The sequence below is a fragment of the Gorilla gorilla genome, chromosome 14 (assembly GCF_029281585.2).
Source record: "Gorilla gorilla gorilla isolate KB3781 chromosome 14, NHGRI_mGorGor1-v2.1_pri, whole genome shotgun sequence".
NCBI lineage: Eukaryota > Metazoa > Chordata > Mammalia > Primates > Hominidae > Gorilla > Gorilla gorilla.
Genome location: NC_073238.2, coordinates 32,172,204 through 32,244,292, shown reverse-complemented (window position 1 = coordinate 32,244,292; position 72,089 = coordinate 32,172,204). Strand labels below are relative to the sequence as shown.

At 43.3% G+C, this 72,089-nt stretch overlaps 1 protein-coding gene and 1 pseudogene across 1 annotated transcript; both read right to left on the bottom strand.

The window, feature by feature from the left end:
• Positions 1–26,491: 26,491 nt before the first annotated feature.
• On the bottom strand, positions 26,492–27,263 carry LOC134756395 (lysine-specific demethylase PHF2-like). Its single transcript, XM_063697141.1, has one exon. The coding sequence runs from the start codon at positions 27,261–27,263 to the stop codon at positions 26,997–26,999; it is 267 nt and encodes an 88-aa protein (XP_063553211.1). The 3' UTR covers positions 26,492–26,996.
• On the bottom strand, positions 26,492–69,614 carry LOC109023105 (lysine-specific demethylase PHF2-like; annotated as a pseudogene).
• Between the last annotated feature and the right edge of the window lie 2,475 nt (positions 69,615–72,089).

Below are 72,089 nucleotides of genomic sequence, written 5' to 3'. Positions count from 1 at the left end.
AAATTGCTGGGATCATAGGCATGAGCCTCCATGCCTGGCCTTTACTATTAATTCACAGCAATATCAGTCTGTTCCATCTAGGATACTTTTTGAAACCTAATAATTTCTTTCTAAAGTTTATATGGAAGACTAGATGGGTGGAAGTGGGAATTACAAAGAAACATTTAAAAACAGTAAAATGTCTTACCAATTTAAGGATCCCTGCCTATACTTATAAAAATATGATATTTATGTAAACATGATAATCATGTTAATTCAAACCAGACAATAAAGATGGAATAGCAAAATTAAATAATGAAAGAAGAAGACTAAATATATGTACTATAGTTCAGATTTTGTTAAATTTGGTTTTTTTTTTTTTTTTTTTGAGATGGAGTCTCGCTCTGTCACCCAGGCTAGGGTGCAGTGGCGCGATCTCGGCTTACTGCAAGCTCCACCCCCCGGGTTCACGCCATTCTCCTCCCTCACCCTCCCGAGCAGCTGGGACTACAGGTGCCTGCCACATGCCTGGCTAATTTTTTGTATTTTTAGTAGAGATGGGGTTTCATGGTGTTAGCCAGGATGGTCTCGAACTCCTGACCTCGTGATCCACCCGTCTCGGCCTCCCAAAGTGCTGGGGATCATCAGGCGTGAGCCACTGTGCCCGGCCAAATTTGGTCTTTCAAATCAATGATATTATTCAATATTATTTATACCACACAGATGTAAATGCTGTATTATGCTGAAATATTTAAGCATTTGTTTTTGTGCCCCCAGTCAAATGATCACAGATCACATACATCTATGATATGTATATAATAGTGAAAATCCTACATCCCTGAGATAATTACTTGTTGATTTAATTTCTGCTATTTTCTGTTACTAGATATAGTGCATTTATGTTTTTAAATAGAATTCACCTTGTGTGTGTAGTGCATACACATGTGAGGTGTGCACACACACATGCACACATATGCCCTCATATGTGTGCATAAGCATACTCAGGTACACTTATTTTTGAGTTTATGCTAGCTTTGTATGAGTAATTTCTAGGTTTTTCCTGTTTTGGTTTTGAATCAATTTATATATTAAGGAAATTATGCATTCTTTCTTTTCCTTTCTGAGCTATGAATTCTGGGCCCAGGGACTTTATTAGAGGAATTCTTTGATGAAGTTCTTTGATAACCTTCTCATTAATTATTTGTATGACAAATATTTTAGTATTGATTTCTTCTAGAGTCAGTTTTGATTATTTCAGACCACACATTTTAAAAAATGATTTGAGATTGGCACTTCATTTTTGGTTTATGTTATGTCATTATTATAATTCCTGTTTTTTCTCCTGATTTTCCATATTCTGCTTATATCATTGTACTTTTTGAGTAGCCAAATATATTTTAAAAAATATTCTCATGCCATGGAAGAAAGAACCTAAACACCTTTTGTGTGATCCATATCACTAGTTAGAATAAAGATCCAATAGACAATTTTAAATGCTATTAAGTTTTGATCAAATATTATTTCTCCACACCAAAATACCAAGTGAATGATGTGAAGTGTAAACCAACCATCTGCTATGTTTCATGTTACTGTCATACACTTGTTTCCTTCAGCATAATGTTAGCAAAAATTGTGTGTGCAGTCATCAGATAAATGTTCTGGGCATGATTTCCTTCCAGATGTAATTTTATGATCGTCCATTTTCCAATTTCCTATGAAATTCACTCATTTAGTAAGAATTTAGTGAATATCTTCTGTGCACACTGCTTTGTACTGAAATTGGTGATTTAAAAAGAAGTTAAAATGTGTTCTCTATTAATACTTTCTGGGAACATTCACTGTACATGTGCATCAAAGACATGCACATAGGAAGAATCTGCAACAATTCAGTTTATATACAATATGAACTATAAAAATGTGTGATACAGAAACTGTGTCTAAAATAACAAACTAGCCCTACAGGAAATAAATTAGAAAGACAATGAGAATCTGAACTTGAACTGGACATTGAATAATAAATAAATTTTAAGAGCCAACAGGAATAGAAAGACAATTGGAAAACTAGGTATATGAAAACAATATTTTTTGAAAACCTCTTTTCTGTTTTTATTCCATTAAAATTTTAGTATGTTGGCGCAAGATAAGTCTAAGAGATTACCATAGAATAGTAAATATGTGCTATAGACCTTAATGGTTTATCTAAATGCAGAAGTTTATTATATGGTTTAAGTCTCTATTGATTCAGAAAAAAATGCATTATTTTTATATTTACTTTCCCTGCTGAGTCCTTTGGCCTGCTTTTTAGAAATGTATATGGGTTATTCACATTATATCAACCACATGTATAGACAATTGAAGAAAGCTGTAAACAAAAAAAAATTGCTCTGATCCTCACGTAATTTATATTCTAGAAACAAAAGATACAATTTAATAAACAAGTCAGATAATATGCACTTTATGATAGGAGACATCATCCATGTCAAAGGTTCATAAACAATCCCCTGGATATGACCACGGCATGCCAATATATGTATTGTGGAAATATCATAATGTTGTAACTGAGCGAGTTGTAGAGAAACCCCACACTGTGAGACGAATTCAGGAGTCCTTTATTAGCCGGCAACCGAGAGACCGCTAGTGCTCAAAATTCTCTCGGCCCCGCAGAAGGGGCTAGATTTTCTTTTATACTTTGGTTTAGAAAGGGGAGGGGGAGCTTAGCTGAAGCAATCTTACAGAAGCAAAACAGGCAAAAAAGTTAAAAGGACAAATGGTTACAGGAAAACAAACAGTTCCAGGTGCAGGGGCTTTAAATCTATCATGAGGTGATAGACGTGGGGCCTTTGGGTGCTATCAACCGGACACAAATGCGGGGGCTTTGGGTCCTATCAACTGGGCGAATTCCTGGGAACTGTGGATATAGCTTGCCACAGTATCTTATCAGTTAATTGTGTTCTTTGATGTGCTAGGAGTCAGCCTGCACAAGTTAAGTCCTTGAGGAAGGGGGGTGGGTAAGAAGCTGCAAGGGGCTGCAAGTGAAGGAGCCAAACTGGAGTTTGTGTGGCTCTCTCAGCTAAGGGAGAGTCAATTCAGGTTAAAACAAGGTAGGATATCACAATAAGACCTTCCATGTGAAAAAGATTTGAAAGGAATCCTAGACTCAAATGAATATGTAAAAAGTTTTTATAGAATGTTAAGCAGGAAATGATTGTGATTTGAAATAACACAGGTGGGAATGGAAAGAGTAAATAGACCAAGGAAACATTTGAGAGAAACATACTTCCTGATGTTGTATTTATGCTGCAAGGGAACAGAGAAAAGGTATACATGAATATTTTTCAAATTTTTGGCTTAAAAATTTGTTAATCCAGTGCCTGATAACAGGGGGTATTAGTTAACACTAACTGCTTTGGTTGCCAGGTAAAGAAACTCTACTTTGTCAGGAAAAGGCAGGAGTCAATGAGCTATGATCCACGGCCAAATTGGTCTTGCCATCTGTTTTTGTAAATCAAGTTTAATTGCAACACAGCCATATCCGACACTGGAGCACCCAAACCTTATGTTCCATAAAACCTAAAATATTTGCAATCTAGCCCTATACAGAAGATGCTTACTGACCTTGGGCTAAAACGGAACAGTAAAATTCATCAGTGTTCAGTGTGTTTTCAGGTGTTCAGACAGTGTTATCCGGACTCTGCCTCTGCATCTTTCAGTTCTGCCTCAACATCAGCTCCTGCTTCAGTAGGCTCAGAAGGTGCTTCATGAGACAGCAACATTACCCTATCCATTTAGAATCCAGAGGGAGTAAACTTTGTCCAAAAATTTTAGCTAAGTTCATGGAAGTCACCGTCCGTACTGAGGTCTGGATTTCATGGCTTCTATGGAGTTATAACTGGAATAAAGTCATTTGGACTGAGGATTTGGAGTCTCCAAAGGAAAATCATGGTACTATTATTACCCACACCTGATGTCCAGCATATTGGGAACATAGGAGAAGCATAAGGTCTTGAAAGAGAAAAAAATATTTAATTTTAGTCATAATGAGTTAAAAAGATACAGTAATTAAATAAATGAATACTCATGCAGAACATATGAGTTAGATAAAGTGTTGATCTTTGGAGAATTTTATCTATATTGAGTCTATTGTCTCTCACAATGCTGCTGTGAAATACATGTCTCTATGTTTCAGATGAGAAAATTGAGGGAAACTGAAGATATTCAGAAATAATAGCAACCAACTAATGCTATTTATTTACTATTTGCTGAATAATTTCCTAAATAAATTTTTAAAGTAATTATCTTTCCTGGCAATGCATAATTATTGAGAAGTCACTGTTATAAGCATCAAATGCCTAGCTATGTACAAAAAGACAAAGTTTCTGCCGTCTGGGAAATCATGCTACTATGACATAATAGTAAGCAGGTAGAAAAAGTTGGCTTTCAGTACTTAAGTGCCATCAGCAAAGTATGACGGGAGGCCTTCATTTTAAATGAATGCTGTATGTTTAGCCCAACTCCCTCTAAACATAACTGATATATGAATTGATATTGTACTAGATATTTCTGTTTTTGAGTCTCAGCATAATTTTGAGTGGAGAAAAAATATACATATATCTTTATCTGCGGTGAGATGCTCCTTCTATGTAAAGAAAATTGAAATAGAATTGTGTTTTTTCAGAAAAGCAAGATTAAATTTCTTTTGTTTAATACATGTAAATTATTTACTTATTGAAAGTAGGTAAGGGGAAGATCATGATCACAGTTAATGATTATTGAGTCCTTGAAAAATACCAAATAGTCTTCACTTAAATCATCTTTAGATTAACTGGAATTATTATAAACCTATTTTACCAGCATAGAAATTCTTGTGGTCAGCTGGTTGTTAATGCACCATATGCCGTATAGTCAGGATTTGAAGCCAGTGAGATACAGCTAGAGCAGCGTGCTTCTACTCACTACACCATGATGCCTCGATAGAACCCCATGGTTTTCATTGGTGCTGCTTGTTCTCTTGACTTTGCAGTTGACTCAGAGAAGTAGAAAGGAAATTGCAGCCCCTTTCCTGATAATATCAGGGATAGGAAAGTGACTGCAAACATTGAACACAATTTTAAGAGTAAGAAATGCTTGGACTCACTGTTTCCTGAATCGCATAGTGCAGAATATGAATTCAGGCAGTGGCTGACTTTGTCCTCCAACTGTATAAACAAGGCAGTAGACTCCAGGAGGGAATCTGAGATAAGTTTTTTAATTTGTTTTAGTTATTAGTTTTGTAACCTGTGACACCTGGAGGTGCAATTTCTGTGGTCCTCTTTAACTCTAAACGGATTATGGAGCAAGTTGATAAATAGTCCATCACCTAGAAAACAGTTATGAAGAACAGGCCTCAAAAAACAACTTCATTGATGTCTATGTTTTTGGAAAGGAAATTCTCCCTTATGCTTTTCACAGTTATAGAAATCTCAGGCACAAAAAAGCCTTTTCATAAGTATTAGCACATACATTTTTTTTAAAATAATGAGAATGTTTTAAATGTCACAGAGAAAATATAAGGAGACATAATAGTTACATTTCAATAATACACTTAGGTACAAAGTAGTAAAAATTGTATGTTGTAATAGATGGGAATCGTATGTTGTAATGGATGGGAAATAGTAATTTGGTTCACAGTATTTGGAGCATGTTCATTAATCTAGATTAATACATTGTCTATTTAATTTAGGTAGAAATAACATTTTTATTTTATAATTATATAAGAACATAGCTATTTTTCAAATTTATACATTATTTCCTTAGAATCTGAAACTAAAATTTGGTTTTAACTGTACTGTCACCTTAGTTTTTCTTTTCGGAGATATGTAGTTGAGGTCAGCTTAGTAATATCCAGAATTTACACGTGTAAAATTTAGCAGGATTTTAAGATATACCGATATTGTCAAGAAAGTATTAAATAAATCATAAATTAATGACAATGATAAAATAATACTAACAATAATCATGGAAAACATTGATCTTATTATCCTTGAAATACCAAAGAATTGGCACAACGATGGGATTTTTTCAGATTAAATGATCTAAATAATTGCTTCAGTCTTCTATTATACTTTCCCAAACTAGATTCTTAGGACTTTATGATATGTGGTAGTTAAGAGTATACAGAATGGAAGAAATAACATCCAGTAAGTTGTTTGCTTAACGTACTTATCACAGTTCTCACTTATAAGCTAATTTAAGCAATCTTTTTTAGGTATGCTTGTTCTAAGCTAAACCTAACATGGTTTTATTTTCTGATCTCAAAGAAGATAAATCTTAATTCTACTGAAGATATTGTTATCAATATCACTGTCTCATAAGCTTGCTAATATTTAGATATTGTGATACATACATACATACATACTTGATAAAATATAGGAGTAGACATACCTAGAAATAGATCTACCTTTTTTAATGGGGCTTTAGCTCATGGCAACTTGTGCACAAAGAAAGCATGACTGTAGTATCCATAGTAATAATATACAGGAGTAATCCTACTTCATTGAAGTACATTTATGAAAGGATAGCATTGTACCACAATAAAGGTCATAAATTATAATGATACTGGTGAATGGATTTGTTAGAGAAAATAAGTAAAATGGTATTCAATATGTGAGAATCATTTAACACTCATAATTTTATTTTTTTCATAACTTCTATGAAACTATTTTTTTTTTTTCTGGGATTTGACTTCTCCATTTGGCGAGCTGTCATTTTGACAGGGGCTAACACCAAAGATCATCTTTCTGGAGGGCCATTTTACTAGAAAGCTTGAAGACAGCTGTGGTTGGATTTGGTTTATATTAAACCCAGTTTAGAGGAGAATGCAAAGTCCCAGGTATACTGTTAAAGCAGGGCATTTCAAAGTAACATCTTACTTGGTTGCCACTGTGAACTGCTATCCTCCACTTCAATCCTGCCTGCAATCCTCCACTTCAAGGTCTGTTCCAGGAAACCTGTGTAACACAGTTATGCATAGAGTGGTCTTAGGAAGCTGACTGTAACATGAAAATTTAGAGTTGGATCTTTTGCTGACGTATTGAATATTCGTAAGAGCATATGATACATTTGTCTGTCATAAACATGTCGTTTCAAAAAACCCTCAAAGTTGCCTTGTAGAACATCATTTTAAAACTAGTGTGTAGGAATATTTCATATCAGTTATTCAGTCTTCTTAATATCTGAACCCAAATTAATCTTCCATTCTGCTTTTATTTATAATGATTTATTGTCAGATTCAATAATTTATATTTTCATTTATTCTAAGGTAGGAAATACCAGCATAAAAACAAATTATTTGAAACAAATCACGTTGTTGTCCCATTTTACCATTACTCACATGTAGAAGATATTGTTTTTAACAAAAACAATAAGAGAAACAGAAACTACCATTTATTAACTGATGCTTACTGGAAGCTCTAGAAGGATCTTCTTATTTAACTTTCAATCAAGTTTTTCATGGACATTTTTGTTATTGAGAAATAATTTTAATTTATCAAATCCTCACAGCAAATTATAGGTGCCATTATGAACAGATTTGTTTTAAAAAACCTGATTCATAGAAAAGGTTAATGATATGGTTTGGATCTTTGACCCCATCAAATCTCATGTCGAATTGCAATCCCCAGTGCTGGAAGTGGGGCCTGGTGGGAGGTGATTAAATTATGGAGGTGGAGTTCTCGTGAATGCTATAGCACCATTCCTTTGGTGCTGTCTTGTGGTTGAGTTTTCATGACATTTGGTTGTTTAAAAGTTTGTGGCACCTTTCTCATCTCTCTCTTGCTCTTCCTGCAGCCATGTGAAGGGCTGTTCCCCCTTTGCCTTCTGCCATGATTGTAAATTTCCTGAGGCCTCCCCAAAAGCTGAGCAGATGTCAGCATCATGCTTCCTTAACAGCCAATGGAATTACGAGTCAATTAAATCTACTTTCCTTATAAATTACCAGTCTTCAGTTTTTCTTCATAGCAGTGAGGAAATGAACTAATTCAGCTAGTAAATGACAAATGCCATAAAAATAGCAAATAGCACAAGAAGATATCCAACCAAGACTAGGGGACTCCAGAACCTAAGGATTTCTGAAAGCATAGGTTTTTAAGAGTGTGAAGAAACTAAGCCTGGGACACATTTAGGAACTCAATTACGTAAGAAATAAAAATCATATATAGACTTTAAATTTAGAAGAGGAGGAGGAGAGGAGAAAGATGACAAAGAGGAGGAGGAGGAAGAAGACATTCTGGCTTAGCACATTTACTCCAGTCTATAGGGAAAGCTCAGTTATACCCGTTCTCCACTAACCCTAACGGGAGCTCTAATGTTCATAAGGGGCTTTCTCAAGGACTCAAATAAATCCTCAGGGATACAAAATAGGGTGGGATACCAAGCAGTAGAGTTGTGTGTGTGTGTGTGTGTGTGTGTGTGTTAGACAAATAGATGAAAAATTTTATTTTGAGACATAATCATTTCGTTTGGAGCCTCTCTCTTTTTCTCTCGATTTTCTCTTTCCCTCTTTCTTTTTCTTTCTCACTTTCCCTTTGCAATACTAGTGAAGTAAGGCAAAATGAAATGAGCATGGGATCTTTCTCTAGCTTGATAGATCGTTTGTTATTATTTGTTTCTTCATTACAAACTGTCCTGTTAAACTTTCATGGCTTAAAACAAAATACTATATCTTGTTCCTGAAACTGAACTTTGGGCAGGGCCCAGTGTGAAGGTCTCATCTCTGTCTATGTCAATCAGGTCAGCTGAGGAAATTCAACTGGGGCTACAGGTACAATTTTCAAGACAGCTCACAGATGTCACCAATTATTAAGAGAAATTGAAAAGGCTTTTAAAAATGGCTTGTCTCTAGCTTCATCCATGTCCCTACAGCAAACTATCACAAGGACAAAAAACCAAACACCACTTGTTCTCACTCATAGGTGTGAATTGAACAATGAGAACATTTGGACCCAGGAAGGGGAACATTACACACCGGGGCCTGTTTTGGGGTGGGGGGAGGGGGGAGGGATAACATTAGGAGATATATCCAATGTAAGTGACAAGTTAATGGGTGCAGCACACCAACATGGCACATGTGTACATATGTAATAAACCTGCATGTTGTGCACATGTACCCTAGAACTTAAAGTATAATAAAAAAAATGGCTTGTCTCTACCATCCTAGGATTCTTAACACTGTGGATGATCTCCTTTTCTAAAGAAATTTTTTCCTTTTTGATTTATTGAATGTTTTATTCTAATTTCTCTACCTCTTTGACTGCGTCTCTCTCTCTACTTGTACACAGTTGTCTTTCAAGGCAAGGTCATGGTTTTGATGTCTTATATTCCACCAAGAAAACAAAAAGTGGTGGCTTCAATAATTGCCTTTAGTCACAGGAGCCTGAGTCCTGGACTCAGACTTCCTGGAATTGAATCTCTCTCTCCAGGTACTCAGTGTCTCCATACCTCAGTTTTCTTATAGGTAAAAATCTGGTGTATTAGTCAGGTTTCTCTAGGGTGACAGGACTAATAGGATAGATGTAGATATGAAAGGGAGTTTATTAAGGAATATTGACTCATATGATCACAAGGTGAAGTCCCACAAAAGGCTGTCTGTAAGCTGAGGAGCAAGGAAGCCAGACCGAGTCCCAAAACCTCCAAAGTAGGGAAGCAGCGCAATCTTCAGTCTGTAGCCAAAGGCCCCTGACAAGCCACTGGAGTAAGTCCAAGAGTCCAAAAGCTGAAGAACTTGGAATCTGATGTCCAAGGGCAGGAGGTATCCAGCACAAGAGAAAGGTGGAGGCCAAAAATCTCAGGGAGTCAAATCTTTCCACGTTCCTCTGCCTATTTTTATCCTAGCTGCACTGGAAGCTGTGTAGGTGTTGCCCACCCAGATTAAGGGTGGATCTGCCTCTCCTAGCCCATTGACTCAAACATTAATCTCCCTTGGCAACACCTTCACAGACACACCCAGGAACAATAATTTTCATTCTTCAATACGATCAAGTTCATACTCAATATTAACCACCACATTTAGGAAATTATACTGCCTTGCTCATAGGGAAATTATAAGGATTAAAATGTGAAAATAGGCTTAAAACATCTGGCACATTATATATTAAGCACTTATTAACATGGGCTGTTTACTTCGGCCCTGACCTGAACGACTCTTCTCAACCATTTTTCTTGTTCCTGTTCTTCTTGCTCAATTTAATATTTTCTCCTGATTTCCAGAGAGTAATTAGTAGTTAAAAATAAAGACTTAGTGATTAAAAGTCAATATCACATTGGAAGAAGAGTACCATTTAAGAAACGAGAAGACAATGTAGGCCTGGAGGCAGGAATATTTAATTGATGGCTGCTGTGGTAATTTGGGCATGAAATGTGGACAGCCTGAGCTAAGGAAATGGTGATAGGCATGATAGAGAGCTTTTGGAAACAGAGCGCATATACGACTGACTGTATGTATAAGTAGCATGGTTTATAGTGATTGAAATACTGAATGAATTGTTTGGCAACTCATTAATACAGAGAATAGAGATTGGTGACTGGTAATGAGTGTTACAATAAAAGCAGTGATAAGTTCAGTTTTGGATATCCTCATGGCAAGCTGTATTTAAGAAATTCAATTAGAGCTACACAATGCATATATGTATATACATATACTGGTCTTAAACTCAAAAAGGAGATGTGTGATCTGTAGATACACATTTACTGGCTATTAGCCCATGAATACGCATAAGATCACTTAAGGAGAGTTTGGAGGGTAAGAAGAAAATTGAGCCCAGAAGAGAATGCTATGTGACACTAACTGAAAATGATGTATGGAAGAATGACATAAAGAAGAAGAGTCTACAAAAGTAATTGAGAAAGGATGCTCAGAAATGTAAAAAAAAATCTTGAGACACTAGTGTCACAGGAGCTATGTATGACTGCATTTTAAGAGTGAAAATATGAAGCAATCTAACAGTAGTATATACCATAAAGAGAAGACTCCTACTTGAATTTGTTCCTGAGATTTAGCAAACTAGAGGACACTGGAAATTTCCAAATGGCACTTTTCACTTGAATAGTTGAATTGGAAGCCATACTACCATGAGTTTTAAGACAGTGGGAATAGAAATGTGAAATGGGAAGAGGAAAATACAATTTGGAACATTGCTGTGAAGGAGAACAATGGTGTAGCTGTAGTAGGTTGCAGGTATGTAAAGATTAAATAAAAATTGTTATGTGTGTTCATTTGTTTTCTGAGCTCATGGAAATGTAGAGATGCTTACTTTGGACAGGAAAGAAATAGAGTGGGAAATTTGGAGTCCCAGATAGGGTAGTGGATGATCTATGAAGCAAAATCCATGATAATGGAAGAGATGGGAAAACATGCCTCCCCATTTTTTCCTGTGAAAGACTGAACATTAGATTTGGGAAAAATGTGACACATCCCTGGAAATGAAAGAGGATAGAACATAAAGATCAATACAAATCCAGATGGATGTACAGATTGAGACAAGGAGAAAGAGAGAAATGAAGACCTCCCTTCTGATTTACCACTCATATGACGACTACTATCCTCCTCCTGTTCCTTTATGGTCTTTTTCTTCTCTTGTTTTACTCCTCCTCTTATTATTCTTTTAAACAAGCATAAAATATTTGGCATTGAAACACAGCACATTTCCAAGAACACAAAATTATAATTGGATTTTGGATTTCCACACTGCAAAATAAAATAATGTTATATTATTTTTGAGATATCAGTAGAGAAAATATTATAATGAATCAAAGACTGTGCTGAAGAAACCTTTGGCAGAAAGAAATTGAAAACATATATTTTCTTGGATACATAATATTTTCTTCAATTATATAAAAGACAAAAAATAAACCAAAAAGACAAAACCCGGTACCTATTGTCTCCATTTGGCCATAGCCAGGTTTATACCACAGTGCCTAACCCCCATCACCTGGGAATCTGACACCTGCATTCTTGATTGAAATGATTACCTATAGCATCCTCATTCTTTATTTTTGGAGGTTATTATGAATATTCATTTTTTAGTAAAAACTTGCAACTATCATTTGTTTGATAATTGAGCAACTATTTCAATCTTTTGTTAGAACTCTGCTGTTTTGAGGTTTTATTCTGAAAATAAAATGACCTGGAATGTTTTCATTTTAGTTTGGATGGGAAAAAACCAAGTGAATACCATGGTAAATATGTTCATTGCGATTCTAAATTACCTAATTTTAATCCCATATATTCTGAGGATAGTAAAAGAAAAGCACTGATGAAAAACAATTGTAAGACATTTTACACACCATTAAGAAATAAATAAATTACTTTAGGGCCCATGTAATACTCTTTTGGAATTTTGTTTTATCTGAATAAGTTTCAGGCCAAGTCTCTTTAGTTAACGTCATTATCTTTAATTCTGCATTAAAGAGAATTACACTGATATTTTTTACATTTGTGGTCTTTTTTCTCCACTCTTTGTGAATGCTATTTTTAACTTTTGCTACTTCTACACTCTGAAAGTCCAGAAAGAACATAACTTTGCATGAAGGCAAACAAACTTTATGCATCTTCTGGGCCACCTCTCCCAGAAGGGTGATTCAGTAAATTCATCCATTGCACCAAATGTTAGACCTCTATTTAGGCAACTGTTAGCAGAACAAATAAAATGCATTTCATTATTCCATATAATGCTAGATATTAACAAACTATATTATGTTTGTAGAACTCTCTATCTGAAGGCAGCTAATATATGTATAAAATGTGTTAAATATTATCTAGGGCTACTAAATGAGATGTTTAATGTTCTTTTGTAGATATCATGATTCATCAAATTATTTGGTTATTTTTACTGTGGGAAATACTTTAAATATGTACTCATAAAATTTTTTCAAAGATTTTTCAGGATTAAATAATCACTTCAAATTAGAATGAGATGTTTTGAGAGTACTATGGATTGAATCAATATTCATTTCAATCACTTTCTAATACAATTTTATTTAATAAAAATGTGGTAAACTAAAAACAAATGAACAAAACAAATTATTAATAGATACATAGATGAACACATACATACATACATACATAGATAATTACCATTTTCAGATTCCTTTGCAGATGGACTCCCATACAGCTGTGGTTCCTCTAAGTAGTTATAACTACATTGAATCAGAGGAAGGAAGCGAGCAATCAGAGGAAGCAACTATATTGAGGAGTGTTGGCTTCTTTAGAAAGCAGGCAGCACAGTTTCAGTGGGTATTCAGGTCTTGTTTTCAGGTCTAGTGGAAGTCCTAGCATGTAATTATTAAAATCCTTAGTGCTTAGAACTATAAAAAATAGTGTTGGGGCTTTCATTTAAAGATAACTAAATATGATTGAGCTTTTTCTTAACTTCTGTTGTTGCTGTCCTTCTTGGAGATTCTCCCAGCTCTCTAAGACTCTAATAAATCTTTCTATTTAAGTGAAACACACAGATTAGTAATGAAAGGGACACTGGTATAGGTTAAAAACTACACTTGCATAGAAAGAGTGCCCCAATTTGGTACCTGGCGATACGGGAGTGGAGCAGAGGAAGGCCAGCTCCTAGAAGGAGAGGAAGAATTAAGTAGGTGCGGAGAGAGAAAGAGCGAGAACCTGAGAGAAAGCCTGGGAGGAAGCTGTGGGGAGTGAGTGTAATAGCAAGAGTCCCAGAAATGTCAATGAATCTTTCCAAATACTTAACATTAACGGTGCTATTCATGAAAGTACGCTGCCTTGAAATGCAGTATCCCATGCAATTAGGTCTTACTGTAGCAGCCGCAGATACCAGCTACATCACTTCTATTGTCCATTACCACCTATCATGATTAACATTGAGTGTCAATTTGATTGGATTGAAGGATATGAAGTATTGTTCCTGGGTGTGTCTGTGAGGGTATTGCCAAAGGAGATTAACATTTTAGTCAGTGGACTGGGGAAGGCAGATTCACCCTCAGTCTGGGTGGGCATCACCTAATCAGCTGCCAGTGTGGCCAGAATAAAAGCAGACAGAAGAACCTGGAGAAACTAGACTGGCTTAGTTTCCCAGCCTCCATCTTTCTCCCTGCTGGATCCTTCCTGTCCTCGAATATCGGACTCCAAGTTATTCGGCTTTGGGACTCTTGGACTTTCAACCACAGACTGAAGGCTGCACTGTCAGCTTTTTAAAGAGAATGTGGGTGGAAGGGAGAAATAATTGCATTGATGATGTTTTTGCGGGCTATCATGTGATACTTTTACTTAGCAGCTGCTCTCAAAATATTGTATGATGTTAGAAATAATGGGTCATGTATATTCCTAGATCAAGAAATTCATTCCAATATATGTTATCAAAGATGATTCCATCTTGAATTTGAACAGCAGACCAGGGACACTGGCTTCCTTATTATTGGAAATAAATGGGAATGTAGAAAAATATTAATATGTTTCTAAAATGTAAGTATATAATTTTTCCAAGAATATACATAAATGTATATGAATAAATGCAATTAACAAAACACATATTTTCATATATATTTGCATATTACAATACATATATAAGCTTATTTCTAGTTAACATAGTATAGAGCAATTACATTTTAAAGTTTTAATTCTATGATTAGATTCATTTAACAAAACTATAACGCTAATGCTGATGCTGCTGATAAACGCTATTTAAGTTGACTTAAGCATGTGAGGAGAGAAATAAATTAGATTTTTGGCAAGAATTGCTCTCTGTTTCCTAACAACAGCTTGTTCAGTTTAATTCCTAACAAGGTCATCATCCAATCCTCTGTAAATTTGAAATTTAACTTTTAAGAGTCAGGAACAGATGTGATGTGTTAATTGCAAACTTGCTTGTTTTGTGAGTTGATAGTCTAACGTTGAATTGTTTATTCATCTATTAACAATTTAACTAAATGGAGATCATTATTTTTATTTTTCACTTGGTCAGTTACAAATTATTATTTTTTTTTTTTGAAATGGACAGAGTCTCATTCTGTTGCCCAGGCTGGGGTGGAGTGGCACGATCTCGGCTTACTGCAACCTCTGCCTCCCGGGTTCAAGGGATTCCTGCCTCAGCCTCCCAAGTAGCTGGGATTACAGGTGCCTGCTACCACACCTGGCTAATTTTTGTATTTTTAGTAGAGATGGGGTTTCACCATGTTGGCCATGCTGGTCTCAAATTCCTGACCTCAGGAGATACACCCGCCTTGGCCTCCCAAAGTGCTGGGATTACAGGCGTGAGCCACCGCGGCCAGCCAGTTAAAACTTCTTACTTCCCTGTTCCTACGAGGTAGTGTTTATTATGCTATGAGATAACCTCCATGGGGCTGTGTGAAAAGCAATTTAAACACCAGGGAGGGATCAAATTTTATCCTTTCTTCAGCTCCAATGTCTCACACAGTTTTATTAATAAGAAGCAATCATCAACATAAAAAGGCAGGCTGATCAGAGGTCCCCTCCTGTTCTTTGTCTTCCTCTTTGTCTTGTCTCACCTCCACTTCTTTGTCTTCATTCCTTTAGTGATTCCCTAAGGTCCACAAAGAACACAAGAGGCAGCAGTGAAAGCTGTGCTAAGTGACAATGTGGCCAAGACATAAGCAGAGTAGATGCTCATAGAAGGCACCAATTCAAGAGGAAGCCCGCTGCTCATAGTGATACTCACTTCCCTGCCCACGTTTCTGTACACTTGGGCAGTGCAGCACCTCTTCTATAGTGTCTCTTATTTTTCACTTCTTGACACACGGTTGCATTGTTGTTGTTGTTGTTGCTGCTGTTTTGACAACAGGTTTAACCTTGGGACTTGCTTCTAAATGTAAGCAGCAGTGATTTGTGAAGTGTGACAAACTGGGACTCAATTCTCCATGTTGTCTTCTTAGTTATGACCTTGAAAGCTTTTTTCCACATGGATCTTCAAATAGATACAGTGAGTAAAGTCTTCTAGTAACTTGCATGGCCATGTAAAAGAGAAATAACCTTTCACTGGATTAAACCAGTGATAATATGGGAAAGCTATAAGAAGTATCCTAGGTGAAAAGTGTATATTCATGTCAGACATGAAATAAATGCTCAATAAATGTGTTTTCTCACTCATAATCCAAGCAACATATTTCATTTCAAAGCAAGAGAGGACTTTAGATAGCAATTCTAGCTCTTAAACTTTTGTTTCCTATATAAAATGGGAAAGATCAATTTTTAAAATTCTATTTTTAATAACTTTCAGGAATAAATATCAATATTTTGTGAACATTCTGTTCTAATGTTAAAACACTGACAGAAACTATGATGCTTAGCTTCAATTCCATTTGATTTTATTTAAGCTGCTGCATTTCAAAAAGCAAAACTTGAATTTTCCATGCACTGAATTCTGTTGAATCCACGATAATTAAATGATGTGTAGGCTCCGTATTTAGGCATTATAAGTAATCTGGAGATAATTTAAAGTATACAGGAGCATACTCATAGGTTATATGCAAATATTGCAGCATTTTATATAAGATGTTTGGACATTTGCCAGTCTTATTATCTGATGAGGGTCCTGGAATCAATCACCCATGAACACTGAAGGTCAGCTGTAGTTTTTTTGCCTATAACACACACACACACACACACACACACACCATAGTTAAGGCATGCTCATCCTTAAAACTTCAGTTCAAACATTAAATTTTTTCTTATTCGGATCACCATCGTGTCTCAATTTAGACAGCCTCTCTCTCTCCACTGTCCATAATGACCTGTCATGTATTCCTTCTAGTATTTGTCACGTATCATAGTACTCATTGCTTTTATTTTTTTTTTAAACGAGGCTGTTTGCTCCTCTGAGCAGCCTCAATGACTCATTCATTACTGTATTCCCATTGCCTAACACATATCTGACAAATACTAAAAGCACAATAGATGCCAGTTAAATGAACGGTAAATATAAATTAATATAAATAAATAAATTTTTCTTAAATTATCTGTTGCTTCTCAAGTTTCCTTTTCAGATTATCAATTTATTTAACAAATATTTCTTGAATGTTTACTATCTATAAAACGTGGAGCAAGAGAATGTAAAACTTTTTTGGAATAAAATTAATTTATCGTATGTAAGTTTAAATTATTAATTAAGTAAATTATATTAATTTATTTTTATATTCTATCAATTAGCATTTGTTGGGTATTTCCGTGTGTGGTATCCTTTTTTAAATTGAAAAAAAGAAAACAATGCTCCAATTAGAACATAGAAGGCCTTGTGATACTCAATAAACTGAATACTATTGGAATTCACAATGGTCAATAAAGGAATTCCTGTGTCTTTAGTTATGGTCTAGGGCTATGCTGGTGTGTTAATGCTTATAATCAAATACTGTGCAGCCTTTAAATATAGAGGGTGTGTCCCTATGGTTTACGTCACACTTTTGATGGAACAAAATTAATCAGGGACACTTGGATTCTATTCTTGTGCTTTGCAGTGTTGGCAGCCTTCCGAGATTGGACAGATAATGTTCTCATTAAGCTGGTGGATGAGATTATCTTCCAAGCCATTGATAAAGTGTATGACAATAGTGGGCCTGAGAACTGACCCCAGTGGGACAGCTCTCAATATGCGACCCTAGTTTGTCCCATAATCATTGATCATCACCTATGGGTATGACCTTTACACCAGTTATACATTGACCTTACAAAATATTCCAAATTTCTTGGTGAAAAATGTCATATGAGTCTGTATCAGAGGACTTACTAGGATCCAGATCTATTAAAAGTCTTGCCTTTTTTTTAACCATCATTATCACAAAAATATTACATTGTTCTGGGGTGACTAACTTTCATAAAATCATATTAAGCTATGGTTGACACCGGTGGTCTTTAAAACTATTTGGTAGCTAATAATTTTATGATTATATGTAGTAGCAATCCAAATATTAAAATTCGGCAGACTAATCTTTACTTTTGTTTTTTTCCTTTTCGTTAGAGACAGTGTTTCGCTCTGTAGCCCAGGCTGGAGTGCAGTGGTGTGATCCTAGCTCACTGTAACCTCTAACTGCTGGGCTCAAGTGATCCTCCACCTTATCCTCTCGAGTAGCTGTGATTATAGGTATGAGCTGCTGAGATTGGCTATTTTTTTTTTTTTTTTGTAGAAGTGCGGTCTATTTTGCCCAGACTCGTCAATTTTTTAAATTATATTATTTTAAATTCTGTACTTTATTTTTCTATTGTCACATGTCCATCCCATATCCTCATACTTCCTAAACCTCTTGTTTTATCCGCCTGCCTTTGCCTATTGTTCCTTTCTCAATGTTGCCCCTGTGCTGGATCATAATTACCTCAGTCCTGCTCTCATCAAAATCACCTGATTTGTGTGTGTTCCGTTATTCACATATTAACTTCCCTTTGAAATGCTTATTTTGAGAATAAAAACAATTCTACATCCAAAGTGCCTAGCAAAGAGACCAGAATAGTCTGGGCACTTAATCAGTAAATACATCCTGTACGGTTTTATTCTTAGACTTTTCCTAGAATATCACTTTTTTTTTGCCTTTCCCCAAAACACTATGTCTGGTTGATAATGTGCTCCCCAGGAATTCATAGTAACAGAAAGAAAGCTTTTGCACATTCTTTGCTCACTGCAAGTGGCCAGATGCAGTTATTTCATCCTCTTCTTCAGTTTATCTTGACAGAATTTGCTTTCTGTCCATTAATAGTCATTTACTGTGCTCCCCCAGACATTCTTCCTTTTTCCTCAGTGATTGCAGCACCTGGTCTACATTTTCACCCTCTGCCTTGCCTTCTGCAAAGTTTATGACTATATGGTATAATTCAATCACTTCACAGTTTTTCCACCTCCATGACTCCAGTAATTTAATTTTTACCAGCCATAAGCATAACCATATAACCCTCCAAGTTCACAGACACTGAAATGTTCTATTTTCTCATAGGTGACATGCTCTTACTTTGCATCTGACCATGCTTATCTAAGTATTACTACATTTAGAAAGTAATTTTGGAGATACTCTTAACATGAAGAGTGTTCAAAAGGGCTTCAACGATCATTTTGCAATTAGACAAGCTGCAGTGGGAAGATGATTTGACTGGAAGGACCTTAACGACAGTTCAAATGCCAGTGAGAGCTTTAAAACTGCCTTCAGATAGCGTTTTTTGACTCCTTATCTAACTCCCATCCTAATCTCTACACCCAGTGATTGCAAACTTATTTCCCTGAAATTTAATTCAATCTCACACATATTTATTGAGCATATTTTATTTATGAGAAATAGTTCTAGGAACTTGGTATAAATCAGTGAGCAAACAGATAAAGCTGCCTTCCATTTTGCCACTTAGATCCTTTGCTTGAATTCTCTCGCAAATGTATCCTATATTGTCTCGTATATATTATTGATAATTTCATGAGATTTCTGTGCTCAACAGAATCTTACATCTAGACAAATTATTTTCTAGTTTATGTAAAGATTTAAATCTGTTTTCTGTGTGTGGACAGGTTAAACAAGATAATGTTTGGGGTGCCTTGGATGATGACTAACATGTAGTAAGCATGATGCCTGTAATCCCAGCACTTTGGCAGGCCGAGGTGGGAAGATTGCTTGAGGCCAAGTGAGACCAGTGGCCAACATAGTGAGACTGCCTTTCTACATTAAAAAAAAGAAAAATTTTCCTTACCATGACTAGCATTGGTATTTTAGAGATTGCGGTAAAAGTACTGCATTTAAAATTATAAGTGCTCAGCCAGGCATGGTGGCTCACGGCTGTAATCCCAGCACTTTGGGAGGCCAAGGCAGGCAGATCACAAGGTCAGGGGTTCAAGACCAGCCTGACCAACATGGTGCATCGCTACTAAAAATGCAAAAATTAGCCAGGCGTGGTGATGTGTGTCTGTAATTCCTGCTACTCAGGAGGCTGAGGAGGATAATCGCTTGAACCTGGGAGGTGGAGGTTGCAGTGAGCCGAGATCGTGCCACTGCACTCCAGCCTGAGTGACAAAGTGAGACTCTGTCTCAAAAAAAAAAAAAAAATTATAAGAGCTCAATGAAGTGTAAATATTTGTTTTACAATACTTTCGCATGGTACTTCCCTACTGAATAATAAGCTCCCTGGAGTCAAGGATTGTCTCTCTCATCCAATCTCTGTTTAATTTGTGTGATTTCCTATGTTGATGACACATCATTGACATTCTAAGTGTTATTTGCTATATTAAATTTAGTTAAAACACTATAATTTCATCTTAATTAACTGCTAGGTTTTTCTTTATTCTCAGAGTTTTCCAAAATATTTTTTAACACCTACCATTTTCAGTATAAAGAAAAAACCCCAAGGAACTAAATTATAAGATATTGTGAATCTAAATATTACTAGGTTTAGAAAAATGTCAAATTTCACTCTTCTATTAAGAAAGTTGCATTTGATTTTCTAATTATAATTGAGATTTACTTGGAGGATAGACAAATTATGATACATATGAAAGATTTAGCTCTGCTTATTGAAATGAAATGTGGAGCATCTTATTGTCTAATCCTGGATTTTAATTGAAGGAGAGGCAAATCTGAGAAATGTACACATAAGAGGCCATGATGAGTAGGTTTTTTACAAACAATCTAGTTTGAGGACAGTGAAATTTAGCTTCCAACATTTCCATAGCCCAGATTTTCTATATTTGGTATGCTAATGAATAATCAAATCACAATGAATATGCATTTTAAGCCACAATGCAAGTACTGAACTTAATTTGGTGATGTAAATACATGATAATAATTATGGAAGTTTTCTTGGGTGAAGGGCAGCAAATGTTAGTACCACTAATGCGGTCCTTATTTGTGAGGTTCTAACTGCCTCAATCTGTCAAAAGCTGCTAAGGAAGCTGCCATGCTGTCTTTATTTTTTCATTTTCATTGCTAAAAAACTGGAAAAGAACACTCTGTAAATGAGCTAACCTACTTTTACAAAGTCATTTGCAGTCCTTTGCTATGTTTTTCTAGATAACTTTATAACTATGTGGGCTCAGTCTGTCTTGCATCAGTACTTCTAGGACATCAATATGAATATTTAGAAGTGTCTTAGATATGAATCATAAATCATTTTAATAAAGAATCTGATGACCACTGTTGCATATGACTATTCTTTAGGTTTGCTGCAACACGATAATTGAGCTTTTCTTTTGGAAGTGTGAGATTAGTTTTTCAACACTAACTGATGACAATAGCCTGTCTCTGAAGGAGTTAAACCTAGCTGCTAAGGAAGGCAGTGTTTTATCTCCGTAAGAGCCATTTACTGCACTGTCTTCCACCTTGAATTAGAGGTGGGCAAGGTAATCTTATCAACAGTTCAAAGCAAATCCATTTTTGGGTTTCGAATTATGAGATGGCACTATATATTGCAGAGTGGTCTCTCTTGCATTATTTCAAGTTATTTCCACAATTCTATAAAGTAGATTAGATGTTTGTTAGATGAGAATTGCTAGATGAGAAAACTGAGACATATATAGTTGAATCACCTTAGTCATTTGCCTTAATAGACAAGCTCTCAAATTATTTTCTTCATTTTTAGTCAGAAGGTTATATTATTTCCAAAGGATAATATTAATATGTACTCTAATATATAATGTATTACAAAGTTTAAGCATTAGAGAACTACATAATACAGGAAGAGAAAGACCCACATAATCACCTTCCCCTTCCAATAACTGTTTTCAGTTCCCTTTCTTCCTTTTTCTACACATAATATCTATATATATTTTCATTCTTTTTACTATTTACAAAAATGCAATAATGGATTCTATTCTCTACATACTATCAAAAATTTGTTAGAATTTTTTTCTCCGCTTAGTAATAAGGGGAAAAATAATATTATTTCTCTGTGATTGTATGTTTTTGTACATTTATTTGGGTTATTTTAAGTTTTTACTACTAATAAAAATGTTGTAATAAGAATTCTTGTTTATTGTTTTTTTTGCTCTCAGGTAAACTTTTAATTTACAAAATGTAGTATGTATCAATAAGTAACATGTAGTTGAATAATTACATATGTATTTCATTCAATGCACTATGTGAAATATATTATTTCATTCAATTCCTGACAATACAGAGGAATTATTGACTAAATGTCAGAAGATGATTTAAAAAATTAAGGTAACATTTTTCTAAATTTAATCTGTGAAAATACCTTTACAACTTTTTTAAAGGAAATTGGTCAATCTGTGTGTATTTAACTGTTTAGTAAACCAAGTAAAAACATATTTATCAGGTATTCACAATGGAAAACATGTAAGCTACTCACTTGTGGAGGAAGGGAAGACAAGGAGAAATGAGTTATTTAATCTCTGTTATGCTCCAATCATTGTGTGAGACTTTTTTTTACTGCCATTCTGTAATCTACAAACCATTATGTACATTATGAATTACTATTAATTTTATTGTTATATAATCTGATGCTTCAAATGGTAAAATAAATGAATAAACACATAAATAAAATCCAAGTTTACAAAGTTTGTAAGTGGTAAAGCTGAGATTTGAACCGAATATTTGATCCTAAGGTTAAAACTATTCTTATTTCACCATATTGCACGTGATATGATGCAAAGATATGAAATGTTTTGTGAGTAAACAGTCTATTATCCACTTTGCTTGTAAAGGGCATATCTATACAGAGAGATATGATATATCATTTCTTATAATAGTGGGGTTTCATGAATTTAATTATACATTTTCCTGTAAAAATAAATCTAATTCAGCTGATTGATTTTTTTCCATGGGTAACATTAAGGTAAAAGTGTCAATGTTGCAAACTTGGACAGAGACATCATTTTAGAACCCAAAAATTAAGTTTCTGTAAAAATGTAAAAGTAAAAATGTAATCTCTTTAATAAGTCTAGGTTCTAAGTCATTACTACTAACGTTGTGGAGAATGTCAACATCAACATTAATAAAACACTTTGCAGAGCAAAACAACTGAGGATTTGCCAAGAATTAGAGCAACATGATGAAGCGTAACTTTAATTTTTGAAGACAAAAATTACTCGAGTTTATTTATTACAAATAGCTCAGAGTGGTTAAAGAGGACTCCTATCATATTCTGATAAATTTTAAATCATCAGTTCAGCTCCTCCATATTCAGTAAAATCCCCTCTTTATTGTGAGTGCATCTGCCCTTACAATCACAGTGGCTGCTTTTTCTACCACACTTTGAAATAGCCAGTAAATATCGAGAATTTATATTTACACAGAGAGATCTTCTGTGAAATCTTACATGTATTTATTTCATCTTAAGAAATAGTATAACAGTTGATCAAATGTTGCATAAACTCCTCCAGGACAGTAAACTGCACGTTCCTATTAAGTGAAATAAACTATCCCAGATGCCAGAATCCCACTGGGGGAAGTTTTCTGTGAAAGCATGCATTGGTTGCAAAGACATGGACAACTTATTCCCCAGGAAATATTCATTTACTATGACATCAGGGTTTTTATCGTACACCTGAAAATTTATTAGAATAAAGCACTGTATTTAAAGAAACTTACCCTAGCAATCATAATGCAGAAGCAATTAATGACAGGTATGTTTTTTAAAAAGGCATTGAATGTCATTAAACTAAAGCAAGTCACATGACTGTGATTGTGACTAAATTGTGTAGCCATCAGTAGTCCTTTTCTTTCACAGTTTTAGGGACGTGCTATTATACATTGAAAGCAAAGGGGTCATTGCCTTGTAAAGTCTGCCTGAATCATGGTTTCTTAGGGGTTGCCGGAAAGGCACTGGCCTCTGCGGGAGAACCCCAGCCTCGTCCGGGGGCCTCGCCGCTTTTTTCCCCAGATGCCCCAACGTCCCCCTGCAAACCTGGCGTCCTGTCCCTGTCCCATAGGGAACTTCTTGCCGCTTTGGGGTGTCGCCCGTGGGGGAGACACGCACCCTGGGTGCAAGTCAGGGATTCCACAACCCTCCCGGCCCTGCGTAGGGGCTTCCGGGAAGGCACTACCATCTGTGGGACAACCACAGCCGCCGCCTCGGCCTCGCTGCTGTTTTCTCTGGGCTGCCTCAACATACCCCCGCAAGCCTGGCATCCCGTCCCCGTGACCCGGGGGACTTCTTGCCGCTTTGGAGAACCCCCGGTGGGGGAGACACACACACTGGGTGAAGCCGGGGACTCCACGACCCCCGGGGCCCCACGCAGGGGCTGCAGAGAAGGCACTGGCCTCTGAGGGATGATCCCAGCCTCCTCCTCGGCCTCACTGCTTTTTCCCCCGGCTACCTCAACCTCCCCCTGCAAGCCTGGCGTCCTGTACCCGTGATCCAGGGGACTTCTTGCCACTTTGGGGTGCCGCCCATATGGGAGACAAGCACCCTGGGTGCTAGCCAGCGACTCCACGACACGCCGGGCCGGGCGCAGGAGCTGCCGGAAAGGCAATGGCATCCGCGGGATGACCCCTTCCTCCTCCTGGGCCTCGCTGCTTTTTTCCACCTGCTGCATCAACATCCACCTGCAAGCCTGGCATCCTATTCCCCTGCCCCGGGGGACTTCTTGCCGCTTTGGGGTGCCCCCTGTGGGGGAGACGCGCACTCTGAGTGCAAGCCAGGGACTCCAGGACCTTCACGGGCCGGGGAAGGGACTGCCAGGAAGGCACTGGCCTCCGCGGGACGACCCCAGACTCCTCCTCGGACTCACCACTTTTTTCACCGCATTGCCTCAACGTTCCCCTGCAAGCCTGGAGTCCTGTCCCCGTGCCCCGGGGCACTTCTTGCCACTTTGCGGTGCCCACCGTGGTGTAGACACGCACCCTTGGTGCAAGCCACGGACTCCACGACCCCCGCGTGCAGGTGCTGCCGGGAAGGCACTGGCCTCAGAGGACCCCAGCCTCCTCCTCATCATTACTCCTTTTGTCCCCGGGCTGTCTCAACGTCACTCTGCAAGCTTGGTGTTTGTCCCTATGCCCCGGGGGACTTCTTGCCCCATTGGGGTGCCCTCCGTGTCGGAGACCCCACCCTGGGTGCAAGCTGGGGACTCCACGATGCCTCCCTGGTAGCACAGGGGCTCCCGCGATGGCACTGGCCAACTCGTGATGACCACAGCCTCCTCCTGGGCCTTGCCGCTTGTTTCCCCGGGCTGCCTCAACGTCTCCCTGCAAGCCTGGCGTCCTGTCCCTGAGCCCCGGGGGACTTTTTGCTGCTTTCAGGTGCCCCCCATGGGGAAGACAGGCACTCTGGGTGCAAGCCAGGGACTCCACGACCATCCCCCACCCAGCCAGGGCCGGTGCAGAAGTGGCCAGGAGGGCACTGGCCTACTCGGGATGACCACAGCCTCCTCCTCGGCCTCGCGCTTGTTTCACCGGGCTGCCTCGACGTCCCCCTGCAAGCCTGGCGTCCTGTTCCCGTGCTCCAGGGCACTTTTTGCCACTTTCAGGTGCCCCCCCACCGTGTTGGAGACACGCACCCTGGGTGCAAGCCAGGGACTCCACAACCCCCCTGGGCCCGTGGGAGGATCATTTGAGCCTGGGAGATCGAGGCTGCAGTGAGCTATGATCATGCCACTGAACTCCAACCTAGGCAAGACAGCGAGACCTTACCTAAAAAAAAAAAAAAAAAGGAAGAAAGATTGGTCATTTGTGATGGATATCTGTAGCTTTGCTTTCCCAAAATCTATTTTCCTTTCTTTGGGTCCCTGATTTGCCTACAGGCACCACAACTGCAGCATTGTCTGTAACTCAGGAAGAACTGTCCTTACCATTGGCTACAGTAGTAAAGATAGCTGATCAGTATTTTGTTTTTGTTTTTTTTTTAAATCAGCCACTCTGGCCACAGTAACTATTAGAGAAAGTATGTGATCAAGCCTGACCAATTAAAGCCAAAAAGACTGAGGGGATTTTAATCGGGAGCTCTCAGGATAGAGATAACCTCATCACTAAGAAGAGAGAATTGAACCTGAAGCTGCTGGGAAACACCTTCCTAAGAATGGTGCCCAACCTGGGAAAACAGCTCCTGCATTCTGCTTTGTCTAAGGCCAGCTCTAAAACACGTTATCCCAATCACTTCTCAGCCTTTTGGCTAAGATTAAGAGTAAAACACATCCCTAGGGCTTTCATTGTATTAATAAAACAAGTGAATAAATTGCCTTTTCCTTTATGAGTTTGTTTTCTTTCCTGTTCAATGTAAAAACCATGCTTTATACCCCATGTTGATTTTTTTTTTAATAATAAGAGTCGAGGCCCCCATTCGGTAAAGGGATTTGCCTAGGGTCTCAAATATACCCAGCTGGATCCCATGGATTCTGACTCTTGCCTCGTGCTTCATCCACTACTCTTTGAACAGAGTTTGTGTCTTTAAGACTTTGCTAAATATCTAAAATCAAATTCTTATATTCACTAGAAGAAAATATAATCTAAAGGAAGCTGGTGGTGGTTCCTTTCATGGTGGTTGTGATCCAGACTGTTGGCAACTCTTAGATATTCTCTACTGGATACATGCATATATATCACATAGAAATGTGACTAACCCGTAAGGAAAAGAACTGGAGAATAACTTAGTAACGGCATTATTATTATGCTCAGAGGCTCAGTAAAATACATATACATAGAACTATAACTAAAATTTAAAGTTTACATGTATAAATGTATTACTGTAAATATACATCCACTGATACATGAAACAATCACAACAGTCTGATTATATTTTATAAGATCGTTATATACATAACTACAGGATTTCTGCTTTATATTTATACTTACAAGTAGAATTTTCTTTTCCCCTTTTGGCAGGTAACCAAAGTTAAAAACATAAACTATTTAGAGAAATAAACTTGATACAAAGGGACAAAATAGATGCCAGAACCCTCATGTCATATTGCAAACTTGATTCAAATTCTGTTGCTGTAACCTTTGTGACATAACTTTATGTAAAGGTTTACCGATTTTTTTAAAATTAATATATTATTTACTTGAGTAAATGCAATAATAAATGTTCTAGTCCATTTGGCCTGCTACAACATAAATACCATAAACTGGGTGGCTTAAACAACAAACATTTACTTATCACAGTTCCGGAGACTAGGGACTCCCAGATCTGGTGTCTTGTGCTCTTCCTCGTAGTGGCCCAGGTCCACGCTGTTCTTGGCAGCCCTCTTCAGCAGTTGCTTGCCTGCACTCTTGCCGCTGCCACCCCCATTCTTCTGGGCACCATGGGATGCCAGCGAGCTCCTCTTGGCCTGGCCAGTGCGCCATGTGGTCTGCAGGCAGGAGTCGGAGGCCTGCAGGTTGGCCATGGACAGCATTCCCTGAATGGCTTCCTGCATGCTGGGGCAGGCTGGGGGCTGGCTACGGGCACGGAGAGTCAGGCACTCAGCGCAACACTCTTAGCTTGCAGCCCAGACACTTAGACAACAGCCCATGGCCTGCACCAACTCCTGCACAAACTCCTGGCCTTGGTGGCAGGCAGTGGGCGTGGAGCAGAGAGGGTGGGAGTGAACTGATGACTTCTCCTTTGGAAGAGGCCAGCAACTCCCCCATCCAGCTCTGTTCACCCACCCATACTCCACAGGGAGGGCTGGAGGCCTGGGGAGAGAGATGGGCATGGAGAGGAGAATTGGGAAGACAGCAGATGGGAAGGAGGGTCCAGACCCTCACATGGTCATGGTTTGGTCTCTCCCACCTTAAAGCTGGCAAGCAGACTCAGCGACTTCCCTCCTGCACCCCAGCCACTCTGTGTACTCCTTCATTCCACCCTGTCCCTCTTTCCCAACTGCAGAACTAGCCCTGGGCATTCCTTACCCCACTTCGCAGGGAACCTTCCCACGTGTCACCCTGACAAGGGGCAGCACAGCCCACTCCCTCCCATGGCACATGCTCTCCCCAGTGACCTGCAACTTTTCTCCACACCCACACCTGCATCTACACCTGTACCTACCCCCACATCTGCATCTACACCTGTACCTACCCCCACACCTGCATCTACACCTGCATCTACACCCATACCCACACCTGCATCTACACCTGCACCTACACCCATACCTTCACCTACATCTATACCTGTGCCTGCACCCACACCCACACCTGTGTCTACACCTGCACCTACACCCACACCTGCACCTACATCTCCACCTGCACCTAGCTCACCTACACCCACACCTGGATCTACACCTGTACCTAACCCCACACCTACACCCACACCTGCACCTACACCTGTGCCTACATGCATACCCCCACCTGCATCTACATCTGTGCACACACCCACACCTGCATCTACACCTGTACCTACACTCATACCCGCACCTGCATCTACACCAGTGCCTACACCCACACGCACCTGCACCTACACCCACACCTGCATCTACACCTGTACCTACCCCCAGACCTGGATCTGCATCTACATATGTACCTACCACCTCACCCGGATCTGCATCTACACCTGTACCTACCCCCACACCTGCACCTGCGTCTAAATCTGTACCTATCCCCAACCCACACCTGCATCTACACCTCTGCCTACACCTGTACCCGCACCTGCATCTACATCTGTGCCTACACCCACACCTGCATCTGCACCTGTGCCTACACCCATACCCTCACCTGCATCTACACCTGTGTCTACACCCATACCCACACCTACATCTATACCTGTGCCTACATCCACACCCACACATGCATCTGCATCTACACCTGCACCTACACCCACACCTGCATTTACACCTGTACCTACACCCACACCAGCATCTACACCTGTACCAACCGCATACCCGCACCTGCATCTATACCTGTACCTACTCCCACACCTACATCTACACCTGTGGCTAGCCCCCACATCTGCACCCCCAGCTGCATCTACACCTGCACCTAACCCCACACCTGCACCCACCTGCACATGGACCTGCAGCTACATGTGCACCTGAACAGGCACAGCTGCACCTCAGCTCAGCACAAGCTCACTCCCTTCTGGCAGGCTCCACAGACTCTCAGCCTTTCTCTTTGTGCTGCCCTCAGCTTCAGGTGGCCCCTCCCATAGTGCTCAGCCTTTCTCTCATCTACATCCTTGTCCTATGCTCCATACCTGTGCACACACCTCCTGTCTACACTGGCTCTCCTCCTTCTAGAAGAAGCTTCTGAAACACCCGATATGTGATCAGCCTGTCTAGACACACAAAGTGGTGAGATGGGGTGACCACTGTCATCCCAGAGAACCAGGGGCTTGGTGCTGCTGGATGGCAAGGACCCCCAAGGCCAAGTCCTGGGCTCTTTGGGTACCTCCCTGCTGGGCCCTCCCATGGGATCCAGCCCTGGCCTCTTCATGGGGCCCTGCCCCACCCCAGCCCAAACACCCCTACAGCCAGGACCCTAACCTGTCTGTGCACCAGAACTACCTGGGCAGCTTTACAAATGTCAAGGCCCAGGCCCCACCCAAAAACTCTGAGTCAGGAGTCTGCCCTGGGCTCCAGATGCTGTGTGTAGCCAGGACAGGTGCCCCGGGCTTCCCCACCACTCACGTGGTTCAGCCCAGCAGGTACCCCCTGCAACGTCCCTTTCTAGTCCTCACCCCTGCCCACTTCCCTGTGGCCCAAACCTGGCCCCAGGACAAGGCAGCCCACCCCCCCTACAGGGGAGGCCCGGCCACATCTGTCACTGCATCTGGGCACTCCTGAGCCCATACTTGGGGCACATGGGGTGCCTGCTGTCCTCTCCCTCTGCTCCCTGGACCCACCCCTCCAGGACTCCTGCATCAGCATCACTGTCTCTCGAGCTGCCCATCGCCTCTCCACCACTTCCCAGAAGCACCAGAGGCACTTTCAGTAAAACCATTCAAATGAGAAAGGCTGGCAAACCTGTGGCTGTGAACACACCCCGGTGCTTTATGGGGTCTTGTGTACCAAGAACCCCTCACCAGAGACAGCCCACATGTGAGACAAGAAAGAGGACAACACAGTGGCAGGCGGGCCACCCAGCTCTGCATGCCTGTACCCACCTATGTCACCAGACACAGAGACTGAGGCACCTGGGGCAGTGGCCCATGAGGACAAGTCCCTGCTCAGAAGCAAGAGGGCTCCTAAGACTGAGGGTCTGCTGGAGCGGGACAGGGAGAGGAAGCTGCCGCAGGAAGCCCAGACACAGAGGGAGTCTAGGGCTAGTGAGGCAACTTAGACAAAAGCTGCCCATGCTGGACAGTGCTGAGGCCCAAACCCAATGCTCACTGAGGGTCCAGCAGACTCAGGGGGTGCCCAGTGATGGGGGAGGCACCCTCGCTGCAGCCCTCACCAATGCCACCTCCCAGGCCCTGTCTCAGACACACAGGACTGCGCCGCGTTTCGGGTTTCACAGGAACTGAACAGGACTGAGGTTTGAAAGCCACACCAATGAGAAAATCAAGCACGGTCAGCCTCGAGTACTCCTCAGAAGGCACTGCCGGGAGCCGCCCCCACAGTGCCAGGACCACACCTCCCCTGCCACACAAGCTGCAGCTCTGAGGGCCCGCCTGAGCAAGGGTGGTCACTCCTGCTCTCACTGACATCTCCACAGGAACAGGCTCTTCCAGCCCCAGCTCAGGAGCCAGCCAGAGCACACAGTTCACGCTGCAGCCTCTAGCAGGCCCTACCCTACCCTATCCCTCAACTGGCCTGCAAGGCCCAGAAAGACTGGAGGGCGGGGTCTGCACCCAGCCCCGGGGTACCGGGGTGGCCAGGGACACCCACTGCGAGGGTTCATGCCGTGCCATCTCGGCAACCCAAAAGGATGAGGGCTGCATGCCTGGGCCCTGCAGGGTTGCTGGCGAATCAATGAGCATCGTCTAACTAGTTGGCATGAAAAATAATACATTAATCCCCCAATTATCATACCCAAATCCTCTCTTTTTCCCCCAGCTGTAAACACTGAACAAACTACCCACGACAAATTAACATATTTTCCTCCATTTTCTTCAGCTGTTTTTTCCAAGCAGTCCATACTTAAAACAGAACAAATGGACCATCAAACACTGACCTACGCTCCAAATGGGAGATTTTGGGAGAGGAACTGCCTGCAGCGGGCTGAGGGGGACTGGCGGTCTCAGTGGCCCCTGGCAGGCACATATGCACGTGCACACTCCCCTAAGGCATGGGTTCAGCAGGGGAAGCTCTGGGTTTCTTGTTATCAGTGTGTCCACAGACGGGTTGACCCACTCCTGGGCTCAGATTCACAGCCGGGAGCCCAGGACGCAGTGCCTCCTCACAGACTCAAGCACAAAACCCTCCCCACCTCTGTCCCCATCACCATGCCCCCTGCAAGTCCACAGGTGCCCACAACAAAGCACCTTGTGACCCCTGGGCTCTTGGCCCTGTCTGCCCTCATCTTGGGGTGGCCTCAGACACCCCCTAACTCCACGGCTCCCAGGCCTCTCCAGGGACCTCGGGAGGGGCCTAGGGTGTTTAGAAGCCTCTCCCACCCCTGAGGCCAGTCACTGAGGTGTCGGCTAGTGCACACTTCTTCCCAGAGACGGGCATCCCTCAAAGAGCTGTGTGGAGCACCACAGCCTCTGATAGGGAGGAAGAGCTCATAGCCAGGCTTCACTCCCAGCCACAAGCACATCTCTGCAACAAGGAGCTTAACATGGACAGAAACCACCTAGTGCCAAGCAGGAAATCTGTCCCCTAAGGCACTATGGAAGCCTCCCATCATGCTTCACTCCCAATAATAAAAAAAAAAAACCTTACAGCTGGCTTTCTGATCAATATTACATGAACATAATATTGCATGTAAAACAGTAATACATGAAATAAAATACAGCCAATTGATTTAGCAAAAGCTCTTTTCAATCAAGCCCTTAATCCACCTTGCCCAAGCCTCTCGTCTGTCTAAAAGCAGGCCTGCCCTGCGGCCTCCACCTGCCCCCTGAGCAAGCTCAGGGCTGTGGAGCAGGTGACAGGATAGCCCTGGGTTGCCCATGGATCCTGGAAACCACAGAGTCTCAGAGCAGATCTTGGGAACTGAGCAGGACCCAAGCATGGGCTCTGTCTTCCTCAAGCCAAGTCACTGCTGGACAAGGGACCCGCCACGCACACCCAGACATCACTGCCCAGCACTAGTCAACCCTCCAGGACCTCCAACCTCAAGTTCCAGAATCAGGCAGACGGAGTTTCCGAGCCTGGCTCTGCCACTTCCTAGCAGTGTGGCCATGTGCAAGTGTAAGCCCTCAGAGTCTCAGTTTCCCCATCTGTGCAATGGGAATCTGCAGCTGTCATGAGGACTGGGAGGGCTGTGCTCCCCATGGCAGCTGTGGCACCCTGCATGGGGCTAGGCTAGGGTCAGGCCAGCATTTCTCACCTCCATCCTCAACTGCCTAGTACCGTCTCAGAGTGAATGCCATTTAATAGCTTCCCAGGAACCTAGAAGCAGAGCTTCAGGGGCACCAGGGAGGGGGCTGCAGCTCTGCCCCCTGGGCTACCTGTCTGTAGTACATGTGGAACAACCTATGACATTTCCACCTGAAAAAACAACAGTCTCAGCACTTAAAATTGAAAACCTGTGAGTTCTGAGAGAATTTATTTACCAGGGACCATCACTAGAAAAGTAAGCCCTTGGTTGAAAGCAAAGCCCCAGTGAGACCAACCACACCAGCATATGTACCCTGCAGTGTGCCCTCTGGCATTAGAGCAGCATCTGTACCCTGCGTTGTGCCCTCCTGCCCAGGCCCGGGGCTGCTCAGCACTGGCTCCAGCTGTACGTCCACCTCACAGGCTCCCAGCACCATGGCCGAGGGCCAGCCCTGGGCCTGCCTGGTCCCCACTCTTGGGTGTTGCTGGGTGGTGGGGCCCACCTGCTGGGGTTGTATTCCAGGGCACCGATCTCCTCGCTGGCCTGCAGCACAAGATGTCGGCTGCCAAGCTCCCACTCTCCTTCTTGACTCTGGCATTGTGGCCAGGCTTGGTGTCCGTGTCGATGTGCAGCAAACCCTCGACCAAGGAGTCATCACTGTGCCGCGTGAGAGACAGGGCACCGGTCAGGGGAGGGTCCAGCCACCGAAGTGGCCTGGGAGTTGGGAGGGGGATACTTTTTCCCTTCAGGGACTAAACTAGGTTTTTTAACGTTTTTAAAGAGCACTGCCTTTCTAATGAACACTGCTGGGGTCAGACAGAGGCCCCTGGAGCCAACGGGGCTGGATGGCCCACACATGGGCACACGGGGCAGATGTGGGTGCTAGAGATGTCTCAGGACCACAAAGGACCAAACTGTCTTCACACTGTGCACCATATTCACAGAGAAACTGGTTCAACGGAACCCTTAACACGAGAGAGCCCCAGTGTGTAACACATATAAAGAGATGCCGCAATGACTGGGTGGAGAGGCGGGGGCAGGGCCTGCAGCCTCAGAGGGACCTCAACTTGCGGGAAAGCAGTTAACAGGCTCAAATCCGGATAAACTCTCCTGGCAGGGTGCTCAGTGGGGACAGGCCCCTCGCACGCCCAGGCGGAGGTGACCACTGTGTCTTAGAGTTAGACGTGACCTTAGAACACTCACTCAAGGGTGGGGTGAGGGTAAGGGGCCCCTCCACCATCTCGTGCAGAAACACCCTCAGAGACCACCCTGGAGTCACTCAAACCATGGCCTTGTGCAGACACGTCTGCACATTCCTTCACACACACAGGGCTTCATGGATTCACATCTCTGCTCACACTCACTGACCTGACATGCACCCACATGCATCCATGCACACGTGCATGTCTCACCTTGTACTTCCACTTGGCCTCCGACTTGCTCTTGGTTTGCTCTCGAATTTCCAGCCTCTCCACATCATTCTCTATGTGGACCACGTCCTTGTTGGGCACACTCAGGATGGTCTTTGTGGCCTAGAAAAAAGTGTTGCTGTGACCCAGAGGCAGACGCAGAGGGCCAGTGAGACTCCCTTCTGCCACACAGATTCCGTCTCCTTCTAGCCCATGTGCTTGCAGCTCATGCCCCCATCCATCTACCCATCCATGCATCCATTCACCCACCTATCCATCTACCCATCCATGCATCCATTCTCCCACCCATCCATCCATCCAACCATCCATCCATCCATTTATTCATCCATTCATTCATCCACCCATCCATCCATCCATCCTCCATGCATTTGTTCATCCATCCACTCATCCATCCACCCATCTGTCCATTCATCCACCCACCCATCCACTCATTCATCCCATTCATTCATCCATCCATCCATCCATCCATTCACCCATTCATTCATTCATTCATTCATCCATCCATCAGTCCATCCATCCACCCACCCATCTTCCCACCCATCTACCCACCCATCCATCCATCCATGCATCCATTCGTTCTTCCCATTCATCCACCCACCCATCCATCCATTGACTCATCCATTTATTTATCCATTTACCCATCCACCCATCCATTCATTCATCCTTGCATCCATCCACCCATCCATCCATCCACCTATTCCTCCATTCATGCACCCATCCATCCTTTTATTCATTCATTCATTCATTGATCCACCCATCCATCCATCTACCCATCCATTCATTCATCCATCCATCGGTTCATTCACCCACCTATCCATCCATCCATTTGTTCATCCATTCATCTATTTGCTCACCCACTGATTCATTCATCCATCTATCCATCTATTCATTCCTCTATCCACACATCCATCAATCCATCCATTCATTCATCCATTCATTCATCCATCCAACCATCCATCCATTTATGCATCCATCCATTCATCCACCCATCCATCCAACCACCCACCCATCCATCCACTCACCATTTGTTCATTCATTCATCCACTCATCCATCCATTCATTTATTCACCCATCCATTTGTTCATTCATCCACCTTTCCATCCATTCATTCATCTAACCATCCATTTATTCATCCATCCATCCATCCATCGATTCCATCTAACTATCCATTCCATCCACCCATCCATTTGTTCATTCATCCATCCATCCATATATTCATCAATCCATCCATCCACTCACGCACCCACCCAACCACCCATCCATTCTTTCATCCATCCACCCATCCATCCATTCATCCATCCATCTACCCATCCATCTATCTACTCATCCATCCAGCCAGCCACTCATCCATCCATCCCTTCATTAATCCATTCATCCATCTACCCATTCATTCACCATCCATTCATCCACCCATCCATTCATTTATTCATTCTTCCATGATCCATCCATCTACCCATTCACCCATCCACCCATTCATTTATTCATCCATCCATCCACCCACACATCAATTCGTTCATCTATCCACCCATTCATTCATCTATTCATCCATTCAACCATCCATCCAGTCATTCATCAATTCACTCATTCATCCATCCATCTGTTCATGCATTCATCCATCCATTCGTCCATCTATTCATTCATTGACCCATTCATCCATCCATTCATTTAGCCATCCATTCATTTGTTCATGCATTCTTTCATGCTTACCCTGAGAAAGGGAACACAAAAGTGTCCCACTACATCCCTGTGATGCTGGCCCTGAAATGTCCTGGCCCCCAGCAAGTGGATAACAACCTCCTCCTGGCAGAAGCTCACACTCAATGGTGCTTGATCTCAGGGGTTCATGGTCCCTGAAGCCCAGACATAAGATCCTCTAGTTAGAGTGGGTCTTCAGGGATGGGCCCATCTCTCTCACTGTCCACTGGGACTCCGACTATCAGGGCAACTCTGCTCCTGTCCTCATCCCTGAACACCCTCCCCTCCAATGGCATTCTCCCTGTTGTTTCTGCACAGACACCTCATCTATCTTCAGGCTTCAGCCTCAATGCCTTGGCCCCAAGGAGGATCCAGGGCTTCTTTGTCCCCTGGCAACTGCTCATCTGGCTAGGAACCTAGACATCCCATCTTGGAAAACCACCATGCCTCCCCCACCAGGTGGCCCTCCTGAGTGCCACCGCTGCCACAGCACACACACACTGTGCTGCCTTCCTCAATGAGGGCCCCTCTCCAGGCCCACTGCTCTGTGGCTTGCTGGGGCAGAGCCTGTCCACCCTGAAGGGTCTGGGCCAGGATATTGCAGGATTGGGTCACGACCAGGCAGGGAAGTGCATCTTCTAGGCAGACTGACCTCACAGAAGAGCCCAAAGCCCCACATCCTCCCAGGGGCCCCTGGAGAACAAGGACAATGGGCCCTAGTTATATCTATGGGCCTGGCCCCCAAGAGATATTGCAGCACCTCTGGTGATGAGGTGGGGAGTCAGGGTGAGGGGGCCCTACCTTGCCCTTCTTGGGCGGCTCCATCTTGGTCAGTGCCTCCTTGGTGTGGGCTTTGAGCAGGTCCAGTTTGGGGACATTAGGCAAGGCTGACTCTCAGGACTTCTTCGCTTTCTTCTTGCCTCCATCTTTGAGATTCAGCATTTTGTGGAGCCTTGGGGGCTTAGGGGGTTTTGGGGGCTTGGGGATTTTTGGATGGCTTGGTCATCTTCACAGTTTTGGGAGTCTTTTTTTTTTTTGGACACTTTCTCCAGGAGGGATTGAGGCGGAGTGGCCTCAGTTGGAGGCGGGGTGGCCTCAATTGGAGGCAGGGGCTCCTCCTTCTCCCAGTCCCCATCACAGACATCATCTGAAGAGGCGACAGTATTCATTTCCGGTCAGGTGGCTTTGGAGGCATTCTGGGGTACAGAAGGAAAGGGTTACTTGCTGCTTCTGCCAAACTGTGGCCCAGGAGGGTCTACACACCAGGATGCTGGAGACCCTCACTGCTAGCCTGGTGGGGAGCTGTTAGCCCAGAAAGGCTCAGCTAACCCACACAATCATGTGACATGCTCACACCCACCCCACGCTGTTGTCTCACACCTGCCATATACCATCAGTCACTTGCTCTCCCCAAGGCTCTTCTGTTCTACCCTGAGCACAGTGACTGGGGGCTCATCCAGGATCACACATGCTGGGACTCCAGGGGCTGAGGCAGGGGCTCCTCCCAGAGAGTGCGCTCCCCATGGGAGCTTCAGAGGGGCCAGTGCCATCTCTCAGTCCCTACACACTCACACCAGGACACAGACCCAGCCAGAGACCTGGGACCCTGAGCCCTCACAAAGGCAAGCTTGCCCAGGAGAGTGCAGAGAGTACTGTCTGGAGCTGGCAGCTCTGTGTCAGGCTGGTCCCCAGGCCCAGAGAAAGACAGGCAGGCCCTCCCCCATCCCCAGGGGTCCAGCCCAGTACCTGGGCACAACCCCACCTCACTGAGCCAGATCTCTTTGGCCAAGTCTTTGATGAGCTGTGAAGGTTTGAAGTGCTCCAGGAGCTTGTCCTCATGCTCTGCCAAAGAATACAGGGCAATGGGGCCCAGGGTCAGCGCCAAACATGCCCCATGGCCTTGATCTACCTGCATCCTTCCAGGCTGTCCCGATTGCTGAGACACCCAGATGAGCATTAGGAGAGGGGCTCCCCAGCCAAATTCTGTCCCAGCAAGAGGTCTCTGCTGTGACCCCCATCAATAGGTGTACAAACTGAGAACCAGAGGGAACAAGCATGCCTGAGGCCACCACCAGCGGGCTATGGAGTAAACATGGGTCCCATCCCTTCTTCCTGGTCAGAGGCCACTCCACTGGGCCACACAGCTGAGGTGAGGTGGGAGGGGCACCCTGGACTGCCCTGGGCCTTGAGGCCTGAGGGAGGTGGTGGCTGCAGGATGGCCCTGGGAGTGTACTGGCTGCCTCTCCTACATGGCCCACCCATGAGAGAGGCAGGCTGCACATGGTGTTACCTGAAGCCTGTACTCCCCCTCCTGAAGGCTTCCTGCAAACCTCCACTGGCCCTCTCTGGCCTGGGAGAGGGTCCTTCTCCCTCAGGAGTGGGCAAAGAGCCTCTGCAAAATGAGAGCCCCAGCAGGAAACACTGTCCCAGAGGGTGCTCAAGGCTAAGCCAGACCTTCCCCTCCCTTCTGTAGCCAAAACCAAGGGAAGATGCTAAGGAACACAGGAAGAACTTCTGTGGGGGCATGCACAGGAGGGTCATCAAGGAGGGTCACAGGGAGCGGATGCCCGGGTCACAGAGCAAGGTGGCTGGGGTGCTGCACCCGCATCAGGCAGCTTAGCTTCTGAACTGATGCCAGGGCCAGCCAGGAGGAGCCAAAAGGGCATCCCCAGCACTCCCTGTCCTGGGGCCAGCCACTCCCCCAGTCCTTCTCTGCCCCCACCAGGTTCCAGGCCTTTCTGTGGTCACACAGTGTCATCCCACCATGAGCCATCTGTCCTCCACCCGCAGACCCACTTTCCTCCCAGGACACATGGGCACCTGCCCACCCTCCTCCCACCAACTTGTGAGCCCCTGGTGGAGGGTGCTCTGCACCTACATCTGTCCTCCCCCAGCTCTCAAGTGGCCCAGTCAGTGGAGAGCAGGGGACAGACCCATGGGGTGTCTGGGGCAAAGTCACACCCTGGGCCAAGCCAGGCAGGAGAGCACCACCGACCCTGCCAGGCCGGATCTTACTGAAGCAGGACAAGCCCTGGACATTGCTGCTGGGTCTCCGGGGAGGTGCTCCCACCTGTCACCGCTTTCCTGCCCTGGGGCATTTGTGACATGATTCCTACCTGCTTCTTCGTCCATGGTTGGAAAGCAACATTGAGAATTTTAGCCCCTTGGACTAGATGAGGGGGCAGCTGCTTGCCAGATTTGTGAGAGCCCAGGAAAGAGACACTGGGTGAGGTGGGTGGGTGCCCACTGCCCACAGGTGCCTTCAAGCCCAGCCACACAGCCAGACTGGGGGACGCCAGGTCCAGCCTTCCAGAGGTCTGCCTTCACCCACGGCCACCATCCCAAACGCCAACGGTTCCTCTTGGAACCTGGGGGCGCCCATCCTCCTGGTGGCCTGCCCTGTGAGAGAAAAGATTGGCCCTCCTACTGTGCTCCCACTGTCTCATCCTCCAGGCCCCTAACACAGGCTGCCTGGCTCTGCTCACTCTGCCCAATATCCCAGCCCTGACTGAGCAAGAGGCCACAGTCATGCCAGGGGCCGGGCCACAGGCTGTCGCTGGGCATACACCAGACATCCCCAGGCACCTCTTCCCACCTCATGGCGCCCCTTGGCACAGTGGAGGGACAAACCACAGCTCAGCTGAGAGATGTGCTCCTGCTGTGGGCCTCCATTGGAGAGGGCTCCAGGGCTCTGACTCACCAGGGAAATGACAGCTCCCTGGGTTTTCTCAGTCCTGGGGGCCAACTGAACTGTCATCCCCTCAGAGAGGAAGGCCCAGGCAGAGAGGACATGGCCACGGTGGCCTAGCTGGCCAGTAATCAGGCTGGCCTTGTAGGAGGGCTTCCCGGGTGCTACCCTGATCCCCTCCTTGCTGGCACGAGTCCCCTGAGGGCAGGGCTAAACTCCCATCCTGGGCGCTTCCCTCTGCCAGAGTCAAGCTCAGGGCTTCACATTTAGGGAGCAATGGGAAAATCTTACTGAAACCTGACCAGCCATGACTATGGACCATTTTTCCTTCTCAAACTAGGGCTAGAGTGCAAAGGGTTCTGGGTAAAAGAGCTCTTGACTGCTATCAGAACCAAAAAAAGAGCAACTAAGAGCAAATTCTGGTGAAGGGCACACTGAGAAAGCAAATCATACATAAATGCAAACCCTCCTGGAGGCTCCCTCATGCTGCTGGGCAGACTCTGGAAACCTGAACAGGGTGGTGGCTGCCAGGAGCCACCTGCTCTCATTTCTGAGGGTGTAACCAGGCAGGACCTGGAACAGAAGGGGCAGCCCAGGGATGCCACAGTGTGTCCACAGAGGGCCAGGACAGAGCCGCAAGCCTGCCTCATGGTCCAGCTGCCATGGCCCTGAGGGATCCTAAGGGGACCCAGAGCCCACTCACACCCACTCCTAAGCTCGTGACAGAGCCAGGGCCCCACATTCCCAATGGAGACAAGTGTGGAGTGTGGAGCAGGTGTGACTGATACCTGCACAGAGGCCATGCACACTTGCCCCTCTCAACCCACAGCCCAGCGTTCATTCTAAAACAAGGCACAGTCTAATCAGAAGGAGAGGCCCAGCCTGTTCAATCTGGTCCTGCATTATACAGACGAGGAAACTGAGGGCCAGGAGGCTGAGTCCCAAGGGGACTTGCTCAGGCCACAGGAAGGTGGCATTCACACCCTGACAGCCCTGACCTAGGTCTGGCCGCCCCCACAGCCAAGAGCCTCAGGCTTGGACGCCCACCCTGGAGTGACCAGTACATTTGAACGCCTCCAGCAGGTGCTTCCCCAGGTACCAGAAGGCGTTTTAGAAGTCGGGAAACTGAGTCAGGCTGCACAGTTGCAACCTTCTTTCCACTTCATATGCTCTGGAAGCCACCAAAGAGCCGTTCTCAGTGCACTGACCATCAAGCAGGCGACGATGGGGGTGGATCCAGGCCCCAGACACACCAGCTCAGGCTTCCCCTCTGGGCCCTGCATAGCTGAGGTGGACCAGCGGACAATCGCCCTGGGTGGCTGCAGGCCTTGATGCCCATGAGAGCTCTGTTGGTGCCTGAGAAGAGGAGGGAGCAGCCTTTTAAGCAGTCCCAACCTCACCAAGGGCGACTATGACCGTCCAGCAGCCAGGTCCCTAGAGACGCCGGCCTGCACGATACCAGAGCCCACCTCCTCCTTCCTTCCACATCAAGAAGAGGCCCACCGAGGCTGATGGTCATGTCCAGGTCACCCACAGGCAGGCTGAGCCAGTGCTCGGCCCAAGGCATCTGGCACCGACCCCGCTAGAGAGAGGACACTGCTGTGCGGAGCCTGAGGGCAGACAGTGAGGCAGGCACTACCTCCTCTGGATCTCCACTCAGGCTGTGGAGGAAATGTCCCGTGAGGGCCAGGCAGTCCACAGGGGTGAGTGTGGCATAGATCCAGCCTGAGAGAGAGACAGGAGTGTTTGGTGCCCCACCTCGCTCCCATGAACGGGCTTCTCATGGCTCCAGATCAGAGAGTGGCAGAGACCAGCACAGGCCTTCCCCGGCCCAGCCCAGGCTCCAGCTCCTGCCCACCTGTGCCTTGGTGTCCTGTCCACCTCTGCAGCTTCACCAGCATCCTGGGGCCTCCCTGGGAGAAGCTCTCTGGTCCTGGCACCACCCCAGCCTCCATGGAAGGGGGTTGGGGTAGAGGCTGCATCTGAGGTGGCACGGACTAGTCAGTCCAGCCCTGTACCACACAGACAGGGAAACCGAGGCCCAGAGCTGGGGAGACTCGCTCAGGCCACATGAGCGCAGTACTCAGAGAGAGGAAGCCCCAGCCTGTGTCCAGCCACCCGGCCTCCCAACCACACTCAGGGGCAGGAGACAAGGCCAGGGCAGCTGCATTGCCCCCAGAACTGGGACTGGACCCCGGGTTATCCTCGGAGACGGAGCCTGGGCCAGATCCTGGGAAATCCACAGCTCTTTCTTAAATAGCTGTGACGGTGAGGAAGCCGACGGAGGGAGGAGGGACCCAGAGATTACAGAAGATTCTGAGGCTTATAAATCAGTAAAATGTGAAGGCCTCAGTTGATACTTTTTTTAAATGGAAAAAAAAAAACCCTATAAAACGATTCAAAACTCTGAACACAACTTAGCTATTTGAGGATACTAGGGAATTGTTGTTAATTGTTCATTTTTTGAGGTATGAGAACAGTATTGTAGCTGTGTTACTTCAGAAGGAAAAGCAGCCCTTCAGAAATAGTGGAATATTTAATAAAACAGCAGGATGTCTGGGATTTGTTCTTACATCATGTAGGGGCACACAGCGGCTCATGACGGGCTTTCTCCTTCAGCACAGACTCAAAATGTCCCCTAATGTTGCCTTAATTAGGAGCTAGCGCCCTCCTCCCTCACTGGCTCTGATGCCGTGGCTGCTGTCCCCACACAAGGCTCTCTGAGCTGGGTCTCCAGCCATGGGCTCAGTCACAGTGAGCCCAGCCAGGCTGTGAAAGGGGCTGACTGGCTGTGCAGCTCCAAGGTGGCCTCAGTGGTGAGGAGTGCCCACGCTGACCAGGCAGCACAAGCTCCATTGCTGGCCCCTCTGCAGGGACTGGGCTGGGGTGGCGTTAAGCTCCAGACAAGGGAGCAGGCATGCCAGGGATGCAGACAGACCCCGTGGTGGGGACACAGCCCGAGGGAGAGGGGCGTAACCTTGATGAGGGCCGGCAAGCCCTAGGACATGATCCCCAAAGCTGCCTGCACTCACCTGAGGGGATGAAGAGGGTCTGGCCCTGCTCGACGATGCACTTGCAGCATTTGTGGACCTGGTCAGCAAAGAACATCTCGCTGTGGTTAAAGGCAGACTGCCAGAGCTCATCCAGGGAGATGTTGGCCAAGGTCAGCCTGATGAGATAGAAGGTCTGCTCCCCCTGCCAAGAGAGCCTGTTGGCAGAGCTGCTCATGTGGAACACGGGGGTGGGGGGTGCAAGTGTTAAGTCTTAATGTGAGAAGTATCCCATCCAGTTCCACAAATCCTGCCTGCAACACTGAGAGCACAGGTGCTTTACAATTCAGAAGTGTGCATGTTAGGAAGGTTCTGGGTATCAGGCACAGTCAAGAGCTAAAACCCGTAAATCCCACATTACATAGTTTTGAGGCACTACAAATGGTGTGGGTGCCCAGGTTGCAAATAAAGCTGCAACTGGTTGTCAGAAGCATTCCAGGTAGCTCCACTCTTGAGAGCCACTTGGATCCCAGGCTAGGTCAAATGATGCTACTGTGTCCCAAGCAGTCTTATGCCAGGCTCCAGGAGGGGTTCTGCACTGGGAGCAGCGAGACCCCTGTCCTACTGTAGTGAAGCCAAGGCAGGTTCCAAGAATGCCCCAGTGACTTGCTCAAGGCCTCCCAGAGGTGGCATCAGCACATGCACCTGCCCCCAGCTCCAGCTCCAGCGGGTCTGGAGTAGCTCAATGAGCACCTGGGGGAGCCCATAGCTTAGGGTTTCCTTTGTTTCTGTTGCTATTTATGTCTCATTTTTCTTCTGGCTTCCCTCTCTCGGCCTTGATGATGAGATTCCTAGCCTTCCCTGCCTGCTCAAGATGCCCCTATCCTACCTGCTGCCTCCTGTGCGGGGCCCTGGCTATTGTTGGCCCCTTCCAGGATGTCTTCACAACACCCCCCTCCCCCCACTTTCTCCTCTAAGTGCACGGTCACCCAGCAGCCTCACCCAATTATTGAGCCTGAATCCCATTAGAAAAAGGAGACACTCGTGCAGTTCTCTGATCCCACATGCACCCCTGCCCCTTCACCCACACATGCACCCCTGCCCCTCCACCCAGCAATGTCTCCATGGCCTCCTGTCCCAAGGATGGATGGTCCAGGGCCCACTGGGGAGTGGCATCTTGTCCACAGTCAGGGCTCCCGGGGACTGCAGACCATCTTGCAGATGGGTCACGGCTACGGCAAAGCCGAGGTGCCCTAGGGGTGTGGCTCACCTTGAGCACATGGTACCAGGCGGAGGCGCCCCCACAGTCGACGTGGAAGTCAGTGTAGCTGTCCTTCACGCAGATCAGGCAGGACTTCGTCACCTTGGGCTTGGCCAGCAATGCATCATCTGGCCAGGAGTTTTCTACCCAGAACAGTTTCTTCATGGTGTCAGGTGGCTCCACAAAGCTGGACATTCTGGGGGTGGGACAGGAAGGTGGTGAGGGAACGTGGGACTCCCTTTTTGATGTCCCCTGGAGCGGGAAACATGCTCTGTGAGGCACGTCCCACACTGTCTCACCACCTGCGGGCCAGAGGTCACAGCTCCCATTTCACAGAGGAGCACACAGGGTCACAGAGGGCATAACAAGCCCAGGCGCTGGCTGTGGCCCTGGCAGAAGACTGGATCTGATGCTGGCCTCCACCCCCAGAAGATGATGAGAAGACCCCAAAACCATCCATCCCTGAGAGGGAAACTCCGGGGACCTGGAAAGCGAGTCTTTCTGGATTGGCCACGTGCATATGGCTGTGGCGCGCCGGGCTGGAGCATAGATATCACTTCTCACATTCAGCCCAGGTGCCTCTGGTGTCACCTGGACAACAGCCACTGCTCTTCAGAGCTGACAACAAGGTACTCGCGACACCTGGACACATCAGGTCACTGTCAAATCCAGCCAACTCATATCCAGCGAAGATAGGGAAATGCAAAGGCAGCCTTCGAGTCAATGAAATGTCACCGTCCTGGATAAAATGCACTACATTTCATCAAAAACGTCAAACTAGGCCAGGCACGGTGGCTCACGTCCGTAATGTCAGCATTAAAATTTATATGTAAAACACACATAATATACATAATCCATCCATTCTTTTTCTTACTCAAAGAACTCATACTGAAACACACTCTTCTCCACTGTTTTTTACTTGAAAATACATCCCAGAGATGTTTCTCTACCAGTTTGTTAAGACCTATCTCCCTCTTCTTAAAGGCTATACAGTATTCCATCACAAGATATTCCATACTTTTTTTTAAACCAATCCATTTGCCAGATATTTAATGTCCTTTGTTTAGAAATAACGCTTTAGTAAGTGTCTCTGTGTAGATATTTTGTGGTATTTTTGAGGCATATCTGCGAATTCCTACAGGTGAAATGCTATGTAAAAGAATATATGTATTTAAATGTTTCATACTTATTACCAAATTGCCTTCCAAAAAGTTCCACAAATTTGTATTCCATGACGAATGGTGGTATAATTCTTTGCCAGGGATTTGTGTTCTCAAACTTGCATTTTTGCCAAATTGATAGTTGACTTTTAATAGGACACTGATGTTTTACATTGCTTATTTTCCTATTTGTTCAGGTTTTCTTTATGGGTTTGTACGTAGTCAACCTTACTAATCTTTTCCTTTATGGCTTCTGGTCTTCATCTTTGTTTTAGAAAGTTTGCCCACTTTGATATACTAAGTTCACTAATGTTCTCTTCTATAACTTCTATGCTTTTGTTACTTTGCAGTCTTTGATCCATGTGGAATTTATTTAGGTTTATTGATGTCACTTTATTTTTTTCCCAACTGTTTAGCCAGGTGTTCTACACTATTTATGAAGGCAGTCATCTATTCCTTCCTGACTCGATACACTATCTTTATGTTTACATCTATTTCTGGATTCTTTCTGGATTCTCCCCATCTCTCTAGTTCTTGAAATACCAAATTGCTTTAATTATTATTGCTTCTTAATCTATTTTGATAATCTGATAGGCACAATGTATTCCATTACTCTTCCCTACATCCTCCTTGTAACTTCCTACATATTTCATATTTATGTTAGAATAATTACCAGTATTATTTTCTTAATTTTCTCTATCAAAAGGAAATGACTCTGATAGAATGCTCTAAGTATTCTGTATGCTGTATGCTCTATATTTTTAATAGACACCCCTTATTGGTTTCAGAAACTGTAGTTCCCTACAAAGCTGAATCTCCAGGCAGTAAGCAAGCAGGACTTTTCATTTCCTCTTCTAAAATTTGCTTTAGCCTTTGGATTCAAGCAGAGATGTACAGAGCCTACTAATCTCCCACCTTTTACAGAGCACATTTAATCTGTATCACTACACAGTAGCCCAATTCCAAGTTGCCACTCCCTGTTTCTGGACAGAGATTCTGGCAGGTCTGTGGCTTGTGTCACGTGTGACTTTGTATTTCTGTTCCATTTCTGGTCCATAGGGAAACCTGTGATGCTTTTGAGTCCAATTTACCACTCCCTCTTGACAGTCCGTGTGTGTGTATTTCCCTCTTAGGTTTTCAAAAGGAGATTCTCAGAATCTAAAAGTATAATTATCATTTAATGAAGCTTTGGGTGGTCATGATCACTGGGGCTCGGGGACAAGATCATATGGTCATCTTTCACTAGGAGACTTTTCGGAGGTTTGTTTTTATATCTGGAAACTCCAATATGTTAAAATCCCCTTGCATAGCCAAGACTTCCACTATATTCCTTCAGAGATATTCTGAGTTCGATTCCAGGCTGCCTCAATAAAGTGAGTAGCACAATAAAGTGAGAAGCACAATAAAGTGAGTCACACAAATTTTTTGTTTTCCACTGCATATAAAAGTTATGTTTACACTATACTTCAGTCTATTGAGTGTGCAATATCATTATGTTTAAAAACCTAATTTAAAATACTTTATTGCTAACAAATGCTGACACAGAGACATGAAATCAGCACATACTGTTGGAAAAAACGGCGCCAATACACGTGCTTGATGCAGGTTTGCCACAGATCTTCAATTTGTAAAAAATGCAGTATCTGTAAAGTGCTGTAGAGTGAAGTCCAATAAAAGAAGGTATCCTGGCATATGTTTTTGCTTAGCAATATAGTGAGACTTTTGGGCATTAGTCTATAGGCAATATCCTTTGCTTCACACCTAACTCTAAAGTTAGGGGCAAAGAGTGATGAGTGGGGATAGGAAAAGATGACATCGGGAACTTATTAGATGATGAAGTGTCCATGCTCAATTTTAAAAACTCTTATCATTTTTCCTAGACAGCAGATTGTATAATATGAATTCTCTGATCTAGCTGGTTGTGCTGTTTGATTTAGAAAATTGGGCATTGGAGGGGTAACTGTCTATCAATGGCAGTTTTTTTTTTTTTTTTTTTTTTTGACAGAGTCTAGCTCTGTCACCCAGGCTGGAATGTAGTGCTGCGATCTTGGCTTTCTGAAACCCCCACCTCCTGGTCTCAAGCGATTCTCATGCCTCAGCATTCCAAGTAGCTGGGGTTATGGGCATGCTCCACCATGGCTGGCTAATTTGGTGTTTTTTTGTTTTTTGTTTTTTTTTTGAGATGTGGTTTTGTCATTTTGCCCAGGGTGGTCTCGAACTCCTGGCTTCAAGTGATCTACATATTTTTGACAGATACCCTTTATTGGTTTAAGCATATTTTGGCTTCCCAAAGTGCTGGGATTACAGGCGTGAGCCAACGCACCCAGCCTCAGTGGCTGTATTTTCTTACATTATTGTTACATGGTACAGGTTTTCATAATATTGAAAACAATACAATGTGAAAATAAATATAATCCCCGATTTCTTTGGTTCTTTTAAAAATATTTTATTTTTTAGTATATGTGTTTAAAGTGTAGAAGACAATGTTTTAATATATACAGTGAAATGGTGTTTGGGGTCTTAAATGTGAAGTAATCTTTTCATATTTCTGTGGTTATTTTCTTATTTTTTTCAAAGGTAGAAAATACTTTCATATTCTCACAGGGGAACCACTTAAGAAAAATGTCAAATTTTCCATGAATGTAAGAAATCTTCAATTACATGAGGGGAAAGGATGCTTTTGGGATGGGACGAACACCATACGGGCTAAGTCAAGGCCATTTCAGAAACTGTGACGTCTTTTAAACTATTCTCTGCCATGTTCCTTTCTACCTTCCAAGGTTTAGGAGGAATTTCTGCCCATTAGAACAGGTCAGAGATTTACAAAGTGCCAAGTTTTCTAAAGGAGAGATTCTATAGAGACTGAGAAACTGGTTAACTTACGTAACGCATTTTTGGGTATCCTGAATTATTTTCATTAAATGTACTCGTAAGATTCTTAAGATGAGGAATTATGCGTCACACTTTTAAAAATGTTCTCAAAAGAACTTGCTAAGGGCTTGACAAACACTTGCTACGTTAACTTACAAAACACTGTTGGCACCTTCTCAGCATTTTAATCCTGACAAATCTCAGGACTGACAAACTGCATGTTAATGTCCTTGTTTTCTATCGAATGAAAATATTTAATTTTTGGAATGAATTGAAACTCAACCCGGATTTACTGAATACCAACCTTGCCTAAGATGACAAATCATTCTTGAGAGCAGCACTGTGTCTCCAGAACCCCAGAGCAGGGCCAGGCTCTCTGGATTTTAGCTCTAGGTGTCCTCCCATTTGTCTTTCTTACCGGGTAAATGAAATCTTTATTAAAATCCAAAAGTATAAGACAATACTGTTTATTCTTAGAAGCTACCACTTACAGAGGAGAATAATGCCCTAAATTATAGATAAATTGAATTCTAATGACCTTGTTCGCTTTCTAGTTGTCACCCAATGTAAGCATTTCTGTCTGCAGGTCACCAATATGCCTAATAAAGCATGAAAAGCCATCACTGATGATTTTCTGATTCACTCATCTTTGAATTCATCTGCCTTGCTTAGAGTGAAAAGGAAAATGTCTCTATATTAGTCCATTCTCGCATTGCTATAAAGAAATACCTGAGACTGAGCAATTTATAAAGAAAAGAGGTTTAATTGGCTCATGGCTCTGCAGGCTGTACAGGAAGTAGAGAGGCTTTGGCTTCCGCAAAGGCCTCAGGAAGCTTCCAATCATGGCGGAAGGCAAAGTGGGAAGCAAGGCCTCTTACATGTCAGGAGCAGCAGAAAGAGAGCGAGGGGAGGTGCTGCACACTTTTAAACAGCCAGATTTCTCAAGAATTCACTTACTATTGCAATGACATTACCGGAGGGATTATCTGCCCCCATGACCCAATCACCTCTCACCAGGCCTCACCTCGAAAACTGGGGATTAAAATTTGACATGAGATTTGGTGGGGACATAGATCCAAACCATATCAGTCTCTTTAAATTTCTGTGTCCAAAAGGGAACATTCTTGGGTACTTTATTCTATTCCATTAATTTGGTAAATGATTATTTAAACCCAAGGAAGAAGCTTCTTGAATGAAATAATTATAAAAATATGGATCTTGATACTCTACTAGGTTAAAGCAAGGTTTTTGTTATTGTTGTTGTAGCAAATCTCTTATTAAGCAACTTTAGCATTATAGTCTCAGTAAAAAATAGTGAGTCCATCCCAGCATGCATGTTTTTGGTAAAGTGATCGTAACAGTGGAGTAAGTAAGTTGTGATTGCTTTCTTAAAGGACACCTTCAAATAACTGTCACCTGTCTTCTGTTTTATTCTACCACTAAGTGGGGGCATCCCCATACTTCTCAGTTGAATGCAATACTAATTCCTTTACCATCTTCAACTTCCTGTCTATGCATTCCTTTCATAATCTTTACAAATTATGATGCTAATCATCTTACAGATTTTTTCACTCACCTTAGAGTTATCATAATTCCTCCTGCACAAATTTTAAGGACAGAAGTTTTGACCCCAATGATCCCATCAAGATGTTGGGTTTTCCCTCCAAGAAGTTTTCAGAAAACTGACTCCTAGATAGTGATCAGGTTTTTGTTAAAAAGTATCCAAAAGATGAATATATGTGTCTTAAATAAGCTTATTGGGTATTTTATTTTACTAGGAGTCAGAAATATAAAATGTTTTTACATTTTATCACATATTAGGGATCTGAAAGTGATATACTCTTATGGTTATAAAGAAAAAAAGAATGAGCTCACATTCAATGAAAGATTGTGTCTTTTATATTGAGAAAATAATTTGAAGACAAAGGTAATGAGGAACCCAGTGCAAACTGCTAGTGGACTCTCAAAGGTGTCAGTACTCAGTGATTCTTATTTTTCTTCTCTTTTTTTGAGACAGTCTCACTCTGTCACCCAGGCTGGAGTGCACTGGCACAGCCTTAACTCACTGCAACCTCTGCCTCCTAGGTTCAAGCAATTCTCGTGCCTCAGCCCCCTGAAAAGCTGGGATTAAAGGCAAGCACCACCATGCCAAGCTACTCATTTATTTACTTATGTGTGTATGTATTTATTTATTTTTATTTTATTTGAGACAGAGTCTCACTCTGTCACCCGGGCTGGAGTGCAATGGTGCTATCTCAGCTCATTGCAACCTCTGCCTCCCAGGTTCAAGGGATTCTCCTGCCTCAGCCTTCAGAGTAGCTGGGATTACAGGCATGCATCACTGCGCCCAGCTAGTTTTTGTATTTTTAGTAGAGATGGTTTCACCATGTTGGCCAAGCTGCTTGTGAACTCCTGACCTCAAGTGATCTGGCCCTCTCAGCCTCCCAGAGTGCTGGGGTTACAGGCCTGAGCCACCGTGCACAGCCCAGTTTATATATATATATATTTTTAAACAGAGATGGGGTTTCACCATGTTGACGAGGCTGGTCTCGAATTCCTGACCCCAAGTGATCCGCCCACCTGGGCCTCCCGAAGTGCTGGGATTACAGGCATGAGCCAATGCACCCACCCCTGAATAATTGTTTTGTCTGTACATTTCTCATGTCTTATATGGCATTGTAAAGGCAATCAGATCTTTTCATTCATGTGGTTTTGGACCTTTTCAATAATGGTATTATTCTTTGTACTTAGAAGCTTGGCAAGCACTAGAACCCATCTCTCAAGCAAAACAGGCTGAAGACATCAGGACATATAGCAGCTGCAGCTTGAGGGAGGTTGCATGAAATATTAATCCTGCTTCTCTCAGAACAGAGTCCTGCAGCAGAGCCAATGAAGCAATCACTAGCTCCACAAATAAGACACTGCAATAAATTTAAAAATACCTAAGATGTTTTTGTAGTCTGTGGTAACAACTATGCATGGTAGAAAGGCTAGTGAAAAACAGCTACATAGACCAATGTAACACAATAGAGAGCCCAGAAATTAACCCATGATATATGGTCAACTAAATTTCAATAAGGATACCAAGAATACGCAGTGGGAAAATGACAGTCTCTTCAATAAATGATGTTGGGAAAACTGGATATCCACACACAAAAGAATGAAACTGGACAGCTGTTGTACACCATACCCAAAAATCAACTCAAAATGGATTAAAAACTTAAATGTAAGACTTGAAACCGTAAAACTCTTAGAAGGGAACATAGGGGAAAAGATCCTTGATACTGGATACAACACCAAGCAAAAATAAACAAGTGGGACTATATCAAACTAAAATGCTTCTGCACAGTAAACAATCAATAAAATGAAAAGATAACCTATAGAATGGGAGAAAATATTGGCAAACCATATTATCTGGTAAGAGTTTAATATCCAAAATTCCTAAAAGATTCATACAACTGAACAGCAGAAAAACCCACAAATAACCTGAATGAAAAAATGGGCAAAGGACCTAAATAGACATTTCTCCAAAGGAGACATACAAATGACTGACAGACATAGGAAAATGTGCTTACCATCACTAATCATCAGGGAAATGCAAATCAAATCCACAATGAGGGTGGCTCATATTTTTTAAAAAAAATAACTGTTGGTGGTGAAGTGGAAAAAAGGAAAACTTTGTATATTACTGGTGGGAATATAAATTGTTACAGCCATTATAGAAAATAGTATACAGGTTCCTCAAAAAATTAAACATAAAACTGCCATGTGGTCCAGCAATCCCACTATTGGGTACATATCCAAAGGAAATGAAATCAGTATGCTGAGGAGGTATTTGTACTCTCATGTTTACTGCAGCATTCTCAGCAGCCAACATATGGAAACAACCTACGTGTTCACTGATAAATGAATGAATGAAGAAATTGTGGTGTATACACACAATGGAATATTATTCAGCCCCCAAAAAAGGGAAACCCTGCCATTTGTGACATGGATGAACCCAAAGGACATTATGTTAAGTGAAATAAGCCAGATACAGGTAGACAAACACTGTATGATTTTACATATATGTGAAATCTAAAACAGTGAAGCAGAGAGTAGCATGGTGGTTGTCAGGGGCTGGGGGAAGGGGGAGATTGGAAAGTGATGGTTACAGGGTACAAAGTTTCATCATAGTGCCTATAGCTAACCATAGTGTACTGTGTACTTAAAATTGCTAAGAGGGTAGATCTTCTGTTAAGTCCTCTTATCAAAACAACAATAATCATAATAAAAGGGGTGGGAGGAAACTTTGAGATGTGACAGGTATGTTTGTAACCTTGATGGTGGTGATGGTTTCATGGATGTTTATCCCCAAATTGATCAAGATGTATACATTGAATATGTACAACTTTTTAGATGTCAATCATACCTTAATTAAGTGGTTTAAGAAAAATAACAACAACAAAAGGCTTGTGGAATACACTAATCAGAGAATATAAACATCATCAGGGAGTTGCAGAAGCAGCATACCTGATTACTTGGCCTGATTTGGGGCCAGACATGGGGAAGCCAACTTCAGGAACAACCAAATGGGAATCCACTGGACTCACAGCACAAAGCTACCTCAAAGCAATCTGGAAGATATGCCAAAATGACACATTACATGAAAAAAAAATAAAAACGAATTACAATTCTAAAGAAAACTTCTGAAGTCCGCAGATTGTGTGTGCGTGTCCATTTGTGTGCATTGTTTTTTTCCAGATCTTTTCTTGCAAAATTAAAAAACTTTTCCTTTCGCATTTTCCCATCATTCCACAGTTGCTTTTCTTTTACCAAGTCCTAAATAGCCTTTACTCCCTTGTCCACCAGTAAACATTGGTTTCACAAAGCCAAGAGTTTATCTAATCTTCATCCTAAAAGAACGGTGATCCTTTACTGGTGATTTGCATTTTCTGCCTAGAAATCTAAACAATTTTTCTTTGTTTTTGAGCTTAAAAAATTTAACCAGAATATAGCTTAAGGTTAGTGTTTCTCTATGAATCTATCACTAATTATGTATAATGTTGTTATCTCGTATCTTTTGGCTATTCTATCTTTAACAGGTTTCTTCATTGGTGGGTTCTCTCTACTTCAGGAACATCAATTGTCTTTACGTTGATCACTTTTTGACTGTCCTCCATTACTGATTACATGGTCTCTTATTGCGTTGTCTTTTATTCTCTGCACTCAACATGATTAAATTAAGCCTTTATATCAGAATTTTAGTTTAGCTAATCATATTTCAATCATTACTGTTCTAATTTATCGGTCAGTTCCATGGTGGTTTGTTTTAGCCCTCAGTTTCTTTCTTTTGCTTTGAAATCTTTCTTCTCATTTCACTGTTTTATAATCTTTGATTTCCTTTAAAAATATATATGTTCTTTCATTCCTTAGCAACATGGTGCAGTTGCATAAAATTGTCTTCCTTTCCTTGGCTTCTGTTTTCTTAAGTTATCATTAAGTTCTTCACTTGTCATTTTTGTATTCAGTTTTATTCATTCAATATTGATTTACTGAGTGCCTAACATGTGTCAGGCACTATCCTTAATACTAAGGAAAGACCTGCTAGGGACACCATGTTTCTGCCCTCATGGATATTACATTTCAGACACAGAAGTCAGACAACAAATAAATAGATCTATAATAAAACATCAAGAGAGTCTATACTGGGGGTTTGTGAGCTCCTGGCTCAACTCTTAATTCCTCAATTGCTGCTATCATGCAAAAGCAACCACAGACAATCAGTAACCTAATATGTGTTACTGTGTTCCAGTAAAAGCTTGCTGACACCTGCTTTCAGGCAACGATTTGCATTTATCAATGTTATTCTCATCCTCTTTCCGGTATTGTTTTTTGAGGTCATTCCACTTACTGATATGATGACAATCAGGTATAAGGTCCTGGGTGGGCCAGTAGAGAAAAAAGAGGATGATGACCATTCCCAAGGACATGCAGTGAGCCCTTTTCTTCACTCACAATTACTTCAAAACCAAGAGGAAAGGGCCATTTTGTTCTCTTCTGGCTGTTACCCATTTCTGGTTGTCTGTATAAAAGAACAAAAAGGTTGGAATCTGATACCAGCTTCATCTTGCAACTCTCCAGGCCCGCTACTGGGGTGACTACCAACTAACAGGGCACCCAGAGAATGAGAAAACATGGACATCCACAAGTGAAATTTCCCTAAAGGAGTAAGAGATCACAGGAAAGTTGTAATGATACCTGCTGACTTAGTATTTTCTTCTACTGCCTGATTTCTTTTATGCACATGGTAGACTTAAACATTTAAGTGTCAGCTTATTTTCCTAGAACACTAAAATACTTTAAAAACACATTTTAAAATTCTTATTACCAGCCTTGGCATCATAGTGAGACCTTGTCTCTACTAAAAGTAAAAACAAACAAACAAACAAACAAAAACTAGCCAGGCATGGTGTTGCATGCCTGTAGTCCTAGCTACTTAAAGGCCAGAGGCAGGAGACTCATTTGAGCCCAGGAATTTGAGTTTACAGTGAGCTATGATTGTGCCACTGCACTCCAGCCTGGACAACAGAATGAGACCCTTTCTCAAAGAAAACCCCTCTAATTTAAAAGAGAACAAAAGTTTTTATTCACTGCAGAAACAAATGCAAATAGGCAAAGAAAATAAATATGATCCTGAATCCCCTCTCCCAAGAGGACAAATGTTAACATTTCTACACATATTCTTCCAAATATAAACCTATATAAAACTAATATATATGAAATGTATTATATACTAAAACATTAAACTCATATTGAATATGCAGCACTTTGCAGCCTTCCATAAGTAATACACAATAGCAATAACAAACATAAGAGAATATAAAGTACTCTCAAATTGGCCTGACTTATAACTGCTTTTTGTACTTACTAATGTATCATGAAACCCTTTCTAAGTCTCTAAATGTTTTCTTTGTTTTTTCATTGGTTGCATAGTATTCCACTGCACAGATGTACCATAAGTCATTTAAAGAATCTCTCCTTTTTGGGAATTTAATTTGCTTCTATTTTTTCAATATTATGACCAACACTTTAAACGAATATCCTTTCACCTAAATATAGGCATATATTCTTTTTTTCCAGTATCTGTTATTTTTGTTTTTGTTTTGTGTTGAAGACAGGGTCTCTGTTGCTCAGGCTGGAGTGTACTGGTGTGATCAGCTCACTGTAACCTCAAACCCCTGTGCTCAAGGGAGCCTCCTGTCTCCACCTCCCAAGGAGCTGAGACTACAGGCATGCACCAGTGCACCTGGCTAATTTTTTAACTTTTTCTTCTTGTAGAGATGGGGTCTCACTTTGTTGCCCAGGCTGCACTATGTACTTTGTAATAGAATTCTTCTTTATAAATATACTTTACCTCATCTGGGCACTGGTCTCATTTTTAGGTTGAAAACTTGGTGGCAACACTTGAGAAATGCTGGTTCTCTTTGCTAGTTTTGGTGGGGCGGCAGGAGAGGTAGACAACCCCTGGGTTAGGGTTAGAATATTGATGCTCTGTGAGGCAGTACCTACGAGGTGATGAGGTCCATGTAACTACTTGAAGAGATTAAGGGATCCAGTAGAGGGTGACTGTGAGTCAGAAATCCCACTGTGACCCTTACTACCTACAACCAGGAGAGTACCGTTAAACAATTCAATACTAAAAGTGGGCATGAAAAAAATCCAAAGGGTATCACCAGCTGACAAAGGGCAGAAAATTTATACTCTAGGTTGACATTTAGGCCTTAACACACCATGACAGCATGAGGCTCCATGGGGTGTGTCAGCATGGGGGATCTGAGGAAGCCCTCCCCTCTCTTGCAGTCTGTGGCTCTGCCTCATGAATATTATTACAGAAACCTCTGCGTGAAGACCATAAAGTGCATACTTTTTGACATCTGAAACCTCAGCTTGTTGGGAACAGGCCCCCAAAATCTGGCCATAAACTGGCCCCAAAACTGGCCATAAACAAAATCTCTGCAACACTGTGACATATTCGTGATGGCCATGACACCCACGCTGGAAGGTTGTGAGTTTACTGGAATGAGGGCAAGGAACACCTGGCCCACCCAGGGCAGAAAACCGCTTAAAGGTGTTCTTAAACCGCAAACAATAGCATGAGCCATCTGTGCCTTAAGGACATGCTCCTGCTGCAGATAACTAGCCCAACCCATCCATTTATTTCCCCCCCATCCCTTTGTTTCCCATAAGGGATACTTTTAGTTAATCTAAAATCTATAGAAACAATGCTAACGACTGGCTTGTTGTTAATAAATATGTGGGTAAATCTCTGTTCGAGGCTCTCAGCTCTGCGGGCTGTGAGATCCCTGATTTCCCACTTCGCTCCTCTGTATTTTTGTGTATGTGTCTTTAATTCCTCTAACGCAGCTGGGTTAGAGTCTCCCCGACCGAGCTGGTCTCAACATCAGCTGGTCAAGTCCATCTGGGAAACATATCCTGAGATGGGTGGAGCTTTCACGTCTTATTCATATTTATACTTTCTTCCTTTCTTTTCTTTTCTTTTTTTTTGAGATGAAGCCCCCTTGTTATTTGCCTGGGAGTCTAGGATACAGCAGGCTCTGGGTAAATACATACTGTAAAGTTGGCAGGTAGAAGGGGTTTTTGGCTGTTGTTTTTCAAACAGATTATTAATATGTTGACATTATTAAAAACACATGCACATGAACATCACCATTGCCCCAGAAGCCTCTCCAGCTCACGAGTGTCAAGCCCAGTGATTTATAAGATTGCTTGCACATATTATATTTTAAAGCACATATTGCTTTTGTGAAATGTGTATTTATTATACATTTTGGAATTGATAATGTATGCCGAAAAGCAGCCTCTGCCTTGCTGGATCTGAGACAGTCTATCATGTAAACACATTTCTGGAAGGGACTTGATACAAATGCTTTAGACGGGGTCAACCAGCTTCCATGGTCTCTCTCTCTCTCTCTGTCTCACACAAACATGCACACACACACACAGGCCCCTTCTCCTCCCCCGACCATGTCACACCCATATAAATAGATAATAAAAACAGTAATGGAACAACAGCCCCAGAGGAAAGCTCTGTTAGGAATAAATCTGATTTTCAAAGCTGCAAAACACCCATCCAGTGAAGTAACCTTGTAAAAAGCAACAATTTATAACTCTACAGATTGGGCTGCCCCAAATTAGGGAAATGGCTTTGTGAGCCCCCAACAAGTGTGTTCTTCAAATACCCTCAGCTGTGGCTCCAAGTACAAGAGTTGATAGGAAATCCAATTTGCGGTCAGTCTATATGGAGAGTGTTCCAGACTCTGATCACCTTGGTAAGGCCATGTGGGTCAGTGTATGGCTGTGTGGGTGTGGGGGGCTGTGTAGGTATGTGGGTCTGTGTGTTGCTGTGTGGGTTGGTGTGTGGCCGTGTGGGTCTGTGTGTTGTCACCCTGTGTAATGTGCATTCACACCCCACTCTGGCAGCTTAATCTTTTCCTCCCCAGCATCCATTAGCGTAATCAACTGGAGGCCTGCCCAGAACCTGCCAAGCTTGTATTAATGTTGGCTCAGGGGGAGATTTATTCCTTCCTAGCACAGCACCGGCTATCCCCAGCATCCATTAGCGTAATCAACTGGAGGCCTGCCCAGAACCTGCCAAGCTTGTATTAATGTTGGCTCAGGGGGAGATTTTTTCCTTCCTAGCACAGCACCGGCTATACCTGGCTCAGCTAGGACTCTCCCACCTTTATACCCCTCACTACACTACACATACACACACACATCCATGCACACATACAGGCACATGCACTTGCACACGAACACACACATACACGAGTGCCAGGTGGAACTAGTTCTGACTAGTGTTTGGAAGTGGAAGCTCCTTGGCCTCTGCCAAATATAGTCAATCACCCCGAGATTTTCAGAGCCTCTGCATCATTGTCTGATCTGGAAACCCCTTTCCTATTCTGCAAGGGCCACAAGCACATTATAAATGCAATCTCACTTGGAGGCTTAAGTGCCAACCTGGGGTCAAACAGCTGTGTCATCTGAATGAGTAACTTACCTCTCTGCTCATCAGTTTGCTCATTCATAAAATGGGAATAATATTAGCAGGATGACATCATGAGGTTCCTCATTAAGGTATCATTTTTAAAATGAATAACAGTCCCTGCCCAGTGGGAGAGGCATCAGACAGAATGTCTACTCCCACCTCAGTCCAGGATGGAATTAATCTCAGCCTCTTACCCCTGCTAAGTCCAATCACACAAACCCTGCAGGGAGAAAGAGAGCATCTGCCATAGAGTCAGGCTGCCACCCTGTTCACCTGCTTCTGTCCTTGGCACCTGCCCCTGAGCTCCAGACACACAGAACTCTTCACTGATCCCAGGACACACCCCCTTTGCACATGCTGTGTCCTCTGCCTGGATTTCCCTTCCACCTATTCTCTGCCTAGAAAACTGACATCACCCTTCAAAGCTCAGATCTGAAACCACCATTCATTGCAGTCTTCTCTGCTCCCTCCTCTTCTCCCTTAGCCTCAAGCAGAGATAATTTCTTGGGTCGCCATGGAATCTCATGAAAAGTTCTATTTGAACACTTTCTATACTTGCAACACCAGGACATGATGTGGTTCTTCCACCAAATGGTGAACCCCTTGAGGAGAGGAGTTATGTTTATCTTCGATTCCCTAATACTTAACCCAGTGTCAAGTACGTACTAGTAAACTTAATCCATGTTTGAATGGATTATTCTTTGTGTCCTCAAAGTTTAACTCCAGGACTGGGGCATACTAATTACCTAATCAGCGTTTGTGGAAGTGACCAATTAATTGTTATGAAGCTATCTCTACAGCCCCACAGCCTAGTAGAGTTAAGTGTTTGAATGAGTGAACTGTGCCTCATATTCTGGCCACTCACTATGCTGCCTGGACCATAGTAGGTGCCAAAAAAAGGTTTGCATGAATGTCCATTCCCCCTGCACCTGGTACAGAGTTTATCTCACTGTTGCAATTGACAACCCCCATGCTTCTTCAACTCAATTAGTGCAGGTTTACCTTACTTACCTGATGATGCAATGCAGGTTCAGGGCAGCAGAGGATGGGGGAGGGAAGGAGGGGCTCTGCTCCACTGGTTCATTCAAGAGAACCCAGGCTCCTGATGGCTCTGCCAGTTTCAACAAGTGGCCTTCCAGGGTCATCCTTGGTGTTGAAACCTCGCTGGAAAGTTGTGGAAAAAGCAGGAATATTTTATGGCCAGGCCAAGAACTAGCCCACATCACTTCTGCTCACATTCTTTTGGCTAGTACTCAGTCACTTGGTCAAACCTCACTGCAGGGAAGGCTGGAAAATGTAGCTTTACTGTGTGCTCAAGTAAAAGTGGAAATGGGTTTGATGAGCAGTACTAAGTCCAAAAAACTTGTCAGTCATCCACAGATATTTGATGAATAATATGAATAATGAGTTTTTCTATACCTGGATACTAGGTATAGGTATGTTTCCACATAGCATATGCTCAATGAGTAGTTGAAATAATTCATCTCTGTATTCTGAAAAGCCTTACATATTGTCTGATGTGGAGATTGTACTCAGTAAATAAATGGATGAAAAGGAGGGAGAGAGGGAGGGAGGAAGGAAGGAAAGAAGGAAGGAAGGAATGAAGGAAGGAAGGAAAGGTTTAATAACAATGTATCGATGAATGGATGGGTGGATGAAAGAAATCAAGGATGGGTGGGAGAAAAGTAGAAAGAAAAGATTTAATAACAGATAAGTGAATGATGTATAGATGAATGGATGGGTGAAATCAATCAAGGATGCAAGGGAGGAAAGGAGAAAGGAAGGGAGGAACAAATGAAGGAAGGAGAAAAGGAAGGAAAATGCTAAGAGTAATAATGGATGGATGATGGATAGATGAATGGATGGAAGAAAGGAAGGATGAGTGAGAGAAAGGAAGGGAGATGGGAGGAAGGTATATATATATATACATATACTACATACATATATACATATACATAGTTTTGTTAATATGTAACAAGAATTAGGAGATATATATATATACACATGCTTGGGAAATGAATTACTTGGGAAATTGTTACCGTCATAAACTAGGGCAATGGGTTACCCCTGAGAACTCAGGTCTTCCTGTTAGCCCCAACTGCTCAGTCCCCACTTGGTCCTGATCCCTTGGCGCACCCCTCATTACACCCTACACAGGGACTTGACCACCTTCCAGCTTCCAAGTAGGAGTGAGCTTACATCCAGGTTTCCTGGGTGTGGTGGCTACAGCTTCAAGTGGGAGCCATGGAAAACGGGGGGTGGGAAGACAGAGCAAGGTTTTAGATTCAAAATCTACACTCTGCTTGAGTGATCAATATCATTTCCATACTATAATTACATTGCCCAATTCTCCCCTCATTGTACTGCTATCTTCTAGGCTGTCCTGGTTGGAAGGAATCTAAAACTATGAGATGTCAGATTCTGTGAAACAATGACTTCCCAAGGAAATAAGGAAGTATGGTCCTAGACAGTAACTGATAAATCCCATTAGGTCTCTTATCCCCTATTTGGTCTCTTCTGAGATGAGATTGTTGATTTGTCTAATGCAAACTGTGTATCCAGTATTGCTGAAGGAGAAAAATTTGCCCAGCTTTGGAGGATGAGGGCTCAGGGAGTCTAAGCCAGGGAGCAGAAGGAGGATGGGATTGAGGTATGGTACGTGGCTACATCAGATACATCTTGACAGATTTTTCTCCATGTTCTGCCTGATTATTCTGGTCCACAGAACTCCTACAAAGAGAGTTTGCTACTATAGTGTTTTAAGTCAGGAGCCACAGGATCTGTTCTCGTGAAACTTGGTTAGGATAAAAGAAAAAGGGGGCGCATTTGGCTCAGAGCTCAGAGGTGCTCCACAAGGGATGCCCCAGAACTCTGCAGATGGTCCAAGAGGAGAACACATCTCTGCAAAGCACCCCTGCCTCTCCAATACTGATATCCTCATTCCCCAGCTTCTGTACCCTAAACCCAGAACTTTGCTGAGCTAGAGTGTGTTAAAATAATTGTGTTTATCTTGTGCTCTTGTAAAATTTAGGACTCGTTTGCTTAAGACATGCCCCCACCCAGCCAATCTCTTCCTTCCCGTCTTTTCTGGGTCCAGGGATCAGAGAGGAAAGACTTTTGTTAAAGAGGAAAGCAAGCTGAAGTGAAAAGGAAAGAGCACTAAACTAGGAGTCAGGCAATGAAATTACAATCCCTATCTTGTGGCAAAGTTGCTGAGCTGCTTTGAGCAAGTCTCATCCCCTTTCTGGCCTGGCCTGCAACTCCCCATCTTAAGATAAGGGGTTAGTCTAGAACATTTTAAAATTAGCTGCTAATATTTAAAATCTAGAGATCCCACATAAAAGAGGTTTTTAACTCCTCCCATGAATTCAAATCGGAAACACCAGTCTCACACTCCCACTTGGCCTCAAACAGCTGAAACTGAGTGGTAGCTTCTTGCTTTAGGTGGGAGATGCACTCTCAGGTTAACCACAATCCCCACTACTCCCTATTGCTTTATAACTTGCTTCACTTGCTTATGTTATCAACTGGCCCTTGTAAGCTTATGTTTATAATTTCTAGATATCTACTCCCACTCCAGCTTCATCAATCCAAGATAAACTCACTCTCGCACAGAAGCCAAGGGTAAGAACCATCACCTGTGACTGCTACTTGTCAACACTAATTAGGCCTGCATGGTCCCAATTCAGCACCCTGGACAAATTATTGAGAGCTATTGGAGGCAAGTAAGTCCTCCCAGATCCCACCAAGTCCTGTCTAATGGGCAGCCACGCCCTTGCCCAGCCTCAGAATGTGCTGATACCTGGTAGACTGGAACTTCATCTTGTTATTATCACCAAAGCCCTGAATCTCTGCTGAATCTGCCCCGTGTTTGATTCCTTTGTAATTCTGCCACTCCTTGGGATCAGGTTGGGGATGTGTAATTCTTCTCTGTCAAGACATGTCTAAACTGCCTATCTTTTACATGCAACTGCTGCTTCCCAAAGGCCACCGTCCATGTTGCATAAAGAATGATGGATTTGATATCGTATATTACCGCTGTGCACTTTCATTTTCCATGTCTGATTTTCCTCCCCCAAATTGCTGAGTGATCGAGAGGCTAGGGTTGTTTTTATGAGAGGTGTCATAAGACCATCTTCATGCACAACATGGCCAGGCAAGGTGGATCAGAGATAAAGAAAAATTGTCAGGTACCTCCGAATTGTTTCTTGCTGGTATCTCTTTACAAGTTCCCTCCAAGACATCTCTCCAGGAGTCCATGGCTGTCAGGAGGATATCAGTTGGTTAATCTGGTTTCAACTCCTTACAATTACTTAGCCCACCAATCAAAACCCACCACAATTTGGGACCCACTGAGTGCCCACTCTGTGCCGGCACTGTGCTAGGTCTAGGACATAAGATATAAAAAGTGTATCTCTGTTCTTCTGAAGCTCCTATTCCAGTGAGTAAGAGAGACAATTAAAACAAAGCTATAGTGTGATGCAGTGGGTCACACCTGTAATCCCAGCACTTTTGGAGGCTGAGGCGGGTGGATCATTTGAGGTCAGGAGCTCAAGACCAGCCTGGCCAAAATAGAGAAACCCCATCTCTACTGAAAATAAAAAAATTGGGCTGAATAGGAAGAGCTCCAGTCTACAGCTCCCAGCATGAGCGATGCAGAAGATGGGTGATTTCTGCATTTCCAACTGAGGTACTGGGTTCATCTCACCGGGGCTTGTTGAACAGTGGGTGCAGCCCATGGAGTGTGAGCCCAAGCAGGGCGGGGCATTGCCTCACCCAGGAAGTGCAAGGGGTCAGGGAATTCCCTTTCCTAGCCAAGGGAAGCCGTGACAGATGGTACCTGGAAAATCAGCACACTCCTACCCTAATACTGTGCTTTTCCAATGGTCTTATTAGCAAACGGCACACCAGGAGATTATATCCCGCACATGGCTTGGAGGGTCCTATGCCCACAGAGCCTCACTTACTGCTAGCACAGCAGTCTGAGAACGAACTGCAAGGTGGCAATGAGGCTGGAGGAGGGGTGTCCACCATTGCTGAGGTTGAGTAGGTAAACAAAACAGCCGGGAAGCTTGAACTGGGTGGAGCCCACCACAGTTCAAAGAGGCCTGCCTGCCTCTGTAGACTCCACCTCTGGGGGTAGGGCATAGCTGAAAAAAAGGCAACAAAAACTTCTGCAGACTTAAACGTCCTTGTCTGACAGCTTTGAAGAGAGTAGTGGTTCTCCCAGCATGGAGTTTGAGATCTGAGAACAGACAGACTGCCTCCTCAAGTGGATCCCTGACCCCCGAGTAGCCTAACTGGGAGATAATTCCCAGTAGGGGCCGACTGACACCTCATACAGCCGAATTCCCCTCTGAGACAAAGCTTTCAGAGGAAGGATCAGGCAGCAACATTTGCTGTTCTGCAATATTTGCTGTTCTGCATCCTCCGCTGCTGATACCCAGGCAAACAGGGTCTGGAGTGGACCTCCAGCAAACTCCAACAGACCTGCAGCTGAGGGTCCTGACTGTTGGAAGGAAAACTAACAAACAGAAAGGACATCCACACCAAAACCCCATCTGTACATCACCATCATTAAAGACCAAAGGTAGATAAAACCACAAAGACAGGGAGAAACCAGAGCAGAAAAGCTCAAAATTCTAAAAATCAGAGTACCTCTTCTCCTCCAAAGGAACGCAGCTCCTCGCCAGCAATGGAACAAAGCTGGACGAAAAATGACTTTGACGAGTTGACAGAAGTAGGCTTCAGACCACCGGTAATAACAAACATCTCTGAGCTAAAGGACAATGTTTGAACCCATCGCAAAGAAGCTAAAAACTTTGAAAAAAGACTAGATGAAAGGCTAACTAGAATAAAGAGTGTAGAGAAGTCGTTAAATGACCTGATGGAGCTGAAAACCGTGGCACGAGAACTACGTGACAAATGCACAAGCTTCAGTAGCCAATTCGATCAAGTGGAAGAAAGGGTATCAGTGATTGAAGATCAAATGAATGAAATGAAATAAGAAGAGAAGTTTAGAGAAAAAAGAGTAAAAAGAAATGAACAAAGCCTCAAAGAAATATGGGACTATGTGAAAAGACCAAATCTGCGTCTCATTGGTGTACCCGAAAGTGACAGGGAGAATGGAACCAAGTTGGAAAACACTCTGCAGGATATTACCCAGGAGAACTTCCCCAACCTAGCGGGGCAGGCCAACATTCAAATTCAGAAAATACAGAGAATGCCACAAAGATACTCCTCGAGAAGAGCAACTCCAAGACACATAATTGTCACACTCACCAAAGTTGAAATGAAGGAAAAAATGTTAAGGGCAGCGAGAGAGAAAGGTTGGGTTACCCTCAAAGGGAAGCCCATCAGACTAATAGCTGATCTCTGAGCACAAACTCTACATGTAAGCCAGAAGAGAGTGGGGGCCAATATTCAACATTCTTAAAGAAAAGAATTTTCAACCCAGAATTTCATATCCAGCCAAACTAAGCTTCATAAGTGCAGGAGAAATAAAATACTTTACAGACAAGCAAATGCTGAGAGATTTTGTCATCACCAGGCCTGCCTTACAAGAGCTCCTGAAGGAAGCACTAAACATGGAAAGGAACAACCGGTACCAGCCACTGCAAAAACATGCCAAATTGTAAACATCATCGGTGCTAGGAAGAAACTGCATCAACTAACGTGCAAAATAACCAGCTAACATCATAATGACAGGATCAAATTCACACATAACAATATTAACCTTAAATACAAATGGGCTAAATGCTCCAATTAAAAGACACAGACTGGCAAATTGGATAAAGAGTCAAGACCCATCAGTGTGCTGTATTCAGGAAACCCATCTCATGTGCAGAGACACACATACGTTCAAAATAAATGGATGGAGGAAGATCTACCAAGAAAAGGAAAACAAAAAAAGCAGGGCATGCAATCATACTCTCTGATAAAACAGACTTTAAACCAACAAAGATCAAAAGAGACAAAGAAGGCCATTACATAATGGTAAAGGGATCAATTCAACAAGAAGAGCTAACTATCCTAAATCTATATGCACCCAATACAGGAGCACCCAGATTCATAAAGCAAGTCCTTAGCGACCTACAGAGAGACTTAGACTCCCATACAATAATAATGGGAGACTTTTAACATCGCACTGTCAACACTAGACAGATAAACGAGACAGAAAGTTAACAAGGATATCTAGGACTTGAACTCAGCTCTGCACCAAGCGGACTTAATGGACATCTACAGAACTCTCCACCCCATATCAACAGAATATACATTCTTCTCAGCACCACATCACACTTATTCAAAAATTGACCACATAGTCGGAAGTAATGCACTCCTCAGCAAATGGAAGAGCACAGAAATTATAACAAACTGTCTCTCAGACCACAGTGCAATCAAATTAGAACTCAGGATTAAGAAACTCTCTCAAAACACTCAACTACATGGAAACTGAAACTGCTCCTGAATGACTACTGGGCACATAATGAAATGCAGGCAGAAATAAAGATGTTCTTTGAAACCAATGAGAACAAAGACACAGTATACCAGAATCTCTTGAACACATTTAAAGCAGTGTGTAGAGGGAAATTTATAGCACTAAATGCCCACAAGAGAAAGCAGGAAAGATCTAAAATTGACACCCTAACATCACAATTAAAAGAACTAGAGAAGCAAGAGCAAACACATTCAAAAGCTAGCAGAAGGCAAGAAATAAGTAAGATCAGAGCAGAATTGAAGGAGGTAGAGACACAAAAATCCCTTCAAAAAAATCAATGAATCCAGGAGCTGGTTTTTAGAAAAGATCAACAAAATTGATAGAGCACTAGCAAGACTAACACAAAAGAAAAGAGAGCAGAATCAAACAGATGCAATAAAAGATGATAAAGGGGATGTCATCAGCAATCCCACAGAGATACAAACTACCATCAGAGAATACTATAAACACCTCTATGCAAATAAACTAGAAAATCTAGAAGAAATGGATAAATTCCTGGATACATACACCCTCCCAAGACTAAACCAGGAAGAAGATGAATCCCTGAACAGACCAATAACAGGCTCTAAAATTGAGGCAATAAATTACAGCCTACCAACCAAAAAAAGTCCACAAGACAGATTCACAGCCGAATTCTACCTGAGGTACAAAGAGGAGCTGGTACCAGTCCTTCTGAAACTATTCCAGTCAACAGAAAAAGAGGGAATCCTCCCTCACTCATTTTATGAGGCCAGAATCATCCTGATATCAAAGCCTGGCAGAGACACAACAAAAAAAGAAATTTTAGACCAATATCCCTGATGAAAATCAATGCAAAAATCCTCAATAAAATACGGGCAAACAGAATCCAGCAGCACATCAAAAAGCGCATCCACCATGATCAAGTTGGCATCATCCCTGTGATGCAAGTCTGGTTCAAGATACACAAATAAATATACGTAATCCATCATATAAACAGAACCAAAGACAAAATCCACATGATTATCTCAATAGATGCAGAAAAGGCCTTCAACAAAATTCAACAGCCTTCATGCTTAAAATTTTCAATAAACAAGTATTGATGGGACATATCTCAAAATAATAAGAGCTATTTATGACAAATTCACAGCCAATATCATACTGAATGGGCAAAAACTGGAAGCGTTCCCTTTGAAAACTGGCACAAGACAGGGATGCCCTCTCTCACCGCTCCTATTCAACATGTGTTGGAAGTTCTGACCAGGTCAGTCAGGCAAGAGAAAGAAATAAAGGGTACTCAATTAGGAAAAGAGGAAGTCAAATTGTCCCTATTTGCAGATGACATGATTATATATTTAGAAAACCCCATTGTCTGGGCCCAAAATCTCTTTAAGCTGATAAGCAACTTCAGCAAAGTCTCAGGATACAAAATCAATGTACAAAAATCACAAGCATTCTTATACACCAATAACAGACAAACAGAGAGCCAAATCATGAGTGAACTCCCATTCACAATTGCTTCAAAGAGAATAAAATACCTAGGAATCCAACTTACAAAGGAAATGAAGGACCACTTCAAGGAGAACTACAAACCACTGCTCAATGAAATAAAAGAGGACACAAACAAATGGAAAAACAATTCATGCTCATGGATAGGAAGAATCAATATTGTGAAAACGGCCATACTGCCCAAGGTAATTTATAGATTCAATGCCATCCCCATCAAGCTACCAATGACTTTCTTCACAGAATTGGAAAAAAAAACTACTTTAAAGTTCATATGGAACCAAAAAAGAGCCTGCATTGCCAAGACAATCCTAGGCCAAAAGAACAGAGCTGGAGGCATGATGCTACCTGACTTCAAACTATAGTACAAGGCTACAGTAACGAAAACAGCATGGTACTGGTACCAAAACAGAGATATAGAACAATGGAACAGAACAGAGCCCTCAGAAATAATACCACACATCTACAACCATCTGATCTTTGACAAACCTGACAAAAACAAGAAATGGGGAAACAATTCCCTATTTAATAAATGGTACTGGGAAAACTGGCTAGCCATATACAGAAAGCTGAAACTGGATCCCTTCCCTACACCTTACACAAAAATTAATTCAAGATGGATTAAAGACTTAAATGTTAGACCTAACACTATAAAAACCCTAGAAGAAAACCTAGGTAATGCCATTCAGGACATAGGCAGGGGCAAGTACTTCATGACTAGAACACCAAAAGCAATGGCAACAAAAGCCAGTATAGACAAATGAGATCTAATTAAAGAGCTTCTGCACAGCAAAAGAAACTACCATCAGAGTGAACAGGCAACCTACAGAATGGGAGAAAATTTTCACAATCTACCCATCTGACAAAGGGCTAATATCCAGAATCTACAAAGAACTTAAACAAATTTACAAGAAAAAATAAAACCCCATCAAAAAGTGAACAAAGGATATGAACAGACACTTCTCAAAAGAAGACATTTATGCAGCCAACAGACACATGAAAAAATGCTCATCATCACTGGCCATCAGAGAAACGCAAATCAAAACCACAATAAGATACCATCTCACACCAGTTAGAATGACGATCATTAAAAAGTCAGGAAACAACAGGTGCTGGAGAGGATGTGGAGAAATAGGAACACTTTAACACTGTTGGTGGGTCTGTAAACTAGTTCAACTATTGTGGAAGACAGTGTGGTGATTCCTCAAGGATCTAGAACTAGAAATACCATTTGACCCAGCCTTCCCATTACTGGGTATATCCCCAGAGGATTATAAATCATGCTGCTTTAAAAACACATGCACTCATATGTTTACTGCGGCACTATTCACAATAGCAAAGACTTGGAACCAACCCAAATGTACATCAATGATAGACTGGATTAAGAAAATGTGGCACATATACACCATGGGATACTATGCAGCCATAAAAAAAGATGAGTTCATGTCCTTTGTAGGGACACAGATGAAACTGGAAACCATCATTCTGAGCAAACTATCGCAAGAACAAAAAACCAAACACCACATGTCTCACTCACAGGTGGGAATTGAACAATGAGAACACGTGGACACAGGGTGGGGAACATCACACACTGGGGCCAGTGGTGGGGTGGGGGTAGGGAGGAGGGATAGCATTAGGAGATATACCTAATGTAAATGATGACTTAATGGGTGCAGCACACCAACATGGCACATGTATACGTATGTAACAAACCTGCACATTGTGCACATGTAACCTAGAACTTAAAGTATAATAAAAATAAATAAATAAATAAATAAGCTGGGCATGGTGGCACTCACCTATAATCTCAGCTACTCAGGAGGCTGAGGCAGGAGGGTTACTTGAACTGGGGAGATGGAGGCTGCAGTAATCCAAGAAAATGCCACTGCATTCCAACCTGGGTGTAAATAAATAAATAAATAAATAAATAAATAAATAAATAAATAAATGCTATCTACTAGCCAGCAGTGATAAACACTTGGAAGAAAACTATCTGAGTAAAGACGGGATGATGGTAATGGATATTGTAGGTTAGAGCCATGAGGGAAGACTTCTCCCCAAGGTGGCTTCTATGCAGACCTCTAGATGAAGTGGATGCTCAGGCTGTGAGGAAGAGCTTTCCCGGTGAAGGGAACAAATGCCAAGGTCTGGCAGCTACAACATGCTTGGAATGTTTGAAGACCAGGAAGAGGGTTTTTGTAGCTACAGCAGAATAAGAGAGAGAAGCTACAGAAGATACTAAGGTCAGAGAGCTGGTCCTCATTGTCCGTTGCTCCCACTGGCTTTGGCTTTAAGTACTCATTTGCAGTCTGCAGAGAAACAGGACCAACAAGATATGCAGACAGAGACATGGATGCACACTTAGAGATACAGATGGAGACAGAGATGATAGAGATGGTGATGAAGATGGAGGTAGCGATGGAGATAAAGAGGCAGAAGTAGAGTTAGAGGGAGAGAGAGAGACATAGAGATAGAGACAGAAATAAAAAAAGGCTTACTTTAAGGTATCTGTTCATGGAATTGTGGGGTTGGCAAATTCTGAAATCTTCAGGGCAGGTCAGCAGGCTGCAAGTGCTCAGGCAGGAGCTGATGATGCTGCAGTCTTGGGGAAGAATTTCTTCTTCCTCAGAGGAACCTCAATTCCACTCTTTAGGCCTTTAACTGATCAAACGGGGCCTATTCAAATTATTGAAGATAATCTCCTTATCTTAAGTCAACTGATAGTAGATGTTAGCCCAATCTACAAAATCCCTTCAGAGCAACACTTAGATTAGTGTTGGATTGAGTAACTGGGTGCTACATCCTAGCCAGGTGGACACATACAACTCCCCACCACAGGCTCTTTGAGCTCCTGCATTATTCTCCATCACATGCCTCTGCTTTTGGCATCCTCTCTGTGCACAGCTCCAAGTGTGTCTCCTACCACAATGACCAGTATGGTGTCTGACCTAAGGATACAGTAGAGATGTTATTGTTATTATTTTGTTAGTCACCTTAAATATTTTTAGAAGAGTGAGAATATATTTCAAAATAAAATGTATGATTTCCATATCCCTATCTGGGTTTTGGGATGTTTAGATTTCAGCGAGAGGAGTTTGGCAGGCTTGCCCCATCTCCTGCAATGCTCTCAGAGTGCTGGTGGATGAAGGATTGCCCTGTGAACCTCTGACTCATCTGCTTGTTCTGTGAGCTTTTACATAAGAGCAGAAAGACAGCTCTAGACTGAGTCAGGCTAGAGAGGGCTGTGGCATTATCCTTAAAAGATACATCGTCCATGAATGCGTCTCCACACCCCATCCCCAGGCTATATCCCTTTGGGGAGAAAGAATGCTAAGCCCTCTCTATGAGGCTGCCCCAAGTCTTTCCAGGCTGGGCTCTCTCTGACTCCACTTCACCCCATCAGGCATTTGCTGTTGAATTAATATTCCTAACCCCAGCTCTGGTCTTGACAGCCCTTGCTCAAAACTTCAGCTCTCTGTGGACTTCAGGAAGGAAGACCAACTCCACAGCATGGCTTTAGAAAGCCTCCATGATTATCCCACCCAAAACTCCTGCAGCCTCCCCACCGTTTCCAGATTCTTACATATCCTTGACGGTCAGGTGACACCTGTGTCCTCCAATGTCCTGACATTCCCACCTCCCTCTGCTCAAACCCCTTCATCCACTAGAAAATGCTGCTTTCTTCTTTTAAATATCCTTGAGAAAATTCTATTCTGTTGCAAGAAAAAAAGAGATAAAATGTATGATATTACAAATGAGAATATCTGTCCAACAAATATCACCCTTAGGAGAATCACAGAGCGACCCACAGAAAGGAGAAGATATTAGCAATAATATCTTCAATCAAGAACTAATATCCAGAATATATAAAGAACACCTACTAACCAGTAAGAAAAGTGTAGAGTCTCCAATGGGAAAAAAAAAAGGCAAAAGACCTGAACAGGTACTGCACCAAAAGAAAGAGCAGGAAGGCCAGGCCAGAAGGCCAGAATGTTAGGAGGCAGAACACCAAACAGACAGAAGGCCAGAGAGAGGGCCAGAAGGAAAAAAAAATAGAAGGCCTAAAGGGAGAAGGCCAGAGGACAGAAGGCAGAAGGCTAGAAGGCAGAAGGCAAGGAGAGAAGACAGAAGGCAAAAGACAGAAAGGCAGATGGCCAGAGGGACAGAAGACAGAGGCCAGAAGAAAAAGACCAGGATGGAAAGCCAGAATACAGAAGCCCAAGATAGAAGGCCAGAAGGTAGAGGGACAGAAGACCAAAAGGCAGAAGGCCCAAAGGGAGAAGAAAAGGCCAAAAGGCAGAAGGCCAGAAGGTAGAGGGACAGAAGGCCAAAAGGCAGAAGGTCCAAAGGGAGAAGACAAGGCCAAAAGGCAGAAGGCCGGAAGGGAGAAGACAAGGCCAAAATACAGCAGACCAGAAACCCAGAAGGGCAGGCCAGAGGCCAGAAGGGAGAAGGCCAGGCCAGAAGGGAGAAGGCCAGAAGTCCAGAAGGAAGAAAGCCAGAAAGGCAGAGGCAAAAAAGGCAGAAAGCCAAAGGGAGAAAAAGCAATGACCAAAAGGCAAGGCCAGAAGGCAGAAGGTAAGGCTAGAAAGTACGGTGAAGTGGAGTCAGAGAGCCCAGCCTGGAAAGACTTGGGGCAGTCTCATAGAGAGGGCTTAGCATTCTTTCTCCCCAGAGGGATATATAGCCTGGGTTGGGGTGTGGTGACATATTCATGGATGATGTATCTTTAAAGGTAATGCCACAGCCCTCTCTAGCCCTGACTCAGTTTAGAAAGGTCAGAAAGGCGGCCTGAGACCAGAAGGGCAGAAAGAAAGAAGGACAGAAGGCAGAAGGCCAGACCAGAAGGCAGAATACCAGAAAAAAAGAAGGCCAGGCCAGAGCACCAGAAAGCCAGAAGGCCAGAGGGATAAGCCAGAATGCAGAAGGCCAAAAGACAGAAGGCCAGCAGGAAAGAAGGCAGAAGACCAGGCCAGAGGACAGAAGGCAGCAAGTGCAGAAGGCCAGATGGCAGAAGATGAGAACAGAAGGCAGAAGGCCAGATGGCAGAAAATCATGCTAGAAGGCAGAATGCTAGGCCAGATGGCCAGAAGGCACAAGGCTAGGCCAGAAGGCTTGGCAAGAAGGCCAGAAGGCAGAAAGCCAGGAGGCCAGGCCAGAAGGAACACGGCCAGAAAACAATAGGTCAGACCAGAAGGCCAGAATGCCAGAAGGCCAGAAGGCCAGAAGACCGGCAAGCAGAAGGACAGGAAGGAAGGAAGGAAGGAAGTGAAAAGGCCAAAGGCCTGGCTAGATAGCCGGAAAAATGAAGGCAATAGGCCAGATGGCCAGAAGGCAGAAGACCAGCACAGAACGCCAGAAAGCAGAAGGCCAAGCCAGAAGGCAAGAGGACAGAAGGCCAAGCCAGAAGGCAAGAGGACAGAAGGCCATGCCACATGGCCAGAAGGCCAGAAGACAGCGGGCCAGAAGGCCAGAAAACAGAAGGCAAGGCAAGAAAGCAGAAAGTCAGGCCAGATCAGAAAGCAGGAAGAGGACAGAACACCAAACAAAAGAAGGCCTGGAGTTCCAGAAAGCCAGGAGGCCAGAAGGCAGAAGGCCAGAAGAAAGAAGGCCAGGCCAGAGAATCAGAAAGGCAAAGGCAAGAAGATAGAAGTCCAGAAGGCAAAAGTCAGAAGGCCAGAGGACAGAAACCCAGGCCAGAGAAACAGGCCAGAAGGCAGGTGGCCAGATGACCAGC

Bases quoted from the DNA above. Each gene is read 5' to 3' on its own strand.
- LOC134756395 (XM_063697141.1), bottom strand. From the start codon at position 27,263: ATGCAGGAAGCCATTCAGGGAATGCTGTCCATGGCCAACCTGCAGGCC.